The 61,427-nt window shown below is 55.9% G+C and overlaps 1 protein-coding gene across 1 annotated transcript; it reads right to left on the reverse strand.

The window, feature by feature from the left end:
* Positions 1–42,591: 42,591 nt before the first annotated feature.
* On the reverse strand, positions 42,592–56,354 carry apex1 (APEX nuclease (multifunctional DNA repair enzyme) 1; the record flags this gene model as incomplete). Its single annotated transcript, XM_085977957.1, has 3 exons — positions 42,592–43,773; positions 53,541–53,733; positions 56,022–56,354. Coding segments are annotated over 3 exons (1,041 nt in total), but the record flags the coding sequence as incomplete, so codon positions are not given.
* Between the last annotated feature and the right edge of the window lie 5,073 nt (positions 56,355–61,427).

The raw sequence follows: 61,427 nt of genomic DNA on the forward strand, positions 1-61,427 counted from the left end.
TGTCGTCGATCGATGGAGCAAGTTTGTGGTCGTTGGCGGTGCGACAGAAGACTGACTGACCCGGGTTCTCTCCAGTGAGCATCATCTGTGTGCTGTCTGTGGAGATCAGCGCTGGGGTTTTCTGAGGCTGGGCCGTATGACTGAACTTCTCTGTCACTCGGATCTGACTACTGCATGGGGTAAGGTAGCTTGGACGACCATTCTCCAAGATGGAAGTCTTGAGTGTGCTCACCTGTGATGGCTTGTGAGCGCCCTTGAGGCACACATCTCCAACAACGACCCAGCCGAGGTCTAGCCTTTGGGCGAAAGGGGCGTCATGTGGACCGTTGATCTGCTCCCTTATCTTATGTACCCTCAGGATGTCTCTTCAGAACAACAGAAGTATGTCTGCATCTGGGTCAAGAGGTGGGATCTCGTCTGCAATGCGTCTCAGATGACGGTGATGACGAGCTGCATTCGGAGTGGGAATCTCAGAACGGTTGTCGGGGACTTGATTACATTTGATGAGTGTAGGAAGGGGGAGACTAATCTTCCCGTCAACTGACTCAACAACGTAACCGCAGGCCCTCCTGCCGGCTGTCTCTGAAAGTCCAGCACACGTCTTCAGCGTGTAAGGCGATGGACTTCCTTTGATCTTGAAGATGTTGAAGAACTCGGATCTTGCTAGAGAACGATTGCTTTGTTCATCTAGTATGGCATACATCTTTTCAGATTCCTGGCGACATCCTGCAGGGTACACATTAACGAGGCATATCTTGGAGCACGCTCTTGCGCTCACTCCTTCTCCACACACCTCGGTGCACCTGGATGTAATCTCTGGACCGGCAGCTCCCTCTCTCTCCCCGCCGTGCTCTGATGCGGGAGGAGGCGTCTCTGACTTCCAAGGAGCTGGGCCTGGGTGTAGTGCTGAAACGTGCCGATCACTTTCACATTCACTGCATTTTGCATCTACCTTGCAGTTCTTGGCGAGATGGCTCGTGGACGAGCAGCACCTGAAACATATAGAGTTCTCTTTAAGATATTGTTTCCGATCTTCCAGGGACATCTCCCTGAAGCCTCTGCACTTCTTTAAAGGATGGGGCTTGTTGTGGATAGGGCATTGTTTGCTCATATCCTCAGGTTTCTTCTGAATCTTTGTGTGCTCAGTTGAGGACACTTGCATTCTGTGGACAGATGTTGGTGTCTTTCCATGTCTGTCGAACTTGTCTCTTCTGGCAAGTGCTGGTTGGGAGGAGAAGAAGTTGAAGCTGGGGTCGTTCCTGGCTTTGGCTTCTTTACGGATGAATTTAACGAACGCAGAGAATGGTGGGAACGCCACGTTGTGCTTTAGCTTGAACTTTGATCCAAACGTTATCCACTTCTCCTGCAGGTTAAATGGAAGCTTCTCAATGATGGGACTTACCCCTCTGGAAGTGTCTAAGTACGATAGACTGGGTAGGTAGCCGTCCTGCTTTGCGGTTTCGAGTTCCGACAGCAGATCTCCAAGGTCGCGGAGCTTCTGGGGTTCCTTACTCGTCAACCTCGGAAAGTTCTCCAACCTGTCAAAGAGAGCCCTTTCAATGGCTTCGGGTGAGCCGTAGCTTTCTTCCAGCCTCACCCAAGCCTTCTTCAACCCCTCTGGCAGCTGCCCCACATTGGCCGCTTTTATCCTGCAGGCCTGTCCGGCGGACTCTGGGCCGAGCCATTTGATAAGGAGGCCGAGCTCTTCTCCTGCCGACAGGTCTAAGCCCGATATGGCATCGTGGAAGCAGGACTTCCAAGCCCGATAATTCTCTGGCCTGTCATCAAACTTGATTAACCCCGAAGTCACCAGCTGGGTGCGTGCAAGGTATTTGGCGAGGTCGTAGGTGCTGGGACCTGTGCCAGGGTTGCCTTGGCTGGGGGCTCTGTTGGGGGTCTCAAGGGACCGAGAGGGGATTTGCCTCTGACTTTCTCTATTCGGCGTCCTTTTCCTTTGCACCGTGTCTTCCGTTCTGCTCGCGGAGACTCTGCAGCTTGAGGCACGCCGTCTGCTTTGACCTTGGTTGGCAACTTGTGGCATGTTATACGGAGTGTTTGCGTCTGTAGAGATGTGCGGGCCTCCATCCCTTTCTCCTGTAAACTGTATGTCGGCATGGTCGCTCACGTAATCTATGGTGCGCTGTCGTGGACTCTGCCACGGAACGGGAATTAAAGGTTTGTAAGCTGTCTCGGGAACAGCTCCCTCCAAAATTGCCTTGAATACTTGTGTCTCGGCTAATGCAGCATCTATCTCTTTTTGTTGCTGCAGAGCGTCTAATGTGGCTTGGAGACGGGCCTGTTCAGCCTGGCGTTCCACTTGGAGACGGGCCTGTTCAGCCTGGCGTTCCACTTGGAGACGGGCCTGTTCTGCTTGGAGTTGGGCCTGTTCCGCTTGGAGTCGGGCCTGTTCTGCTTGGAGTTGGGCCTGTTCCGCTTGGAGACGGGCCTGTTCAGCCTGGCGTTCCACTTGGAGTTGGGCCTGTTCCGCTTGGAGACGGGCCTGTTCAGCCTGGCGTTCCACTTGGAGTCGGGCCTGTTCCGCTTGGAGTCGGGCCTGTTCCGCTTGGAGTCGGGCCTGTTCTGCTTGGAGTTGGGCCTGTTCCGCTTGGAGACGGGCCTGTTCAGCCTGGCGTTCCACTTGGAGTCGGGCCTGTTCCGCTTGGAGTCGGGCCTGTTCCGCTTGGTGTTGGGCCTGTTCCGCTTGGAGTCGGGCCTGTTCCGCTTGGAGTCGGGCCTGTTCTGCTTGGAGCCGGGCCTGTTCTGCTTGGAGTCGGGCCTGTTCTGCTTGGAGTCGGGCCTGTTCTGCTTGGAGTCGGGCCTGTTCTGCTTGGAGTCGGGCCTGTTCTGCTTGGAGTCGGGCCTGTTCTGCTTGGAGTCGGGCCTGTTCTGCTTGGAGCCGGGCCTGTTCTGCTTGGAGTTGGGCCTGTTCCGCTTGGAGTCGGGCCTGTTCTGCTTGGAGTCGGGCCTGTTCTGCTTGGAGTTGGGCCTGTTCCGCTTGGAGTCGGGCCTGTTCTGCTTGGAGTCGGGCCTGTTCCGCTTGGAGTTGGGCCTGTTCCGCTTGGTGTTGGGCCTGTTCCGCTTGGAGTCGGGCCTGTTCTGCTTGGAGTCGGGCCTGTTCCGCTTGGAGTCGGGCCTGTTCTGCTTGGAGCCGGGCCTGTTCCGCTTGGAGCCGGGCCTGTTCTGCTTGGGGTTCAGCTTGGAGACGGGCCTGACTTACTTTTATTTCTATTTCACTGTCCGTATGCGCAGCTCTGGCTTGAGCTGCTACTAGTTTAGCCCGTGCTTTGGCGATGGCCATGCTTACTCTAGAACCACCCGATGACCATGAACCAACTTGCGATCTGTAGTAACCGGAGATTATAGACCGATTGTCACGTTCTACAGTTTCGTCTGCCTGTTTAAGGTCTTCTACTTGCTGCAAAGCATTTTCGCTATTATCTTCTGACATACTGATGTGAGGTAGATGTGCTCTACGAGGTTAAGGCTTACTCTGGGTTCCTCCTGCTCCGCTCTTCACAGCTAGCCGTATTGCTATCTTTTCACTGCACTGGCCACGCGAGACGTGCTCCTATCTAGTTATCCAGCAAGTTAAACACTTATTCAAAATAATTCTTCTGAAGCCGTTGCTGTTTTGAAGCTTTTACTTCAACAAATTTGTGAAACTGTAAACAAAGACAAAGTATGTTTTGTACATAAACTGAGTACTATACATTCGATATTACACAAGATATAAACATATTTACAACAGTAGAATAGACTAATTGTATAACTAAGTAACATTTGAACTAACTTCTGTAACTATTAAATATTAACCTTTTATAAACATAGTATTATCAAAATATTACTCTGACAACGTTGCTATTATGCTAAGAACTAAAGATACTCACAGATATTGCGCTTGGCGTAACATATGAAGTCAGATTACACTGGATTGTAAATGGAACCTCTCATAGCAAATTCTCCATTACTCAAGTCAGGCTCTTCCTGGCAAAACTGCTTCCTGGGGTCAACAGGAAGAAAGGTAAGAAGGTCTAATGACCTCACACAGGAAGAAAGGAACAAAGGTCAAATGACCTCACACAGGAAGAAAGGAACAAAGGTCAAATGAACTCACACAGGAAGAAAGGAACAGATGATCTTTCCAGCTTACAAACTGTTAACACAATAACTGCCACCAGAGGGTGCTATTGCATGTAAAAATGTCCAGAATGTCACATAATGTCCATCGGTCCAGAACAGTCCCCTCTCTCAGACTGAACCGTCCCCTCTCTCAGACAGAACCGTCCCTCTCTCAGACTGAACCCCCCTCTCTCAGACTGAGCCCCCTTCTCTAAGACTGAACCCCCTCTCTCAGACTGAACCACCCCCTCTCTCAGGCTGAACCCCCTCTCTCAGACTGAACCACCCCCTCTCTCAGACTGAACCCCCTCTCTCAGACTGAACCGCCCCCTCTCTCAGACTGAACACCCTCTCTCAGACTGAACCGTCCCCTCTCAGACTGAACCGCCCCCTCTCTCAGGCTGAACCGGTCCCTCGCTCAGACTGAACCGTCCCCTTTCTCAGGCTGAAACCCCTCTCTGAGACAGAACCGTCCCCTCTCTCAGACTGAAACGTCCACTCTCTCAGACTGAACCGTCCCCTCTCTCAGACTGAACCGACCCCTCTCTCAGACTGAACCGCACCCTTTCTCAGACTGAACCGCCAGCTCTCTCAGACTGAACCGTCCCCTCCCTCAGACTGAACCCACATCTCTCAGACTGAACCACACCCTCTCTCAGACTGAACCCCCCTCTCCCAGACTGAACCGTCCTCTCTCAGACTGAACCCCCCTCTCTCAGACTGAACGCCCCTCTCTCAGACTGAACCCCCTCTCTCAGACTGAACCCCCCTCTCTCAGACTGAACCGCCCCCTCTCTCAGACTGAACCGCCCCCTCTCTCAGACTGAACCGTCCCTCTCTCAGACTGAACCGTCCCTCTCTCAGACTGAACCGTCCCCTCTCTCAGACTGAACCCCCCTCTCTCAGAGTGAACCGTCTTCTCTCAGACTGGACCGCCCCCTCTCTCAGACTGAACCGTCCCTCTCTCAGACTGAACCGTCCCTCTCTCAGACTGAACCGGCCCCTCTCTCAGACTGAACCGTCCCTCTCTCAGACTGAACCGTCCCTCTCTCAGACTGAACCGTCCCCTCTCTCAGACTGAACCGCCCCCTCTCTCAGACTGAACCGTCCCCTCTCTCAGACTGAACCCCCCCTCTCTCAGACTGAACCGTCCCCTCTCTCAGACTGAACCGCCCCCTCTCTCAGACTGAACCGTCCCCTCTCTCAGACTGAACCCCCCCTCTCTCAGACTGAACCGTCCCCTCTCTCAGACTGGACCGCCCCCTCTCTCAGACTGAACCCCCCTCTCTCAGACTGAACCGTCCCCTCTCTCAGACTGAACCCCCCTCTCTCAGACTGAACCGTCCCCTCTCTCAGACTGAACCACCCCTCTCTCAGACTGAACCATCCCCTCTCTCAGACTGAACCGCCCTCTCGCTCAGACTGAACGCCCCTCTCTCAGGCTGAACCATCTCCTCTCTCAGACTGAACCGTAACCTCTCTCAGACTGAATGCCCCCTCTCTCAGACTGAACACCCCCCTCTCAGACTGAAACCCCCTCTCTCAGACTGAACCACCCCCTCTCTCAGACTGAAGCCCCTCTCTCAGACTGAACCGTCGCCTCTCTCAGACTGAACCACCCCCTCTCTCAGACTGAACCCTCTCTCTCAGACTGAAAACCCCCCTCTCTCAGACTGAACCCCGTCTCTCAGACGGAGCCAATCCTTCTCTCAGAATGAACCCCCTCTCACAGACTGAACCCCCTCTCTCAGACTGAACCGTCCGCTCTCTCAGACTGATGAACCACCCCTCTCTCAGACTGAACCGTCCCTTCTATCAGACTGAACCATCCCTCTTTCAGACTGAACCCCCCCTCTCTCAGACTGAGCCGCCCCTTCTCTCAGACTGAACCGCCCCCTCTCTCAGACTGAACCGCCCCCTCTCTCAGACTGAACCCCCTCTCTCAGACTGAAACGCCCCTCTCTCAGACTGAACCGCCCCCTCTCTCAGACTGAACCCTCTCTCTCAGACTGAACCCCCCCTCTCTCAGACTGAACCGCCCCCTCTCTCAGACTGAACCCCCTCTCTCTCAGACTGAACCCCCCTCTCTCAGACTGAACCGTCCCTTCTCTCAGACTGAACCCTCCCTCTCTCAGACTGAACCGCCTCCTCTCTCAGACTGAACCATCCCTTCTCTCAGACTGAACCATCCCTCTCTCAGACTGAACCCCCCTCTCTCTGACTGAACGCCGCTCTCTCAGACTGAACCGCCCCCTCTCTCAGACTGAACCGTCCTCTCTCTCAGACTGAACCGTCCCCTCTCACAGACTGAACCGCCCCCTCTCTCAGACTGAACCGCCCCCTCTCTCAGACTGAACCCTCTCTCTCAGACTGAAACGCCCTCTCTCAGACTGAACCATCCTCTCTCAGTCTGAACCCCCCCTCTCTCAGGCTGAACCGCCACCTCTCTCAGACTGAACCGTCCCCTCTCTCAGACTGAACCCCACTCTCTCAGACTGAACCACACCCTCTCTCAGACTGAACCCCCTCTCTCAGACTGAACCGTCCTCTCTCAGACTGAACCCCCCTCTGTCAGACTGAACCGTCCCCTCTCTCAGACTGAACCTCTCTCTCTCTCAGACTGAACCATCCCCTCTCTCAGACTGAACCGTCCCCTCTCTCAAACTGAACCCCCCTGTCTCAGACTGAACCTCTCTCTCTCTCAGACTGAACCGTCCCCTCTCTCAGACTGAACCGTCCCTCTCTCAGACTGAACCACCCCTCTCTCAGACTGAACCGCCCCCTCTCTCAGACTGAACCGCCCCTCTCTCAGACTGAACCCCCCTCTCTCAGACTGAACCGTCCTCTCTCAGACTGAACCGCCCCTCTCTCAGACTGAACCGTCCCCTCTCTCAGACTGAACCGTCCCTCTCTCAGACTGAACCACCCCCTCTCTCAGACTGAACCGTCCCCTCTCTCAGACTGAACCGTCCCTCTCTCAGACTGAACCACCCCCTCTCTCAGACTGAACCACCCCCTCTCTCAGACTGAACCGTCCCTCTCTCAGACTGAACCACCCCCTCTCTCAGACTGAACCGTCCCTTCTATCAGACTGAACCGTCCCCTCTCTCAGACTGAACCGTCCCCTCTCTCAGACTGAACCGCCACCTCTCTCAGACTGAACCGCCCCCTCAGACTGAACACTCTCTCTCAGACTGAACCCCCCCTCTCTCAGACTGAAACGCCCCTCTCTCAGACTGAACCGCCCCCTCAGACTGAACACTCTCTCTCAGACTGAACCCCCCCTCTCTCAGACTGAACCGCCCCCTCTCTCAGACTGAACCCCCTCTCTCTCAGACTGAACCCCCCTCTCTCAGACTGAACCGTCCCCTCTCTCAGACTGAACCATCCCTCTCTCAGACTGAACCGCCTCCTCTCTCAGACTGAACCGCCTCCTCTCTCAGACTGAACCCCCCTCTCTCAGACTGAACCGCCCCCTCTCTCAGACTGAACCCCCTCTCTCAGACTGAAACGCCCCTCTCTCAGACTGAACCGCCCCCTCTCTCAGACTGAACCCTCTTTCTCAGACTGAAACGCCCCTATCTCAGACTGAACCCCCCCTCTCTCAGACTGAACCATCCTCTCTCAGTCTGAACCCCCCCTCTGTCAGGCTGAACCGCCACCTCTCTCAGACTGAACCGTCCCCTCTCTCAGACTGAACCCCACTCTCTCAGACTGAACCCCACTCTCTCAGACTGAACCCCCTCTCTCAGACTGAACCGTCCTCTCTCAGACTGAACCCCCCTCTCTCAGACTGAACCGTCCCCTCTCTCAGACTGAACCTCTCTCTCTCTCAGACTGAACCGTCCCCTCTCTCAGACTGAACCGTCACCTCTCTCAGACTGAACCCCCCTGTCTCAGACTGAACCTCTCTCTCTCTCAGACTGATCCGCCCCCTCTCTCAGACTGAACCGTCCCTCTCTCAGACTGAACCACCCCTCTCTCAGACTGAACCGCCCCCTCTCTCAGACTGAACCGTCCCCTCTCTCAGACTGAACCGTCCTCTCTCAGACTGAACCGTCGCCTCTCTCAGACTGAACCACCCCCTCTCTCAGACTGAACCTCTCTCTCTCTCAGGCTGAACCGCCCCTCTCTCAGACTGAACCCCCCTCTCTCAGACTGAACCGCCCCTCTCTCAGACTGAACCACCCCCTCTCTCAGACTGAACCCTCTCTCTCAGACAGAACCCCCGCTCTCTCAGACTGAACCCCGTCTCTCAGACTGAACCGTCCCTCTCTCAGACTGAACCGTCCCTCTCTCAGACTGAACCGTCCCCTCTCTCAGACTGAACCGACCGCTCTCTCAGACTGAACCACCCCCTCTCTCAGACTGAACCACCCCCTCTCTCAGACTGAACCGTCCCTCTCTCAGACTGAACCGCCCCTCTCTCAGACTGAACCACCCCCTCTCAGACTGAACCCCCCTCTCTCAGACTGAACCCCCCTCTCTCAGACTGAACCACCCCCTCTCAGACTGAACCCCCCTCTCTCAGACTGAACCCCCCTCTCTCAGACTGAACCGCCCCTCTCTCAGACTGAACCGCCCCTCTCTCAGACTGAACCGTCCCCTCTCTCAGACTGAACCGACCGCTCTCTCAGACTGAACCGTCCCCTCTCTCAGACTGAACCGACCGCTCTCTCAGACTGAACCGTCCCCTCTCTCAGACTGAACCGTTGCCTCTCTCAGACTGAACCGTCCCCTCTCTCAGACTGAACCGCCCTCTCTCAGACTGAACCGTCCCCTCTCTCAGAATGAACCCCCTCTCTCAGACTGAACAGCCCCTCTCTCAGACTGAACTGCCTCCTCTCACAGACTGAACCAACCCCTCTCAGACTGAACCCCTCTCTCAGACTGAACCGTCCGCTCTCTCAGACTGAACCGCCCCCTCTCTCAGGCTGAACCCCCTCTCTCAGACTGAACCGTCCGCTCTCTCAGACTGAACCGCCCCCTCTCTCAGGCTGAACCCCCTCTCTCAGGCTGAACCGACCCTCTCTCAGACTGAACCACCCCCTCTCAGACTGAACCCCCTCTCTCAGACTGAACCCCCTCTCTCAGACTGAACCCCCTCTCTCAGACTGAACCGTCCCTCTCTCAGACTGAACCGTCCCTCTCTCAGACTGAACCACCCCCTCTCAGACTGAACCCCCTCTCTCAGACTGAACCGTCCCTCTCTCAGACTGAACCGTCCCTCTCTCAGACTGAACCACCCCATCTCAGGCTGAACCCCCTCTCTCAGACTGAACCGTCCCTCTCTCAGACTGAACCTCCCTCTCTCAGACTGAACCGCCCCCTCTCTCAGACTGAACCGTCCCTCTCTCAGACTGAACCGCCCCTCTCTCAGACTGAACCAACCCCTCTCAGACTGAACCCCTCTCTCAGACTGAACCGTCCGCTCTCTCAGACTGAACCGCCCCCTCTCTCAGACTGAACCCCTCTCTCAGACTGAAGCGCCCCCTCTCTCAGACTGAACCGTCCCCTCTCTCAGACTGAACCGTCCCTCTCTCAGACTGAACCGTCCCTCTCTCAGACTGAACCACCCCATCTCAGACTGAACCCCCTCTCTCAGACTGAACCGTCCCTCTCTCAGAATGAACCGTCCCCTCTCTCAGACTGAACCACCCCTCTCTCAGACTGAACCGCCCCCTCTCTCAGACTGAACCGCCCCCTCTCTCAGACTGAACCGTCCCTCTCTCAGACTGAACCGTGCCCTCTCTCAGACTGAACCGTCCCTCTCTCAGACTGAACCGTCCCCTCTCTCAGACTGAACCGTCCCCTCTCTCAGACTGAACCGTCCCCTCTCTCAGACTGAACCGTCCCTCTCTCAGACTGAACCGTCCCCTCTCTCAGACTGAACCGTCCCTCTCTCAGACTGAACCGTCCCCTCTCTCAGACTGAACCGTCCCTCTCTCAGACTGAACCGTCCACTCTCTCAGACTGAACCCCCCCTCTCTCAGACTGAAGCCCCTCTCTCAGACTGAACCGTCCCCTCTCTCAGACTGAACCCCCCTCTCTCAGACTGATCCGCCCCCTCTCTCAGACTGAAGCCCCTCTCTCAGACTGAACCGTCCCCTCTCTCAGACTGAACCCCCCCTCTCTCAGACTGAAGCCCCTCTCTCAGACTGAACCACCCCCTCTCTCAGACTGAACCCCCCCTCTCTCAGACTGAAGCCCCTCTCTCAGACTGAACCACCCCCTCTCTCAGACTGAACCGCCCCCTCTCTCAGACTGAACCGCCCCCTCTCTCAGACTGAACCCCCTCTCTCAGACTGAACAGTCCCATCTCTCAGACTGAACCCCGTCTCTCAGACTGAACCGTCCCCTCTCTCAGACTGAACCGTCCCCTCTCTCAGACTGAACCCCGTCTCTCAGACTGAACCGTGCCCTCTCTCAGACTGAACCCCGTCTCTCAGACTGAACCGTCCCCTCTCTCAGACTGAACCGTCCCCTCTCTCAGACTGAACCCCGCTTCTCTCAGACTGAATCGTCCCCTCTCTCAGACTGAACCCTCCCTCTCTCAACTGAACCCCCTCTCTCAGACTGAACTGTCTCCTCTCGCAGACTGAACCGAACTCTCTCTCAGACTGAACCGTCCCCTCTCTCAGACTGAACCGTCCCCTCTCTCAGACTGAACCGCCCCCTCTCTCAGGCTGAACCCCCTCTCTCAAAGTGAAGCGCCCCTCTCTCAGACTGAACAGTCCCTCACTCTCAGACAGAACACCCTCTCTCAGACTGAACCGCCCCTCTCTCAGACTGAACCATCCCGTCTCTCAGACTGAACCCCCCTCTCACAGACTGAACCCCCTCTCTCAGACTGAACCGTCCCCTCTCTCAGACTGAACCGTCCCTCTCTCAGACTGAACCACCCCCTCTCAGACTGAACCGCCCCCTCTCTCAGGCTGAACCCCCTCTCTCAAACTGAAGCGCCCCTCTCTCAGACTGAACCGTCCCTCTCTCAGACTGAACCGTCCCTCTCTCAGACTGAACCTCCCCCTCTCAGACTGAACCCCCTCTCTCAGACTGAACCGTACCCTCTCTCAGTCTGAACCGTCCCCTCTCTCAGTCTGAACCGCCCCCTCTCTCAGACTGAACCGTCCCTCTCTCAGACTGAACCGTCCCTCTCTCAGACTGAACCGCCCCTCTCTCAGACTGAACCGTCCCTCTCTCAGACTGAACCGTCCCTCTCTCAGACTGAACCCCCTCTCTCAGACTGAACCGTACCTATCTCAGACTGGACCTCCCTCTCTCAGACTGAACCGTCCCCTCTCACAGACTGAACCGCCCCCTCTCTCAGACTGAACCCCCTCTCTCAGACTGAAACGCCCCCTCTCTCAGACTGAACCGCCCTATCTCAGACTGAACCCCCCCACTCTCAGGCTGAACCATCCTCTCTCAGACTGAACGGCTCTATCTCAGACTGAACCCTGCCTCGCTCAGACTGAACCCTGCCTCGCTCAGACTGAACCACCCTCTCTCAGACTGAACCGTCCCCTCTCTCAGACTGAACCACCCTCTCTCAGACTGAACCGTCCCCTCTCTCAGACTGAACCACCCTCTCTCAGACTGAACCGTCCCCTCTCTCAGACTGAACCGCCCCTCTCTCAGACTGAACTGCCCCCTCTCTCAGACTGAACCGTCCGCTCTCTCAGACTGAACCGCCCTCTCTCTCAGACTGAACCCCCCCTCTCTCAGACTGAACCATCCCCTCTCTCAGACTGAACCGCCCTCTCTCTCAGACTGATCCCCCCTCTCTCAGACTGAACCGTCCCCTCTCTCAGACTGAACCCCCCCTCTCAGACTGAACCCCCCCTCTCTCAGACTGAACCCCCCTCTCTCAGACTGAAGCCCCTCTCTCAGACTGAACCTTCGCCTCTCTCAGACTGAACCCCCCCTCTCTCAGACTGAACCGCCCCCTCTCTCAGACTGAACCCCCCCTCTCTCAGACTGAACCGTTCCCTCTCTCTGACTGAACCGTCCCTCTCTCAGACTGAACCGTCCCTCTCTCAGACTGAACCACCCCCTCTCAGACTGAACCCCCTCTCTCAGACTGAACCGTCCCGCTCTCAGACTGAACCGTCCCTCTCTCAGACTGAACCACCCCCTCTCAGACTGAACCCCCTCTCAGAATGAACCGTCCCCTCTCTCAGACTGAACTACCCCTCTCTCAGACTGAACCGTCCCTCTCTCAGACTGAACCACCCCATCTCAGACTGAACCCCCTCTCTCAGACTGAACCGCCCCTCTCTCAGACTGAACCGCCCCTCTCTCAGGCTGAACCCCCTCTCTCAGACTGAAGCGCCCCCTCTCTCAGACTGAACCGTCCCCTCTCTCAGACTGAACCGTCCCTCTCTCAGACTGAACCGTCCCTCTCTCAAACTGAACCACCCCCTCTCAGACTGAACCCCCTCTCTCAGACTGAACCGTCCCTCTCTCAGACTGAACCGTCCCTCTCTGACTGAACCACCCCCTCTCAGACTGAACCCCCTCTCTCAGAATGAACCGTCCCCTCTCTCAGACTGAACCACCCCTCTCTCAGACTGAACCGCCCCCTCTCTCAGACTGAACCTCCCCTCTCTCAGACTGAACCGTCCCCTCTCTCAGACTGAACCGTTCCCTCTCTCAGAATGAACCCCCTCTCTCAGACTGAATGCCCCTCTCTCAGACTGAACAGCCCCTCTCTAAGACTGAACCGTTGCCTCTCTCAGACTGAACCCCCCTCTCACAGACTGAACCCCCTCTCTCAGACTGAACCGTCCCTCTCTCAGACTGAACCTCCCTCTCTCAGACTGAACCGTCCCCTCTCTCAGACTGAACCGCCCCCTCTCTCAGACTGAACCGTCCCTCTCTCAGACTGAACCGCCCCTCTCTCAGACTGAACCGTCCCTCTCTCAGACTGAACCGTCCCTCTCTCAGACTGAACCGCCCCTCTCTCAGACTGAACCCCTCTCTCAGACTGAACCGTCCGCTCTCTCAGACTGAACCGCCCCTCTCTCAGACTGAACCCCTCTCTCAGACTGAACCGTCCGCTCTCTCAGACTGAACCGCCCCTCTCTCAGACTGAACCCCTCTCTCAGACTGAACCGTCCGCTCTCTCAGACTGAACCGTCCTCTCTCTCAGACTGAACCCTGCCTCGCTCAGACTGAACCGTCCCCTCTCTCAGACTGAACCGTCCCCTCTCTCAGACTGAACTGCCCCCTCTCTCAGACTGAACCGTCCCCTCTCTCAGACTGATCCACCCTCTCTCAGACTGAACCGTCCCCTCTCTCAGACTGAACCGCCCCTCTCTCAGACTGAACTGCCCCCTCTCTCAGACTGAACCGTCCCCTCTCTCAGACTGAACCGCCCTCTCTCTCAGACTGAACCACCCTCTCTCAGACTGAACCCCCTCTCTCAGACTGAACCGCCCCTCTCTCAGACTGAACCGCCCTCTCTCAGACTGAACCGTCTCCTCTCTCAGACTGAACCGTCCCCTCTCTCAGACTGAACCGCCCTCTCTCAGACTGAACCGTCTCCTCTCTCAGACTGAACCGTCCCCTCTCTCAGACTGAACCGTCCCCTCTCTCAGACTGCACCGCCCATCTCTCAGACTGAACCCCCCTCTCTCAGACTGAACCACCCTCTCTCAGACTGAACCCCCTCTCTCAGACTGAACCGCCCTCTCTCTCAGACTGATCCCCCCTCTCTCAGACTGACCCGTCCCCTCTCTCAGACTGAACCCCCCCCTCTCAGACTGAACCACCCCTCTCTCAGACTGAACCCCCCTCTCTCAGACTGAAGCCCCTCTCTCAGACTGAACCTTCGCCTCTCTCAGACTGAACCCCCCCTCTCTCAGACTGAACCGCCCCCTCTCTCAGATTGAACCCCCCCTCTCTCAGACTGAACCGTCCCCTCTCTCTGACTGAACCGTCCCTCTCTCAGACTGAACCGTCCCTCTCTCAGACTGAACGCCCTCTCTCAGACTGAACCGTCCCTCTCTCAGACTGAACGCCCTCTCTCAGACTGAACCACCCCTCTCTCAGACTGAACCACCCCTCTCTCAGACTGAACCGTCCCCTCTCTCAGACTGAACCGCCCCTCTCTCAGACTGAACCAAGCCGTCTCAGACTGAACCCCTCTCTCAGACTGAACCGTCCCCTCTCTCAGACTGAACCACCCCCTCTCAGGCTGAACCCCCTCTCTCAGAATGAACCGTCCCCTCTCTCAGACTGAACCAAGCCGTCTCAGACTGAACCCCCTCTCTCAGACTGAACCGCCCCCTCTCTCAGACTGAACCGACCCCTCTCTCAGACTGAACCGTCCCTCTCTCAGACTGAACCGTCCCTCTCTCAGACTGAACGACCCCCTCTCAGATTGACCCCCTCTCTCGTACTGAACCATCCCCTCTCACAGACTGAACCGCCCCCTCTCTCAGACTGAACCCCCTCTCTCAGACTGAAACGCCCCTCTCTCAGACTGAACCGCCCTATCTCAGACTGAACCCCCCCACTCTCAGGCTGAACCATCCTCTCTCAGACTGAACGGCTCTATCTCAGACTGAACTGTCCCCTCTCAGACTGAACCCTGCCTCGCTCAGACTGAACCGTCCCCTCTCTCAGACTGAACCACCCTCTCTCAGACTGAACCGTCCCCTCTCTCAGACTGAACCGCCCCCTCTCTCAGACTGAACTGTCCCCTCTCTCAGACTGAACCCCCCCCTCTCAGACTGAACCCCCCCTCTCTCAGACTGAACCCCCCTCTCTCAGACTGAAGCCCCTCTCTCAGACTGAACCTTCGCCTCTCTCAGACTGAACCCCCCCTCTCTCAGACTGAACCGCCCCCTCTCTCAGATTGAACCCCCCCTCTCTCAGACTGAACCGTCCCCTCTCTCTGACTGAACCGTCCCTCTCTCAGACTGAACCGTCCCTCTCTCAGACTGAACCACCCCCTCTCAGACTGAACCCCCTCTCTCAGACTGAACCGTCCCTCTCTCAGACTGAACCGTCCCTCTCTCAGACTGAACCACCCCCTCTCTCAGACTAAACCGCCCCCTCTCTCAGGCTGAACCCCCTCTCTCAGACTGAAGCGCCCCCTCTCTCAGACTGAACCGTCCCCTCTCTCAGACTGAACCGTCCCTCTCTCAGACTGAACCGTCCCTCTCTCAGACTGAACCACCCCCTCTCAGACTGAACCCCCTCTCTCAGACTGAACCGTCCCTCTCTCAGACTGAACCGTCCCTCTCTCAGACTGAACCCCCCTCTCTCAGACTGAACCCCCTCTCTCAGAATGAACCGTCCCCTCTCTCAGACTGAACCACCCCTCTCTCAGACTGAACCGCCCCCTTTCTCAGACTGAACCTCCCCTCTCTCAGACTGAACCGTCCCTCTCTCAGACTGAACCGTTCCCTCTCTCAGAATGAACCCCCTCTCTCAGACTGAACGCCCCTCTCTCAGACTGAACAGCCCCTCTCTAAGACTGAACCGTTGCCTCTCTCAGACTGAACCCCCCTCTCACAGACTGAACCCCCTCTCTCAGACTGAACCGTCCCTCTCTCAGACTGAACCGTCCCTCTCTCAGACTGAACCAAGCCGTCTCAGACTGAACCCCTCTCTCAGACTGAACTGTCCGCTCTTTCAGACTGAACCGACCCTCTCTCAGGCTGAACCCCCTCTCTCAGACTGAAGCGCCCCCTCTCTCAGACTGAACCGTCCCCTCTCTCAGGCTGAACCCCCTCTCTCAGAATGAACCGTCCCCTCTCTCAGACTGAACCCCCCTCTCTCAGACTGAACCGACCCGTCTCAGACTGAACCGTCCCTCTTTCAGACTGAACCCCCCTCTCTCAGACTGAACCCCCCTCTCTCAGACTGAACCGTCCCGTCTCTCAGACTCAACCGCCCTCTCTGACTGAACCGTCCTCTCTCTCAGACTGAACCCCCCTCTCTCAGACTGAACCCCCCTCTCTCAGACTGAACCTCCCTCTCTCAGACTGAACCGCCCCCTCTCTCAGACTGAACCGTCCCCTCTCTCAGACTGAACCGTCCCCTCTCTCAGACTGAACCCCCCTCTCTCAGACTGAACCGTCCCTCTCTCAGACTGAACCGTCCCCTCTCTCAGACTGAACCCCCCTCTCTCAGACTGAACCCCCCTCTCTCAGACTGAACCCCCCTCTCAGACTGAACCGGCCCGTCTCAGACTGAACCGTCCCTCTCTCAGACTGAACCGGCCTCTCTCAGACTGAACCCCCCTCTCAGACTGAACCGGCCCGTCTCAGACTGAACCGTCCCCTCTCTCAGACTGAACCGTCCCCTCTCTCAGACTGAGCCGCCCCCTCTCAGACTTAACCGCCCCTCTCTCAGACTGAACCCCCCCTCTCTCAGACTGAACCGCCCCCTCTCTCAGACTGAACCGTCCCCTCTCTCAGACTGAACCGCCCCCTCTCTCGGACTGAACCCCCCTCTCTCAGACTGAACCCCCCTCTCTCAGACTGAACCGTCTCCTCTCTCAGACTGAGCCGCCCCCTCTCAGACTTAACCGCCCCCTCTCTCAGACTGAACCCCCCTCTCTCAGACTGAACCGTCCCTCTCTCAGACTGAACCGTCCCCTCTCTCAGACTGAACCGCCCTCTCTCAGACTGAACCGCCCTCTCTCAGACTGAACACCCCCTCTCTCAGACTGAACATCCCCTCTCTCAGACTGAACCGTCCCTCTCTCAGACTGAACCGTCCCCTCTCTCAGACTGAACCGCCCTCTCTCAGACTGAACACCCCCTCTCTCAGACTGAACCCCCCTCTCTCAGACTGAACCGCCCCCTCTCTCGGACTGAACCCCCCTCTCTCAGACTGAACACCCCCTCTCTCAGACTGAACCCCCCTCTCTCAGACTGAACCGTCCCTCTCTCAGACTGAACCCCCCTCTCTCAGACTGAACCGTCCCTCTCTCAGACTGAACCCCACCTCTCTCAGACTGAACCGCCCCCTCTCTCGGACTGAACCCCCCTCTCTCAGACTGAACACCCCCTCTCTCAGACTGAACCCCCCTCTCTCAGACTGAACCGTCCCTCTCTCAGACTGAACCCCCCTCTCTCAGACTGAACCGCCCCCTCTCTCAGACTGAACCCCCCTCTCTCAGACTGAACCGTCCCTCTCTCAGACTGAACCCCCCTCTCTCAGACTGAACCGTCTCCTCTCTCAGACTGAACCGTCCCCTCTCTCAGACTGAACCGTCCCTCTCTCAGACTGAACCGCCCCCTCTCTCGGACTGAACCCCCCTCTCTCAGACTGAACACCCCCTCTCTCAGACTGAACCCCCCTCTCTCAGACTGAACCGCCCCCTCTCTCAGACTGAACCGTCCCCTCTCTCAGACTGAACCGCCCCATCTCAGACTGAACCCACCCTCTCTCAGACTGAACCGTCTCTCTCTCAGACTGAACCCCCCTCTCTCAGACTGAACACCCTCTCTCAGACTGAACCGTCCCTCTCTCAGACTTAACCGCCCCCTCTCTCAGACTGAACCCCCTCTCTCAGACTGAACCGTCCCCTCTCTCAGACTGAACCGCCCCCTCTCTCAGACTGAACCGACCCTCTCTCAGACTGAACCGTCCCTCTCTCAGACTGAACGACCCCCTCTCAGATTGACCCCCTCTCTCAGACTGAACCCCCTCTCACAGACTGAACCGCCCCCTCTCTCAGACTGAACCCCCTCTCTCAGACTGAAACGCCCCTCTCTCAGACTGAACCGCCCCCTCTCTCAGACTGAACCCCCCCACTCTCAGGCTGAACCATCCTCTCTCAGACTGAACGGCCCTATCTCAGACTGAACTGTCCCCTCTCAGACTGAACCGTCCCTCTCTCAGACTGAACCCTGCCTCGCTCAGACTGAACCACCCTCTCTCAGACTGAACCATCCCCTCTCTCAGACTGAACCACCCTCTCTCAGACTGAACCATCCCCTCTCTCAGACTGAACCGCCCCTCTCTCAGACTGAACCGTCCCCTCTCTCAGACTGAACCCCCCCCTCTCAGACTGAACCCCCCCTCTCTCAGACTGAACCCCCCTCTCTCAGACTGAAGCCCCTCTCTCAGACTGAACCTTCGCCTCTCTCAGACTGAACCCCCCCTCTCTCAGACTGAACCGCCCCCTCTCTCAGATTGAACCCCCCCTCTCTCAGACTGAACCGTCCCCTCTCTCTGACTGAACCGTCCCTCTCTCAGACTGAACCGTCCCTCTCTCAGACTGAACCACCCCCTCTCAGACTGAACCCCCTCTCTCAGACTGAACCGTCCCTCTCTCAGACTGAACCGTCCCTCTCTCAGACTGAACCACCCCCTCTCAGACTGAACCCCCTCTCTCAGAATGAACCGTCCCCTCTCTCAGACTGAACCACCCCATCTCAGACTGAACCCCCTCTCTCAGACTGAACCGTCCCCTCTCTCAGACTGAACCGCCCCCTCTCTCAGGCTGAACCCCCTCTCTCAGACTGAACCCCCTCTCTCAGACTGAACCAAGCCGTCTCAGACTGAACCCCCCTCTCTCAGACTGAACCGTCCCCTCTCTCAGACTGAACCCCCTCTCTCAGACTGAAGCGCCCCCTCTCTCAGACTGAACCCCCCTCTCTCAGACTGAACCGTCCCCTCTCTCAGACTGAACCGTCCCCTCTCTCAGACTGAACCCCCCTCTCTCAGACTGAACCGTCCCCTCTCTCAGACTGAACCGTCTCCTCTCTCAGACTGAACCGCCCCCTCTCTCAGACTGAACCGTCCCTCTTTCAGACTGAACCGTCCCTCTCTCAGACTGAACCGTCCCTCTTTCAGACTGAACCGTCCCTCTCTCAGACTGAACCGTCCCTCTTTCAGACTGAACCGTCCCCTCTCTCAGACTGAACCGCCCCCTCTCTCAGACTGAACCGTCCCTCTTTCAGACTGAACCGTCCCCTCTCTCAGACTGAACCGTCCCCTCTCTCAGACTGAACCGTCCCCTCTCTCAGACTGAACCGTCTCCTCTCTCAGACTGAACCGTCTCCTCTCTCAGACTGAACCACCCCTCTCTCAGACTGAACCGTCCCTCTCTCAGACTGAACCCCCTCTCTCAGACTGAACCGTCCCTCTCTCAGACTGAACCCCCCTCTCTCAGACTGAACCGTCCCCTCTCTCAGACTGAACCGTCTCCTCTCTCAGACTGAACCACCCCTCTCTCAGACTGAACCGTCCCTCTCTCAGACTGAACCGTCCCTCTCTCAGACTGAACCCCCCTCTCACAGACTGAACCCCCTCTCTCAGACTGAACCGTCCCCTCTCTCAGTCTGAACCCCCTCTCTCAGACTGAACCGTCCCCTCTCTCAGACTGAACCGTCCCCTCTCTCAGACTGAACCGCCCCCTCTCTCAGGCTGAACCCCCTCTCTCAGACTGAACCGTCCCTCTCTCAGACTGAACCGTCCCTCTCTCAGACTGAACCCCCTCTCTCAGACTGAACCGTACCTATCTCAGACTGGACCTCCCTCTCTCAGACTGAACCTCCCCCTCTCAGACTGAACCCCCTCTCTCAGACTGAACCGTCCCTCTCTCAGACTGAACCGTCCCTCTCTCAGACTGAACCCCCTCTCTCAGACTGAACCGTACCTATCTCAGACTGGACCTCCCTCTCTCAGACTGAACCTCCCTCTCTCAGACTGGACCTCCCTCTCTCAGACTGAACCGTCCCCTCTCACAGACTGAACCGCCCCCTCTCTCAGACTGAACCGACCCCTCTCTCAGACTGAACCCCCTCTCTCAGACTGAAACGCCCCCTCTCTCAGACTGAACCGCCCTATCTCAGACTGAACCCCCCCACTCTCAGGCTGAACCATCCTCTCTCAGACTGAACGGCTCTATCTCAGACTGAACTGTCCCCTCTCAGACTGAACCCTGCCTCGCTCAGACTGAACCGTCCCCTCTCTCAGACTGAACCGTCCCCTCTCTCAGACTGAACCATCCCCTCTCTCAGACTGAACCGTCCCCTCTCTCAGACTGAACCGTCCCCTCTCTCAGACTGAACCGTCCCCTCTCTCAGACTGAACCGTCCCCTCTCTCAGACTGAAAGCCCCTCTCTCAGACTGAACCCCCCTCTCTCAGACTGAACCGTCCCCTCTCTCAGACTGAACCGTCCCCTCTCTCAGACTGAACCGCCCTCTCTCTCAGACTGAACCCCCTCTCTCAGACTGAACCGTCCCCTCTCTCAGACTGAACCCCCCCTCTCAGACTGAACCCCCCCTCTCTCAGACTGAACCCCCCTCTCTCAGACTGAACCGCCCTCTCTCTCAGACTGATCCCCCCTCTCTCAGACTGAACCGTCCCCTCTCTCAGACTGAACCCCCCCTCTCAGACTGAACCCCCCCTCTCTCAGACTGAACCCCCCTCTCTCAGACTGAAGCCCCTCTCTCAGACTGAACCTTCGCCTCTCTCAGACTGAACCCCCCCTCTCTCAGACTGAACCGCCCCCTCTCTCAGACTGAACCCCCCCTCTCTCAGACTGAACCGTCCCTCTCTCAGACTGAACCACCCCCTCTCAGACTGAACCCCCTCTCTCAGACTGAACCGTCCCGCTCTCAGACTGAACCGTCCATCTCTCAGACTGAACCACCCCCTCTCAGACTGAACCCCCTCTCAGAATGAACCGTCCCCTCTCTCAGACTGAACTACCCCTCTCTCAGACTGAACCGTCCCTCTCTCAGACTGAACCACCCCATCTCAGACTGAACCCCCTCTCTCAGACTGAACCGCCCCTCTCTCAGACTGAACCGCCCCTCTCTCAGGCTGAACCCCCTCTCTCAGACTGAAGCGCCCCCTCTCTCAGACTGAACCGTCCCCTCTCTCAGACTGAACCGTCCCTCTCTCAGACTGAACCGTCCCTCTCTCAAACTGAACCACCCCCTCTCAGACTGAACCCCCTCTCTCAGACTGAACCGTCCCTCTCTCAGACTGAACCGTCCCTCTCTGACTGAACCACCCCCTCTCAGACTGAACCCCCTCTCTCAGAATGAACCGTCCCCTCTCTCAGACTGAACCACCCCTCTCTCAGACTGAACCGCCCCCTCTCTCAGACTGAACCTCCCCTCTCTCAGACTGAACCGTCCCTCTCTCAGACTGAACCGTTCCCTCTCTCAGAATGAACCCCCTCTCTCAGACTGAATGCCCCTCTCTCAGACTGAACAGCCCCTCTCTAAGACTGAACCGTTGCCTCTCTCAGACTGAACCCCCCTCTCACAGACTGAACCCCCTCTCTCAGACTGAACCGTCCCTCTCTCAGACTGAACCTCCCTCTCTCAGACTGAACCGTCCCCTCTCTCAGACTGAACCGCCCCCTCTCTCAGACTGAACCGTCCCTCTCTCAGACTGAACCGCCCCTCTCTCAGACTGAACCGTCCCTCTCTCAGACTGAACCGTCCCTCTCTCAGACTGAACCGCCCCTCTCTCAGACTGAACCAAGCCGTCTCAGACTGAACCCCTCTCTCAGACTGAACCGTCCGCTCTCTCAGACTGAACCGTCCCTCTCTCAGACTGAACCGTCCCTCTCTCAGACTGAACCACCCCCTCTCAGACTGAACCCCTCTCTCAGACTGAACCGTCCCTCTCTCAGACTGAACCGTCCCTCTCTTAGACTGAACACCCTCTCTCAGGCTGAACCCCCTCTCTCAGAATGAACCGTCCCCTCTCTCAGACTGAACCACCCCATCTCAGACTGAACCCCCTCTCTCAGACTGAACCGCCCCCTCTCTCAGACTGAACCGACCGCTCTCTCAGACTGAACCGTCCCTCTCTCAGACTGAACCGTCACTCTCTCAGACTGAACGACCCCCTCTCAGATTGACCCCCTCTCTCGTACTGAACCATCCCCTCTCACAGACTGAACCGCCCCCTCTCTCAGACTGAACCCCCTCTCTCAGACTGAAACGCCCCCTCTCTCAGACTGAACCGCCCTATCTCAGACTGAACCCCCCCACTCTCAGGCTGAACCATCCTCTCTCAGACTGAACGGCCCTCTCTCAGACTGAACCGCCCCTCTCTCAGACTGAACCGTCCCTCTCTCAGACTGAACCGTCCCTCTCTCAGACTGAACCGCCCCTCTCTCAGACTGAACCAAGCCGTCTGAGACTGAACCCCTCTCTCAGACTGAACCGTCCGCTCTCTCAGACTGAACCGTCCCTCTCTCAGACTGAACCGTCCCTCTCTCAGACTGAACCACCCCCTCTCAGACTGAACCCCCTCTCTCAGACTGAACCGTCCCTCTCTCAGACTGAACCGTCCCTCTCTTAGACTGAACACCCTCTCTCAGGCTGAACCCCCTCTCTCAGAATGAACCGTCCCCTCTCTCAGACTGAACCACCCCTCTCTCAGACTGAACCGTCCCTCTCTCAGACTTAACCACCCTCTCTCAGACTGAACCCCCTCTCTCAGACTGAACCCCCTCTCTCAGACTGAACCCCCTCTCTCAGACTGAACCGCCCCCTCTCTCAGACTGAACCGACCGCTCTCTCAGACTGAACCGTCCCTCTCTCAGACTGAACCGTCACTCTCTCAGACTGAACGACCCCCTCTCAGATTGACCCCCTCTCTCGTACTGAACCATCCCCTCTCACAGACTGAACCGCCCCCTCTCTCAGACTGAACCCCCTCTCTCAGACTGAAACGCCCCTCTCTCAGACTGAACCGCCCCCTCTCTCAGACTGAACCGCCCTATCTCAGACTGAACCCCCCCACTCTCAGGCTGAACCATCCTCTCTCAGACTGAACGGCCCTATCTCAGACTGAACCGTCCTCTCTCTCAGACTGAACCCTGCCTCGCTCAGACTGAACCGTCCCCTCTCTCAGACTGAACCGTCCCCTCTCTCAGACTGAACTGCCCCCTCTCTCAGACTGAACCGTCCCCTCTCTCAGACTGAACCCCCTCTCTCAGACTGAACCGCCCCTCTCTCAGACTGAACTGCCCCCTCTCTCAGACTGAACCGTCCCCTCTCTCAGACTGAACCGCCCTCTCTCTCAGACTGAACCACCCTCTCTCAGACTGAACCCCCTCTCTCAGACTGAACCACCCTCTCTCAGACTGAACCCCCTCTCTCAGACTGAACCGCCCTCTCTCTCAGACTGATCCCCCCTCTCTCAGACTGAACCGTCCCCTCTCTCAGACTGAACCCCCCCCTCTCAGACTGAACCACCCCTCTCTCAGACTGAACCCCCCTCTCTCAGACTGAAGCCCCTCTCTCAGACTGAACCTTCGCCTCTCTCAGACTGAACCCCCCCTCTCTCAGACTGAACCGCCCCCTCTCTCAGATTGAACCCCCCCTCTCTCAGACTGAACCGTCCCCTCTCTCTGACTGAACCGTCCCTCTCTCAGACTGAACCGTCCCTCTCTCAGACTGAACGCCCTCTCTCAGACTGAACCGTCCCTCTCTCAGACTGAACGCCCTCTCTCAGACTGAACCATCCCTCTCTCAGACTGAACCACCCCCTCTCAGACTGAACCCCCTCTCTCAGAATGAACCGTCCCCTCTCTCAGACTGAACCACCCCTCTCTCAGACTGAACCGTCCCCTCTCTCAGACTGAACCACCCCTCTCTCAGACTGAACCCCCCTCTCTCAGACTGAAGCCCCTCTCTCAGACTGAACCTTCGCCTCTCTCAGACTGAACCCCCCCTCTCTCAGACTGAACCGCCCCCTCTCTCAGATTGAACCCCCCCTCTCTCAGACTGAACCGTCCCCTCTCTCTGACTGAACCGTCCCTCTCTCAGACTGAACCGTCCCTCTCTCAGACTGAACGCCCTCTCTCAGACTGAACCGTCCCTCTCTCAGACTGAACACCCCCTCTCAGACTGAACCCCCTCTCTCAGAATGAACCGTCCCCTCTCTCAGACTGAACCGTCCCTCTCTCAGACTGAACGCCCTCTCTCAGACTGAACCGTCCCTCTCTCAGACTGAACGCCCTCTCTCAGACTGAACCATCCCTCTCTCAGACTGAACCACCCCCTCTCAGACTGAACCCCCTCTCTCAGACTGAACCGCTCCTCTCTCAGACTGAACCACCCCATCTCAGACTGAACCCCCTCTCTCAGACTGAACCGTCCCCTCTCTCAGACTGAACCACCCCTCTCTCAGACTGAACCGTCCCCTCTCTCAGACTGAACCGCCCCTCTCTCAGACTGAACCAAGCCGTCTCAGACTGAACCCCCTCTCTCAGAATGAACCGCCCCCTCTCTCAGACTGAACCGTCCCCTCTCTCAGACTGAACCACCCCCTCTCAGGCTGAACCCCCTCTCTCAGAATGAACCGTCCCCTCTCTCAGACTGAACCACCCCTCTCTCAGACTGAACCGTCCCTCTCTCAGACTTAACCACCCCATCTCAGACTGAACCCCCTCTCTCAGACTGAACCGCCCCCTCTCTCAGACTGAACCGACCCCTCTCTCAGACTGAACCGTCCCTCTCTCAGACTGAACCGTCCCTCTCTCAGACTGAACGACCCCCTCTCAGATTGACCCCCTCTCTCGTACTGAACCATCCCCTCTCACAGACTGAACCGCCCCCTCTCTCAGACTGAACCCCCTCTCTCAGACTGAAACGCCCCTCTCTCAGACTGAACCGCCCCCTCTCTCAGACTGAACCACCCTATCTCAGACTGAACCCCCCCACTCTCAGGCTGAACCATCCTCTCTCAGACTGAACCGCCCCCTCTCTCAGACTGAACCCCCTCTCTCAGACTGAACCACCCTCTCTCAGACTGAACCGTCCCCTCTCTCAGACTGAACCGCCCTCTCTCTCAGACTGATCCCCCCTCTCTCAGACTGAACTGTCCCCTCTCTCAGACTGAACCCCCCCCTCTCAGACTGAACCCCCCCTCTCTCAGACTGAACCCCCCTCTCTCAGACTGAAGCCCCTCTCTCAGACTGAACCTTCGCCTCTCTCAGACTGAACCCCCCCTCTCTCAGACTGAACCGCCCCCTCTCTCAGATTGAACCCCCCCTCTCTCAGACTGAACCGTCCCCTCTCTCTGACTGAACCGTCCCTCTCTCAGACTGAACCGTCCCTCTCTCAGACTGAACCACCCCCTCTCAGACTGAACCCCCTCTCTCAGACTGAACCGTCCCTCTCTCAGACTGAACCGTCCCTCTCTCAGACTGAACCACCCCCTCTCTCAGACTAAACCGCCCCCTCTCTCAGGCTGAACCCCCTCTCTCAGACTGAAGCGCCCCCTCTCTCAGACTGAACCGTCCCCTCTCTCAGACTGAACCGTCCCTCTCTCAGACTGAACCGTCCCTCTCTCAGACTGAACCACCCCCTCTCAGACTGAACCCCCTCTCTCAGACTGAACCGTCCCTCTCTCAGACTGAACCGTCCCTCTCTCAGACTGAACCACCCCCTCTCAGACTGAACCCCCTCTCTCAGAATGAACCGTCCCCTCTCTCAGACTGAACCACCCCTCTCTCAGACTGAACCGCCCCCTTTCTCAGACTGAACCTCCCCTCTCTCAGACTGAACCGTCCCTCTCTCAGACTGAACCGTTCCCTCTCTCAGAATGAACCCCCTCTCTCAGACTGAACGCCCCTCTCTCAGACTGAACAGCCCCTCTCTAAGACTGAACCGTTGCCTCTCTCAGACTGAACCCCCCTCTCACAGACTGAACCCCCTCTCTCAGACTGAACCGTCCCTCTCTCAGACTGAACCGTCCCTCTCTCAGACTGAACCGCCCCTCTCTCAGACTGAACCAAGCCGTCTCAGACTGAACCCCTCTCTCAGACTGAACTGTCCGCTCTTTCAGACTGAACCGACCCTCTCTCAGGCTGAACCCCCTCTCTCAGACTGAAGCGCCCCCTCTCTCAGACTGAACCGTCCCCTCTCTCAGGCTGAACCCCCTCTCTCAGAATGAACCGTCCCCTCTCTCAGACTGAACCCCCCTCTCTCAGACTGAACCGACCCGTCTCAGACTGAACCGTCCCTCTTTCAGACTGAACCCCCCTCTCTCAGACTGAACCCCCCTCTCTCAGACTGAACCGTCCCGTCTCTCAGACTCAACCGCCCTCTCTCAGACTGAACAGCCCCGTCTCAGACTGAACCCCCCTCTCTCAGACTGAACCGACCCCTGTCTCAGACTGAACCGTCCCTCTTTCAGACTGAAACCCCTCTCTCAGACTGAACCCCCCTCTCTCAGACTGAACCGTCCCGTCTCTCAGACTCAACCGCCCTCTCTGACTGAACCGTCCTCTCTCTCAGACTGAACCCCCCTCTCTCAGACTGAACCCCCCTCTCTCAGACTGAACCTCCCTCTCTCAGACTGAACCGCCCCCTCTCTCAGACTGAACCGTCCCCTCTCTCAGACTGAACCGTCCCCTCTCTCAGACTGCACACCCCTCTCTCAGACTGAACCCCCCTCTCTCAGACTGAACCGTCCCTCTCTCAGACTGCACACCCCTCTCTCAGACTGAACCCCCCTCTCTCAGACTGAACCGTCCCCTCTCTCAGACTGAACCCCCCTCTCAGACTGAACCGGCCCGTCTCAGACTGAACCCCCCTCTCTCAGACTGAACCGTCCCTCTCTCAGACTGAACCGTCCCCTCTCTCAGACTGAACCCCTCTCTCAGACTGAACCGTCCCTCTCTCAGACTGAACCGGCCTCTCTCAGACTGAACCGTCCCCTCTCTCAGACTGAGCCGCCCCCTCTCAGACTGAACCGTCCCTCTCTCAGACTGAACGACCCCCTCTCAGATTGACCCCCTCTCTCGTACTGAACCGTCTCCTCTCACAGACTGAACCGCCCCCTCTCTCAGACTGAACCCCCTCTCTCAGACTGAAACGCCCCCTCTCTCAGACTGAACCGCCCTATCTCAGACTGAACCCCCCCACTCTCAGACTGAACCGCCCTATCTCAGACTGAACCCCCCCTCTCTCAGACTGAACGGCCCTATCTCAGACTGAACTGTCCCCTCTCAGACTGAACCCTGCCTCGCTCAGACTGAACCGTCCCCTCTCTCAGACTGAACCACCCTCTCTCAGACTGAACCGTCCCCTCTCTCAGACTGAACCGCCCTCTCTCTCAGACTGATCCCCCCTCTCTCAGACTGAACTGTCCCCTCTCTCAGACTGAACCCCCCCCTCTCAGACTGAACCCCCCCTCTCTCAGACTGAACCCCCCTCTCTCAGACTGAAGCCCCTCTCTCAGACTGAACCTTCGCCTCTCTCAGACTGAACCCCCCCTCTCTCAGACTGAACCGCCCCCTCTCTCAGATTGAACCCCCCCTCTCTCAGACTGAACCGTCCCCTCTCTCTGACTGAACCGTCCCTCTCTCAGACTGAACCGTCCCTCTCTCAGACTGAACCACCCCCTCTCAGACTGAACCCCCTCTCTCAGACTGAACCGTCCCTCTCTCAGACTGAACCGTCCCTCTCTCAGACTGAACCACCCCCTCTCTCAGACTAAACCGCCCCCTCTCTCAGGCTGAACCCCCTCTCTCAGACTGAAGCGCCCCCTCTCTCAGACTGAACCGTCCCCTCTCTCAGACTGAACCGTCCCTCTCTCAGACTGAACCGTCCCTCTCTCAGACTGAACCGTCCCTCTCTCAGACTGAACCAAGCCGTCTCAGACTGAACCCCCTCTCTCAGACTGAACCGTCCCTCTCTCAGACTGAACCGTCCCTCTCTCAGACTGAACCAAGCCGTCTCAGACTGAACCCCTCTCTCAGACTGAACTGTCCGCTCTTTCAGACTGAACCGACCCTCTCTCAGGCTGAACCCCCTCTCTCAGACTGAAGCGCCCCCTCTCTCAGACTGAACCGTCCCCTCTCTCAGGCTGAACCCCCTCTCTCAGAATGAACCGTCCCCTCTCTCAGACTGAACCCCCCTCTCTCAGACTGAACCGACCCGTCTCAGACTGAACCGTCCCTCTTTCAGACTGAACCCCCCTCTCTCAGACTGAACCCCCCTCTCTCAGACTGAACCGTCCCGTCTCTCAGACTCAACCGCCCTCTCTCAGACTGAACAGCCCCGTCTCAGACTGAACCCCCCTCTCTCAGACTGAACCGACCCCTGTCTCAGACTGAACCGTCCCTCTTTCAGACTGAACCCCCCTCTCTCAGACTGAACCCCCCTCTCTCAGACTGAACCGTCCCGTCTCTCAGACTCAACCGCCCTCTCTGACTGAACCGTCCTCTCTCTCAGACTGAACCCCACTCTCTCAGACTGAACCCCCCTCTCTCAGACTGAACCTCCCTCTCTCAGACTGAACCCCCTCTCTCAGACTGAACCGTCCCCTCTCTCAGACTGAACCGTCCCCTCTCTCAGACTGCACACCCCTCTCTCAGACTGAACCCCCCTCTCTCAGACTGAACCGTCCCTCTCTCAGACTGCACACCCCTCTCTCAGACTGAACCCCCCTCTCTCAGACTGAACCGTCCCCTCTCTCAGACTGAACCTTCGCCTCTCTCAGACTGAACCCCCCCTCTCTCAGACTGAACCGCCCCCTCTCTCAGATTGAACCCCCCCTCTCTCAGACTGAACCGTCCCCTCTCTCTGACTGAACCGTCCCTCTCTCAGACTGAACCGTCCCTCTCTCAGACTGAACCACCCCCTCTCAGACTGAACCCCCTCTCTCAGACTGAACCGTCCCTCTCTCAGACTGAACCGTCCCTCTCTCAGACTGAACCACCCCCTCTCAGACTGAACCCCCTCTCTCAGACTGAACCGTCCCTCTCTCAGACTGAACCGTCCCTCTCTCAGACTGAACCGCCCCCTCTCTCAGACTGAACCGTCCCCCTCTCTCAGACTGAACCCCCCTCTCAGACTGAACCGGCCCGTCTCAGACTGAACCCACCCTCTCTCAGACTGAACCGCCCCCTCTCTCAGACTGAACCGTCCCCTCTCTCAGACTGAACCGTCCCCTCTCTCAGACTGAACCCCCCCTCTCTCAGACTGAACCTCCCTCTCTCAGACTGAACCGCCCCCTCTCTCAGACTGAACCGTCCCCTCTCTCAGACTGAACCGCCCCCTCTCTCAGACTGAACCGTCCCCTCTCTCAGACTGAACCCCCCTCTCTCAGACTGAACCGCCCCCTCTCTCAGACTGAACCGTCCCCTCTCTCAGACTGAACCGCCCCCTCTCTCAGACTGAACCCCCCTCTCTCAGACTGAACCGCCCCCTCTCTCAGACTGAACCCCCCTCTCTCAGACTGAACCCCCCTCTCTCAGACTGAACCGTCCCCTCTCTCAGACTGAACCGTCCCCTCTCAGACTGAACCGGCCCGTCTCAGACTGAACCCCCCCTCTCTCAGACTGAACCTCCCTCTCTCAGACTGAACCGTCCCCTCTCTCAGACTGAACCGTCCCCTCTCTCAGACTGAACCGTCCCCTCTCTCAGACTGAACCCCCCTCTCTCAGACTGAACCGCCCCCTCTCTCAGACTGAACCCCCCTCTCTCAGACTGAACCGTCCCCTCTCTCAGACTGAACCGTCCCCTCTCTCAGACTGAACCCCCTCTCTCAGACTGAACCGCCCTCTCTCAGACTGAACCGGCCCGTCTCAGACTGAACCCACCCTCTCTCAGACTGAACCGCCCTCTCTCAAACTGAACCGCCCTCTCTCAGACTTAACCGCCCCCTCTCTCAGACTGAACCGCCCCCTCTCTCAGACTGAACCGTCCCCTCTCTCAGACTGAACCGCCCCCTCTCTCAGACTGAACCCCCCCCTCTCTCAGACTGAACCGTCCCTCTCTCAGACTGAACCGTCCCCTCTCTCGGACTGAACCCCCCTCTCTCAGACTGAACACCCCCTCTCTCAGACTGAACCCCCCTCTCTCAGACTGAACCGTCCCTCTCTCAGACTGAACACCCCCTCTCTCAGACTGAACCCCCCTCTCTCAGACTGAACCGTCCCTCTCTCAGACTGAACCGCCCCCTCTCTCAGACTGAACCCCCCTCTCAGACTGAACCGCCCCATCTCAGACTGAACCCACCCTCTCTCAGACTGAACCGTCTCTCTCTCAGACTGAAACCCCCTCTCTCAGACTGAACCCCCCTCTCTCAGACTGAATCATCCCCTCTCTCAGACTGAACCGCCCCGTCTCAGACTGAACCCACCCTCTCTCAGACTGAACCGTCCCTCTCTCAAACTGAACCGCCCTCTCTCAAACTGAACCGTCCCCTCTCAGACTGAACCGCCCCCTCTCTCAGACTGAACCGCCCCCTCTTCAGACTGAACCGTCCCCTCTCTCAGACTGAACCCCCCTCTCTCAGACTGAACCGTCCCCTCTCAGACTGAACCGTCCCTCTCTCAGACTGAACCGTCCCCTCTCAGACTGAACCGTCCCCTCTCTCAGACTGAACCGTCCTCTCTCAGACTGAACCACCCTCTCTCACCTCTGGGTGAAAAAGTTTTTCCTCAAATCCCCTCTAAACCTCCTGCCCCTTGCCTTGAAACTATGCCCCCTTGTTATTGACCCCTCTACTAAGGGGAAAAGTTACTTTCTATCTACCCTATCTATGCCCCATATAATTTTGTACACCTCAATCAGGTCCCCCCTCAGCCTTCTCTGCTCCAAGGAAAACAACCCCAGCCTGTCCAGTCTTTCTTCATAGCTGAAGCGCTCCAGACAAGGTAACATCCTGGTAAATCTCCTCTGCACCCTCTCCAAAGCAATCACATCCTTCCTATAGTGTGGCGACCAGAACTGCACACAGTACTCCAGCTGTGGCCTTACCAGCGTTTTGTACAGCTCCATCATAACCTCCCTGCTCTTATATTCTATGCCTCGGCTAATGAAGGCAAGTATCCCATATGCCTTTTTAACCACCTGATCCACCTGTTCTGCTGCCTTCAGGGATCTATGTACATGCACACCAAGGTCCCTCTGATCCTCTGTCTTACCATTCATTGTGTATTCCCTTGCCTTGTTAGTCCGTCCAAAATGCATCACCTCACACTTTTCAAGGTTAAATTCCATTTGCCACTGTTCCGCCCATCTGACCAACCCATCTATATCGTCCTGTAGCCTGAGGCTTCCCGCCTCGCTATTTACCACCCCACCAATTTTGGTGTCATCTGCGAACTTACTGATCATACCTTTTACATTCACATCCAAATCAATAATGTAGACCACAAACAGCAAGGGACCCAGCACCGATCCCTGCGGTACCCCACTGGACACAGGCTTCTAGTCACAAAAACAACCTTCCAACATCACCCTCTGCCTTCTGCCACTAAGACAGTTTTGGATCCAACGTGCCAAGGCACCCTGGATCCCATGGGCTCTTACCTTCCTGGCCAGTCTCCTATGCGCGACTTTATCGAAAGCCTTACTGAAATCCATGTAAACCACATCCACTGCACTACACTCATCCACACACCTAGTCACCCCCTCGAAAAATTCAATCAAATTGGTCAGACATGATCTTCCCTTGACAAAGTCATGCTGGCAATCTCCCAAGTGGAGACTAATTCTGTCCCTCAGAATTTTTTCCAATAATTTCCCCACCACAGATGTTAGACTCACTGGCCTGTAATTCCCTGGTTTATCCCTACTACCCTTCTTGAATAATGGTACTACATTAGCTGTTCTCCAGTCCTCTGGCACATCCCCTGTGGCCAGAGAGGTTCTGAAAATTTGTGTCAGAGCCCCTGCAATCTCCTCCTTTGCCTCACATAGTAACCTGGGATACATCTTGTCCGGGCCTGGGGATTTATCCACTTTTAAGCTCCCCCCTCAGTCTCTCTCTCTATCTCCCCAGTCTCTCTCTCTCTCTCTATCTCCCCGTCTCTCTCTCTCTCTCTCCCCCAGTCTCTCTCCTTCCCTCTCTGTCTCTCTCTCCTTCCCTCTCTGTCTCTCTCTCCTTCCCTCTCTCTCTCTCATTCCCTCTCCAAATGGGGTGATACCGAATTTCTAGCCCTCTCCCTCTCTCTCCCCCCAATCTCTCTCTCTCTCCCCATCTCTTTATCTCTCTCTCTGTCTCCCAGTCTCTCTATCTCTTCCCCCAGTCTCTCTATCTCTCTCTCTCTCTCGCCCCTTAGTCTCGCGCTCTCTCTCTCTCCCAGTCTCTCTCTCTCCCCCAGTCTCCCAGTCTCTCTCTCCTCCAGACTCTCCCTCCTCCAGTCTCTCTCACAGTCTCTCTCTCTCTCCATCTCTCTCTCCTCCAGTCTCTCCCTCCTCCAGTCTCTCTCTCTCTCCCCAATCTCTCTCGCGCGCTCTCTCTCTCTCTATCTCCCCAGTCTCTCTCTCTCCCCAGTCTCTCTCTCCCTTCCCCCGTCTCTCTCTCTCCCCCAGTCTCTCTCCCCCAGTCTCTCTCTCTCCCCCTCAGTCTCTCTCTCTCTCTATCTCCCCATCCTCTCTCTCTCTCTCCCCAGTCTCTCTCCTCTCTCTCCCCCCAGTCTCTCTACTCTCTCTCCCCCGTCTGTCTCTCTCTATCTCCCCAGTCTCTCTCTCCCCAGTCTCTCTCTCCCTTCCCCCGTCTCTCTCTCTCTCCCCCAGTCTCTCTCTCTCTCCCCCTCAGTCTCTCTCTCTCTCTCTATCTCCCCATTCTCTCTCTCTCTCTCTCTCTATCTCCCCATTCTCTCTCTCTCTCTCCCCCAGTCTCTCTCCCCCAGTCTCTCTCTCTCCCCCTCAGTCTCTCTCTATCTCCCCATTCTCTCTCTCTCTCTCTCTCCCCAGTCTCCCTCCTCTCTCTCCCCCAGTCTCTCTCTCTCTCTCTATCTCCCCATTCTCTCTCTCTCTCTCCCCAGTCTCTCTCCTCTCTCTCCCCCTAGTCTCTCTACTCTCTCTCCCCCATCGTCTCTCTCTCTCTCCCCCCCAGTCTCTCTCTCTCCCCCTCAGAGTTGGGGTCACTCGGGCCGGGCCTCACAACCGCTCGGCCCGAGACACAGAGCGGGGGAGCGGCAGCGGCCGGCCGTAAACCGCGCGGCCCTGTAAACTGCTGTTTTACAAAAAAGCCTTGGCAACGCCGGGCCCCCCTAGTTAGTATACTTATAAAACACCTTAGGATTTTCCTTTATTTTGCTCGCCAGTGTTATTTCATGGCCCCTCCTCACTCTCCTAATTTCTTTTTTAAGTATCCCCCTGCACTTTTTATACTCCTCTAGGGCTTCCTCTGTCTTTTGTCCTTTGTATCAGCCAAAAGCCACCCTTTTTTTCCTAATCCATTCTCGTATATCCCTTGACATCCAAGGTTCCCTGGGCTTGTTGGTCCCACCCTTGACCTTTACGGGAACATGTTGCCATTGTACTCTCTCAATTTCCTTTCTGAAAGGCTCCCATTGCTCCGATGTGGATTTTCCTTCAAGTAGCTGATCCCAGTCCACATTGGCCAGATCCTGCAGCGGGGGAGGGACACACCCCAATCTACATCGAAGGGGCTGAGGTGGAGAAGGTCAGCAGCTTCAAATTCCTGGGTGTATTCATTACGGAGGACTTAACGTGGTCCCATCACATCGACGTTGTAACCAAGAAGGCATGCCAACGCCTGTTCTTCCTCAGGAGACTGAAGAAATTTGGAATGGCCCCCCAGATTCTCACCAACTTCTACCGGTGCACCATCGAGAGTATCCTGTCCGGCTGCATCACTACCTGGTATAGCAACTGCACCGCCACAGACCGCAAGGCTCTACAGATGGTAGTGAAAGCTGCACAACACACTATAGGAATTAAACTACCTGCTGTGCAGGATATCTACCCCGAGAGGTGCCGGGGGAAGGCCCTGAGAATCATTAAAGACGCGAGTCACCCCAGCCACAACCTCTTTGCCCTGCTCCCGTCCGGTAAGAGATACCGAAGCATACGGTCTCATACCAACAGGTTTCGAAACAGCTTCTACCCCAAGGCCATAAGACTCATGAACAATTAATTTATTATTATTTATTACTGTTGTTTTATTTATTATTACTGTCTTTCTATTAGTATTTCTATTAGTATTTTATTATTGTTATGCCATATTTATTCCAATGTTGGGAGGACTCGTAAAAATCAACATTTCATTGTGCAGTACACACGTCTGCTGCATATATGACAAATAAAATTGAATTGAATTGAATTGAATTGAATCATATTAAAATCGGCCTTCCCCCAATTTAGAACCTTTATTTCCGGTCCATCCTTGTCCTTTTCCATGACTACCTTAAATCTCACCGAATTATGGTCACTGTCACCAAAGTGCTCACCTACTAACACTTCTACCACTTGCCCGGCCACATTCCCTAGAATTAGGTCCAGTACCACCCCCTCTCTTGTAGGACTTTCTACATGCTGGCTCAAAAAGCTCTCCTGGATGCACTTTAAGAATTCTGCACCCTCTAAGCCTTTCACACTCTGACTATCCCAGTTAATATTGGGGAAGTTGAAATCCCCCATGTGATGAAATATTCCATTCATCACTGCCTGTGACTGTGGTCGGTTTCAGTGTCATTCCCCTTCCCCCAGTCCTCATTGTATTGTTTATTGGAATGTGCTGGAATGTGCTGTGTGTAGGGCTCCGCCCATACCTGGCCCCTTTTGTAAGCTAGCTCAGTCTGGCCTCAGTCTCCAGAAGGAAGATACCTCTCTCTCTTACGTGTTACTTTCTAAGTTAATAAAAGCCTTGTTTTGTTTCGCTAACATCGAGTCTCGGAATTATTGAAGCACATCAATTTTATTAACTTATTTTTCAACACTATGGATCAACTCCTGAAACCCGAACGTTTGGATTTGGATCAACATGCTCCGGACGCATCAGCATGCTTCGGACACTGGTTTGAGTGTATGGAATTCTTCCTGGACAATTCCGCAGCCGTCAAAGACGCTACGGACGCTGCGAGGATGAGACTCGGAATTCTGCGGAATTGGGTAAGCCACCGGGTTTACCCCCTCATCCAAGACGCCGATACGTACCTGGCCGCCTGCGACATCTTAAAGGCACATTACCAGCAGCCTACGAATGAGGTGTATGCTAGGCATCTGCTCGCTACTCGCGCACAGCGACCTGGGGAATCGGTGGAGGAGTTCCTAAGCACCCTGAAAATGCTTGGCAAAGACTGCAAGTGCCGAGATGTAAAAACCGCAGTGTACACTGACGAGCTTGTTCGCGGTGCATTTATCACAGGCCTCAGCTCCACTTACATCCGGCAAAGACTGCTGGAAAAAACGGGGTTGGACCTGAAACAGGCTGCGGACACCGCGCGATCCCTGGATGTGGCCCAGAGAAACTCGGACGCCTACTCTTCAGCCCGCGCCGTCCACGCCGCCACGTGTGCACCGAGGGCGCCGCCATCTTGGAAGGCATCTTCCCCGCCCGGCAGCCCGACACTGGCGGGGCCCCGCTCTCCCCCCAGAAGCCCTACGACAGCCGCGACGCGTCAGGGACCCAACTGCTACTTCTGCGGGCAGCCAAAACACACCAGAAACCTGTGCCCGGCGAAAGGCACCACCTGCTTTAAGTGCGGTAAGAAGGGGCACTTCGGGAAGGTGTGCAGAGGGAACCCCGCCGGAAAACCAACCGCCGGAAAACCCGCCACCGCCGCATGTGCGCCGTGGGAGCGGCCATCTTGGACGCCATCTTGCCCGACCTCGTGGGGGCCGCCATCTTATGAGCAGACAGCGTGGACGCCATCTTGTATCGATCAGGGCCCTACAGTGGCATCGGTCACAGTGGACCAGACCAGGCCGCACCCGCTATCCAAATCAATGGTGGACATCGAGGTAAACGGGTGCCGGGTTAAATGTTTAATTGACAGTGGAAGCACGGAGAGTTTTATCCACCCTGAACTGGCACAACAACTCTCCCTAAAGGTGGTCCCTGCTCAGGGTACCATCTCTATGGCTGATAAAACCCAGACATCGACCATTCTGGGTTACTGCACGGTACAATTGGGCGTTAACGGAACGGTATACGATCATTTTAAAGTATTAATCATGAAGAACCTATGTGCGAGCGTGATCTTGGGCCTGGATTTCCAGTGCAACCACCAAAGCATCACGCTCAAGTACGGTGGGTCCCAGCCGCCCTTCACAGTGTGCGGTCTGGCTACCCTGAAGGTAAAGCCGCCTTCGCTATTCGCGAACCTTACCCCTAACTGCCGGCCAATAGCGACCAAAAGCAGGAGGTACAGCTGGGAGGACAGGCGGTTTATCGCGACCGAGGTAGACAGGCTCCTGAAAGAGCGCATTATTGAACGCAGCAACAGCCCGTGGCGCGCCCAAGTGGTAGTGGTAAGGGGTAGCGAGAAGAAACAGATGGTGATCGACTATAGTCAAACGATCAACAGGTACACCCAACTAGACGCCTACCCGCTACCCCGCATATCAGAAATGGTGAACCAAACCGCCCAATACCGGGTGTTCTCCACCATCGACCTCAAGTCAGCGTACCACCAGCTCCCTATCAGACCAGAGGACCGCCCATACACCGCCTTCGAGGCGAACGGACGCCTCTACCAATTCCTCAGAGTCCCCTTTGGGGTGACGAATGGGGTCTCGGTTTTTCAGAGGGAGATGGACCGCATGGTCGATGACCACGACTTGCAGGCAACCTTCCCCTACCTCGACAACGTCACCATCTGCGGCCACAATCAGCAGGATCACGACTCGAACCTCGAGAGGTTCCTAGAAACCGCACAAAAACTCAACCTCACCTACAACGAGGACAAGTGCGTTTTCAACACCATGCGCCTCTGCATACTAGGCAGCGTGGTAGAGAATGGGGAAATCGGACCAGACCCCGACCGATTGCGCCCCCTACGGGAGCTGCCCCTGCCCAACACTCCCAAAGCCCTGAAAAGGTGCCTGGGGTTATTTTCTTACTATTCCCAATGGGTCCCCAACTACTCCGACAAAGCCCGCCCCCTCTTGAAAGCATCCTCTTTTCCGCTCTCTGCTGAGGCCCACGCCGCCTTCAAAAGCATTAAGCAGGATATTGAGCGGGCCACGCTACAGGCAGTGGACGAGAACACTCCATTTCAAGTGGAAAGTGATGCGTCTGACTTCGCCTTGGCGGCCACCCTCAACCAGGCGGGGCGGCCCGTAGCTTTCTTCTCGAGGACCCTCCAAGGGCCCGAGATCAGACACTCCTCCGTGGAAAAGGAGGCCCAAGCCATTGTGGAGGCAGTGCGCCACTGGCGCCACTACCTAGCCGGCAAACGCTTCACCCTACTTACCGACCAGCGGTCGGTAGCGTTTATGTTCAATAATAAACAGAGGGGGAAGATTAAAAATGATAAGATTCTTAGGTGGCGGATCGAGCTCTCCACCTTCGAGTACGACATCATTTACCGGCCAGGGGCCCTTAACGAATCCCCTGACGCCCTCTCACGAGGGATGTGTGCCAGCGGCTACAAACCCTCCACAACGACCTCTGCCACCCAGGGGTCACGCGGCTGTTCCACTTCATAAAGTCCCGTAACTTACCCTACTCGATTGAGGAAGTTCAGTCTCTGACCAGGAACTACCGCACTTGCGCTGAGTGCAAGCCTCGGTTCTACCGCCCAGATAGAGCCCACTTAATCAAAGCTACACGGCCCTTTGAACGGCTCAGCTTAGATTTCAAGGGCCCCCTCCCGTCCGTCGACCGCAATGTTTACTTCCTGAACATTGTGGACGAATACTCCCGGTTCCCATTCGCCTTCCCCTACCCAGACATGACCAGCGCCACGGTCATTAAATGCCTCAACAGCCTGTTCTGCCTGTTCGGTATGCCGAGCTACATCCATACGGATAGGGGGGCGTCCTTCATGAGTGAAGAGCTACGCCAGTACATGCTGTCCAAGGGGATCGCCACGAGCCGTACCACCAGCTACAACCCCCGGGGTAACGGCCAAGTGGAGCGAGAGAACGGGACAGTATGGAAAGCAGTCACTCTAGCTCTAAGGACCAAGGGCCTCCCTATCTCCCGCTGGCAGGAAGTCCTCTCGGATGTGCTCCATTCGATACGGTCGCTATTGTGTACGGCCACTAATGCCACGCCTCATGAACGAATGTTTGTCTTTCCCCGGAAATCCACCTCAGGCGTATCCATGCCGTCATGGCTCTCCACCCCAGGTCCGGTACTTGTGCGAAGGCATGTGAGGGGCCACAAGACGGACCCTCTCGTGGAGCCAGTACACCTACTCCACGCCAACCCCCAATACGCATATGTCCGGCACGCCGACGGAAGGGAGGACACCGTGTCCATAAAAGACGTCGCCCCAGCCGGCATCGACAACAACCACGGCAATAGCAGCAACAACAATCACAGCAACTCTTACCCACCCACTACTCTTTCATCACCCCCGGAAGAACATCGACCAACGGCACCCCCACCAACTACCCCTTCAACAACCCTGGCGGCACCCCCGGCAGAGACCCAGGAGGCTACCGGGGACACCCAGCCGACACCCGCGGCACCACAACAGCCACGTCGGTCGCAGAGGACTATCAAACCCCCGAACAGACTAAATCTATGGAAGGGGTGAATGTGATGAAATATTCCATTCATCACTGCCTGTGACTGTGGTCGGTTTCAGTGTCATTTCCCTTCCCCCAGTCCTCATTGTATTGTTTATTGGAATGTGCTGGAATGTGCTGTGTGTAGGGCTCCGCCCATACCTGGCCCCTTTTGTAAGCTAGCTCAGTCTGGCCTCAGTCTCCAGAAGGAAGATACCTCTCTCTCTTACGTGTTACTTTCTAAGTTAATAAAAGCCTTGTTTTGTTTCGCTAACATCGAGTCTCGGAATTATTGAGGCACATCACCCCACTATAATTATTATTTGCACACTTCTCTGAGATTTGCCTACATATCTGTTCCTCTATCTCCCCCTGGCTGTTTGGGGGCCTATAGTGCACTCCCAGCAAAGTGCTAGCCCCCTTTTTGTTTTTAAGTTCAACCCATATGGCCTCATTAGAGGAACCCGCTAATATATCATCCCTCCTGACAGCAGTAATTGACTCCTTGATTAATATTGCGACACCCCCTCCCCTTTTACACCTCCCTCTGTCTCGCCTGAAGATTCTATACCCCGGAATATTGAAAGAATTCTGAAGGACAGGATAAATCTTGTTTTAGAAAGACACGGATTAATCAAGCGTAGTCAGCACGGATTTGTTAAGGGAAGGTCGTGTCTGACAAACTTGATTGAATTTTTTAAAGGAGGTAACAAGGAGGGTAGATGAGGGTAGTGCATTTAATGTAGTTTATATGGACTTTAGCAAGGCTTTTGATAAGGTTCCACATGGCAGACTGGTCACAAAGTTAAAAGCCCATGGGATCCAGGGCAAAGTGTCAAGTTGGATTCAAAACTGGCTCGGAGACAGGAAGCAGAGGGTAATGGTTGATGGGTGTTTCTGTGACTGGAAGGCTGTTTCCAGTGGGGTTCCGCAGGGCTCAGTACTAGGTCCCTTGCTTTTTGTGGTGTATATCAATGATCTAGACTTGAATATAGGGGGTATGATTAAGAAGTTTGCAGATGATACTAAAATCGGCTGTGTGGTTAATACTGAAGAAGGAAGCTGTGGACTGCAGGAAGATATCAATAAATTGGTCAGGTGGGCAGAACAGTGGCAAATGGAATTCAATCTGGAGAAGTGTGAGGTAATGCACTGGGGAGGGCTAACAAGGAAAGGGAATACACATTAAATGGTCGGACACTGAGTAGTGTAGAGGAACAAAGGGACCTTGGAGTGCACGTCCACAGATCCCTGAAGGTAGCAGGCCAGGTAGATAAGATGGTTAAGAAGGCATACGGAATGTTTGCCTTTATTAGCCGTGGCATAGAATACAAGAGCAGGGCAGGTTATGCTTCAACTGTATAAAACACTAGTTAGGCCTCAGCTAGAGTACTGCGTGTAGTTCTGGTCACCACATTACAGGAAAGATGTGATTGCACTAGAGAGGGTACAGAGGAGATTTACAAGGATGTTGCTGGGAGTAGAGAATCTTAGCTATGAGGAAAGACTGGATAGGCTGGGTCTGTTTTCCTTGGAACAGAGGAGGCTGAGGGGAGACCTTATTGAGGTGTATAAAATTATGAGGGGCCTAGATAAAGTGGATAGAAAGGACCTATATCTCTTAGCAAAGAGGTCAAAAACCAGGGGGCACAGATTTAAAGTAATTGGCGGAAGGTTTAGAGGGCATTTAAGAGGAAATTTCTTCACCCAGAGGGTTGTGGGGGTCTGGAACTCACTGCCTGAAAGGGTGGTAGAGGCAGGAATCCTAACCACATTTAAAAAGTACTTGGATGTGTACTTGGGATGCTCTAACCTGCAGGGCTACAGACCAAGAGCTGGGAAGTGGGATTAGGCTGGATAGCTCTTTGTTGGCCGGCGCGGACACGATGGGCCAAAATGGCCTCCTTCCGTGCTGTAACTTTCTATGAATCTAGGATTCTGCAAGGAATCAACTAACATCGACAGGGATGGGAGGGAGACCTGAGCCTGGGGATGGAGTAGTGAGAGAATCACTCCCAGTGACTGTGTCGGGAATCCTGGGGATCGCTCCCGGTGCCTGGGCGGGGAATCCCGGGATCACACCCGATGACGGGGCGGCAGTAATATCCTTCTTCTGGGTTTCTGATGAATTTATGGTGAAAGGTGGGGGTTTATTATTGTCCATCAGTAGTTTGGTTGTGGAGATGGGGGTTGGTTATTGCCCATCAGTAGTTGGCTTGAGGAGATGGGGCTTGGTTATTGCCCATCAGTAGTTCGGTTGTGGAGATGGGGGTTGGGTATTGCCCATCAGTAGTTGGATTGAGGAGATGGGGGTTGATCTTTGCCCATCGGTAGTTGGATTGAGGAGATGGGGGTTGATCTTTGCCCATCAGTAGTTGGGTTGAGGAGATGGGGGTTGGGTATTGCCCATCAGTAGTTGGATTGAGGAGATGAGGGTTGGTTATTGCCCATCAGTAGTTCGGTTGTGGAGATGGGGGTTGGGTATTGCCCATCAGTAGTTGGGTTGAGGAGATGGGGGTTGGGTATTGCCCATCAGTAGTTGGATTGAGGAGATGGGGGTTGATCTTTGCCCATCGGTAGTTGGGTTGAGGAGTTGGGGGTTGGTTATTGCCCATCAGTAGTTGGGTTGAGGAGATGAGGGTTGGTTATTGTCCATCAGTAGCTGGGTTGAGGAGATGGGGGTTGGTTATTGCCCATCGGTGGTTGGGTTGAGGAGATGGGGGTTGGTTATTGCCCATCAGTAGCTGGGTTGAGGAGATGGGGGTTGGTTATTGCCCATCGGTGGTTGGGTTGAGGAGATGGGGGTTGGTTATTGTCCATTGGTAGTTGGGTTGAGGAGATGGGGGTTGGTTATTGCACATCAGTAATTGGGTTGAGGAGATGAGGGTTGGTTATTGCCCATCGGTGGTTGGGTTGAGGAGATGGGGGTTGGTTATTGTCCATTGGTAGTTGGGTTGAGGAGATGGGGGTTGGTTATTGCACATCAGTAGTTGGGTTGAGGAGATGAGGGTTGGTTATTGCCCATCGGTGGTTGGGTTGAGGAGATGGGGGTTGGTTATTGTCCATTGGTAGTTGGGTTGAGGAGATGGGGGTTGGTTATTGCACATCAGTAGTTGGGTTGAGGAGATGGGGGTTGGTTATTGCCCATCAGTAGTTGGGTTGAGGAGATGGGGGTTGGTTATTGTCCATCGGTGGTTGGGTTGAGGAGATGGGGGTTGGTTATTGTCCATCGGTGGTTGGGTTGAGGAGATGGGGGTTGATTATTGCCCATCGGTGGTTGGGTTGAGGAGATGGGGGTTGGTTATTGCCCATCAGTAGTTGGGTTGAGGAGATGGGGGTTTCCTATGTCCATTGATAGTTGAGTTGAAGAGATGGGGGTTGATTATTGTCCATCAGTAGCTGAGTTGAGGAGATGGGGGCTTCCTTTGTCCATTGGTAATTGGGTTGAGGAGATGAGGGTTGGTTATTGCCAATCGGTTTCCTGATTGAGCGATTGGCCATTTCAGAGAGCTTTAATGGTGTGGAGCTGGAGTCAGTGTTGGCCACAATGGGGAGGACGGCCGGACTGAAGGACATCAGTGAACCAGTTTGCCTGATCACATTTTCTAGTACAGGAGAGTTTGCTGCAGCCAAGCTGTTGTAGTTAGTGTGGAAGATTGGGCCGGGTGTGGTGTATCCACAAGCTCAGGTAGGCGTTAAACATCCCACAGCAACTATTGGAAGAGCAGGGAAGGTCTCCCTGGTGTCCTGGGGCAAACATTTCTCCCTTAACCAACACCAACCAGAGAAACAGATTAACCAGGCATTCACCTCATGGCTGTTTGTGAGATCTTGCTGTGCACAAAACAGCTGTCATGTTTGTCTACATAACAATGGTGACCACACAAGCCACTTATTGGCTGAGAAACACTTTAGGAGCCAAGAATGTGACAGGTGCCGTATGAATGCAAGTTTTTTTTTAGCAACTAGATATTAGCTTTATCCACAGCTCCATAGCTAAGGGTTTTGTTGATCAGGATAGGAGCCTGGAGTTGGTTCCTATCACTCAATACACACACACACGGAAAGATGGAGACAGATGTAAGCTAGCTTTATTGAGTTTCAACTTGTGATTCCTAACCTATCACGATGCACTTCAGACATCGCACCATTTTTCAGTAAGTCATACATTCATCCCGACCTCAATACATCGCACAGCAGCTTGGACAAGTAAAACATTGACCCAGGGTCACTCTGACAGGAGGGCTGGACTCCCCTCACCATCACCCCCACCCCACCCCCAAGCACCGTCACGCCCACCACCCTCCCCTCCCACAAGCACCTAAAGGAACCCCTGAAATGAATCATGGGTAATATACAGCCCATCACGAGCCAGGAAGCACCATCATACAGGGTACTGAATTTGGATGATCAGCCATGATCTTATTGAATGGCAGAGCAGGCTCGAGGGGCCGAATGGCCTACTCCTGCTCCTATCTTCTATGTTTCTATATCCCACAATGCACAGGAGCCTCCACGATCAGAGGCAGAGTCTTCGCTGCTGATCACCCATGGGCAGTGGGCACTGCAGGGGACATCTCAACCCGCGTAGCCAACACAAAAAGGCCGAAGAGCAGCCGCTGAGCTGGCCCAAGCTGCTGGACAATGAAAGCAGGGACGGAAGGAATGCAAGACCTCAGTCCCGTGGCCATTGCTCCCTTTCGACTGAATTGGAAGCGGCCACAAAGGGGGCGACACACCTTCACATGGCCATGAACAAGGTGATGGGGCAATGGTCGGAGCCCATGGCCTTCGAGCGGATCTTGCTGTCACACAGGCAAGGGAGCAGAGCCTTGGACAACACAAAGTAGTCCAGGCGCCAGCCCACGTTCTTGGCCCTGCAGTTGCCCATGTATGTCCAGAAGGTGTAGGCATGGGAGGTGTCGGGGTACAGGTGGCGGTAGCTGTCGATGAAACCGTCGCCAAGCAGAGCGCCGAAGCCCTGCCTCTCCTCCTGCGTGAAGCCCGCCGATTTCTTGTTCGTTTTGGGGTTCTTGAGGTCAATCTCCTGGTGAGCGACATTGAGGTCTCCACACAGGACGAGGGGCTTCTTGCTCTCCAGCCCCTTCAGGTAGGCGAGGAAATCCACATCCCAGGTCTTACGGTAATCCAGACGCACCAGGCCACGGCCAGAATTCGGCACGTACGCAGTGACCAGGAAGTACTTGTTAAACTCCACAGTGATGACCCGGCCTTCGCAATCATGCTCTTCAACTCCTAGCAACCAGTGCAAAAAGACACAAAGGGATTGGCCCATTAGGGTTATATACAATGGCAGCGATTGGCCCATTAGGGTTATATACAATGGCAGCGATTGGCCCATTAGGGTTATATACAATGGCAGCGATTGGCCCATTAGGGTTATATACAATGGCAGCGATTGGCCCATTAGGGTTATATACAATGGCAGCGATTGGCCCATTAGGGTTATATACAATGGCAGCGATTGGCCCATTAGGGTTATATACAATGGCAGCGATTGGCCCATTAGGATTATATACAACACCCATTTATCCAGCGCCTTTAATGTAGTAAAACGTCCCAAGGTGCTTCACAGGAGCGTAAATCAGACACAAATTGGACACCGAGCCACAAAGACAGATGGGCAGGTGACCAAAAGCTGGGTCAAAGAGGAAGGTTCGAAGGAGGAGAGGCGGAAAGATTGAGGGAGGGAATTCCAGAGCTCGGGACCCAGGCAGCTGAAGGCACGGCCGCCAATGGTGGAGCGATGGAAATCGGGGGATGCGCAAGAGGCCGGAATTGGAGGAGCGCAGAGATCTCGGGGGGGTTGTAGGGCCGGAGGAGGTTACAGAGATAGGGAGGGGGGGGCGAGGCCATGGAGGGATTTGATTCATAGAATCTTATGGAACCAGAAGGAGGCCATTCGGCCCGTCGTGCCTGTGCCGGCTCTTTGAAAGAGCTCTCCAATTAGTCCCAGCTTTATCCCCATTACCCTGCAACTTCCCAGTGCCTCCTCTTTCAGGTGGTGCGTTCCAGATCACAGCAACCCTCCTTCCCCTCGAGTTCTTCTGCTAATTATTTGAAATCTGTGACCTCTGGTTAACGACACACTTGCCAATGGAAACCGTTTCTCCCTACCTGCTCTGTCAAAACCCCCACCTCTATTAGACCTCCCCTTAACCAGCTCAGCTCGAAAGCAGAACAATCCCAGCTTCTCCACATAACTGAACTACCTCAATCCTGGGAAACCCCCTCTGCAGCGCACGGACACCCTTCCAAAAGGATGAGAATTTAAAAATCCTTCTACACAAGGATGAGAAATTATAAATGGAGGTGTTGCCGGACTGGAATTGGTGCATTACAGGAGCTAGATCCCCGTCACCAACAGGGAGAGACTGAAAGGACCACATCCCTGTCAGAGACCCCGAGACACCAACAGGGAGAGACTGAAAGGGCCACATCCCTGTCAGAGACCGGGACACCAACAGGGGGAGACAGAAAGGACCACATCCCTGTCAGAGACCCCGAGACACCAACAGGGAGAGACTGAAAGGGCCACATCCCCGTCAGAGACCCCGAGACACCAACAGGGAGAGACTGAAAGGACCACATCCCCGTCAGAGACCGGGACACCAACAGGGGGAGACTGAAAGGGCCACATCCCTGTCAGAGACCCCGAGACACCAACAGGGGGAGACTGAAAGGACCACATCCCCGTCAGACCCCGAGACACCAACAGGGGGAGACTGAAAGGACCACATCCCTGTCAGAGACCCCGAGACACCAACAGGGAGAGACTGAAAGGACCACATCCCCGTCAGACCCCGAGACACCAACAGGGAGAGACTGAAAGGACCACATCCCTGTCAGAGACCCCGGGACACCAACAGGGAGAGACTGAAAGGACCACATCCCTGTCAGAGACTGGGACACCAACAGGGAGAGACTGAAAGGACCACATCCCCGTCAGAGACCGGGACACCAACAGGGAGAGACTGAAAGGACCACATCCCTGTCAGAGACCCCGAGACACCAACAGGGGGAGACTGAAAGGACCACATCCCTGTCAGAGACCAGGACACCAACAGGGGGAGACTGAAAGGGCCACATCCCTGTCAGAGACCCCGAGACACCAACAGGGAGAGACTGAAAGGACCACATCCCTGTCAGAGACCAGGACACCAACAGGGGGAGACTGAAAGGGCCACATCCCTGTCAGAGACCCCGGGACACCAACAGGGAGAGACTGAAAGGACCACATCCCTGTCAGAGACCCCGGGACACCAACAGGGAGAGACTGAAAGGACCACATCCCTGTCAGAGACTGGGACACCAACAGGGGGAGACTGAAAGGACCACATCCCTGTCAGAGACCCCGAGACACCAACAGGGAGAGACTGAAAGGACCACATCCCCGTCAGAGACCGGGACACCAACAGGGGGAGACTGAAAGGACCACATCCCTGTCAGAGACCCCGGGACACCAACAGGGAGAGACTGAAAGGACCACATCCCTGTCAGAGACTGGGACACCAACAGGGAGAGACTGAAAGGACCACATCCCTGTCAGAGACTGGGACACCAACAGGGGGAGACTGAAAGGACCACATCCCTGTCAGAGACCCCGAGACACCAACAGGGAGAGACTGAAAGGACCACATCCCCGTCAGAGACCGGGACACCAACAGGGGGAGACTGAAAGGACCACATCCCCGTCAGAGACCGGGACACCAACAGGGGGAGACTGAAAGGACCACATCCCTGTCAGAGACCCCGAGACACCAACAGGGAGAGACTGAAAGGACCACATCCCTGTCAGACCCCGAGACACCAACAGGGGGAGACTGAAAGGACCACATCCCTGTCAGAGACCCCGAGACACCAACAGGGGGAGACTGAAAGGACCACATCCCTGTCAGAGACCGGGACACCAACAGGGAGAGACTGAAAGGACCACATCCCTGTCAGAGACCCCGGGACACCAACAGGGAGAGACTGAAAGGACCACATCCCTGTCAGAGACCCCGGGACACCAACAGGGGGAGACTGAAAGGACCACATCCCTGTCAGAGACCGGGACACCAACAGGGAGAGACTGAAAGGACCACATCCCTGTCAGAGACCGGGACACCAACAGGGGGAGACTGAAAGGACCACATCCCTGTCAGAGACCGGGACACCAACAGGGAGAGACTGAAAGGACCACATCCCTGTCAGAGACCGGGACACCAACAGGGAGAGACTGAAAGGACCACATCCCTGTCAGAGACCCCGGGACACCAACAGGGGGAGACTGAAAGGACCACATCCCTGTCAGAGACCGGGACACCAACAGGGAGAGACTGAAAGGACCACATCCCTGTCAGAGACCCCGGGACACCAACAGGGAGAGACTGAAAGGACCACATCCCTGTCAGAGACCGGGACACCAACAGGGGGAGACTGAAAGGACCACATCCCTGTCAGAGACCCCGAGACACCAACAGGGAGAGACTGAAAGGACCACATCCCTGTCAGAGACCGGGACACCAACAGGGGGAGACTGAAAGGACCACATCCCTGTCAGAGACCGGGACACCAACAGGGGGAGACTGAAAGGGCCACATCCCTGTCAGAGACCCCGAGACACCAACAGGGGGAGACTGAAAGGACCACATCCCTGTCAGAGACCCCGAGACACCAACAGGGGGAGACTGAAAGGACCACATCCCTGTCAGAGACCCCGAGACACCAACAGGGGGAGACTGAAAGGGCCACATCCCTGTCAGAGACCGGGACACCAACAGGGGGAGACTGAAAGGACCACATCCCTGTCAGAGACCCCGAGACACCAACAGGGGGAGACTGAAAGGACCACATCCCTGTCAGAGACCCCGAGACACCAACAGGGAGAGACTGAAAGGACCACATCCCTGTCAGAGACCCCGAGACACCAACAGGGAGAGACTGAAAGGACCACATCCCTGTCAGAGACCCCGAGACACCAACAGGGGGAGACTGAAAGGACCACATCCCTGTCAGAGACCGGGACACCAACAGGGGGAGACTGAAAGGACCACATCCCTGTCAGAGACCCCGAGACACCAACAGGGGGAGACTGAAAGGACCACATCCCTGTCAGAGACCCCGAGACACCAACAGGGGGAGACTGAAAGGACCACATCCCTGTCAGAGACCGAGACACCAACAGGGAGAGACTGAAAGGACCACAACCCCGTCAGAGACCCCGAGACACCAACAGGGAGAGACTGAAAGGACCACATCCCTGTCAGAGACCGAGACACCAACAGGGGGAGACTGAAAGGACCACATCCCTGTCAGAGACCCCGGGACACCAACAGGGGGAGACTGAAAGGACCACATCCCTGTCAGAGACCCCGGGACACCAACAGGGAGAGACTGAAAGGACCACATCCCTGTCAGAGACCAGGACACCAACAGGGGGAGACTGAAAGGACCACATCCCTGTCAGAGACCCCGGGACACCAACAGGGAGAGACTGAAAGGACCACATCCCTGTCAGAGACCCCGAGACACCAACAGGGGGAGACTGAAAGGGCCACATCCCTGTCAGAGACCGGGACACCAACAGGGGGAGACTGAAAGGACCACATCCCTGTCAGAGACTGGGACACCAACAGGGGGAGACTGAAAGGGCCACATCCCTGTCAGAGACCCCGAGACACCAACAGGGAGAGACTGAAAGGACCACATCCCTGTCAGAGACCGGGACACCAACAGGGGGAGACTGAAAGGACCACATCCCTGTCAGAGACTGGGACACCAACAGGGGGAGACTGAAAGGGCCACATCCCTGTCAGAGACCCCGAGACACCAACAGGGGGAGACTGAAAGGACCACATCCCTGTCAGAGACCGGGACACCAACAGGGAGAGACTGAAAGGACCACATCCCTGTCAGAGACCCCGAGACACCAACAGGGGGAGACTGAAAGGACCACATCCCTGTCAGAGACCCCGGGACACCAACAGGGGGAGACTGAAAGGACCACATCCCTGTCAGAGACCCCGAGACACCAACAGGGGGAGACTGAAAGGACCACATCCCTGTCAGAGACCCCGGGACACCAACAGGGGGAGACTGAAAGGACCACATCCCTGTCAGAGACCCCGGGACACCAACAGGGAGAGACTGAAAGGGCCACATCCCTGTCAGAGACCGGGACACCAACAGGGAGAGACTGAAAGGGCCACATCCCTGTCAGAGACTGGGACACCAACAGGGAGAGACTGAAAGGACCACATCCCTGTCAGAGACCGGGACACCAACAGGGAGAGACTGAAAGGGCCACATCCCTGTCAGAGACCGGGACACCAACAGGGGGAGACTGAAAGGGCCACATCCCTGTCAGAGACCCCGGGACACCAACAGGGAGAGACTGAAAGGGCCACATCCCTGTCAGAGACTGGGACACCAACAGGGGGAGACTGAAAGGACCACATCCCTGTCAGAGACCCCGAGACACCAACAGGGAGAGACTGAAAGGACCACATCCCTGTCAGAGACCGGGACACCAACAGGGAGAGACTGAAAGGGCCACATCCCTGTCAGAGACCGGGACACCAACAGGGGGAGACTGAAAGGACCACATCCCTGTCAGAGACCGGGACACCAACAGGGGGAGACTGAAAGGGCCACATCCCTGTCAGAGACCGGGACACCAACAGGGGGAGACTGAAAGGACCACATCCCTGTCAGAGACCCCGAGACACCAACAGGGAGAGACTGAAAGGGCCACATCCCTGTCAGAGACCCCGAGACACCAACAGGGGGAGACTGAAAGGGCCACATCCCTGTCAGAGACCGGGACACCAACAGGGAGAGACTGAAAGGGCCACATCCCTGTCAGAGACCCCGAGACACCAACAGGGGGAGACTGAAAGGACCACATCCCTGTCAGAGACCGGGACACCAACAGGGGGAGACTGAAAGGACCACATCCCTGTCAGAGACCCCGAGACACCAACAGGGGGAGACTGAAAGGACCACATCCCTGTCAGAGACCCCGAGACACCAACAGGGGGAGACTGAAAGGACCACATCCCTGTCAGAGACCCCGAGACACCAACAGGGAGAGACTGAAAGGACCACATCCCTGTCAGAGACTGGGACACCAACAGGGGGAGACTGAAAGGACCACATCCCCGTCAGAGACCCCGAGACACCAACAGGGAGAGACTGAAAGGACCACATCCCCGTCAGAGACCGGGACACCAACAGGGGGAGACTGAAAGGACCACATCCCTGTCAGAGACCGGGACACCAACAGGGGGAGACTGAAAGGACCACATCCCTGTCAGAGACCCCGAGACACCAACAGGGAGAGACTGAAAGGACCACATCCCTGTCAGAGACCCCGGGACACCAACAGGGAGAGACTGAAAGGACCACATCCCTGTCAGAGACCCCGAGACACCAACAGGGAGAGACTGAAAGGACCACATCCCTGTCAGAGACCCCGAGACACCAACAGGGGGAGACTGAAAGGACCACATCCCTGTCAGAGACCGGGACACCAACAGGGAGAGACTGAAAGGACCACATCCCTGTCAGAGACCGGGACACCAACAGGTGGAGACTGAAAGGACCACATCCCCGTCAGAGACCCCGAGACACCAACAGGGAGAGACTGAAAGGACCACATCCCCGTCAGAGACCCCGAGACACCAACAGGGAGAGACTGAAAGGACCACATCCCTGTCAGAGACCGGGACACCAACAGGGAGAGACTGAAAGGACCACATCCCCGTCAGAGACCCCGAGACACCAACAGGGGGAGACTGAAAGGGCCACATCCCTGTCAGAGACCCCGAGACACCAACAGGGGGAGACTGAAAGGACCACATCCCTGTCAGAGACCCCGGGACACCAACAGGGGGAGACTGAAAGGACCACATCCCTGTCAGAGACCGGGACACCAACAGGGGGAGACTGAAAGGACCACATCCCTGTCAGAGACCGAGACACCAACAGGGGGAGACTGAAAGGGCCACATCCCTGTCAGAGACTGGGACACCAACAGGGGGAGACTGAAAGGACCACATCCCTGTCAGAGACCGGGACACCAACAGGGGGAGACTGAAAGGACCACATCCCTGTCAGAGACCCCGGGACACCAACAGGGGGAGACTGAAAGGACCACATCCCTGTCAGAGACCGGGACACCAACAGGGGGAGACTGAAAGGACCACATCCCTGTCAGAGACCGAGACACCAACAGGGGGAGACTGAAAGGGCCACATCCCTGTCAGAGACCCCGGGACACCAACAGGGAGAGACTGAAAGGACCACATCCCTGTCAGAGACCGGGACACCAACAGGGGGAGACTGAAAGGACCACATCCCTGTCAGAGACCGAGACACCAACAGGGGGAGACTGAAAGGACCACATCCCTGTCAGAGACTGGGACACCAACAGGGGAGACTGAAAGGACCACATCCCTGTCAGAGACCGAGACACCAACACGGAGAGACTGAAAGGACCACATCCCTGTCAGAGACCCCGGGACACCAACAGGGGGAGACTGAAAGGACCACATCCCTGTCAGAGACTGGGACACCAACAGGGGGAGACTGAAAGGACCACATCCCTGTCAGAGACCGGGACACCAACAGGGAGAGACTGAAAGGACCACATCCCTGTCAGAGACCGGGACACCAACAGGGAGAGACTGAAAGGACCACATCCCTGTCAGAGACCGGGACACCAACAGGGAGAGACTGAAAGGGCCACATCCCTGTCAGAGACCCCGAGACACCAACAGGGGGAGACTGAAAGGACCACATCCCTGTCAGAGACTGGGACACCAACAGGGAGAGACTGAAAGGACCACATCCCTGTCAGAGACCCCGAGACACCAACAGGGGGAGACTGAAAGGACCACATCCCTGTCAGAGACCCCGAGACACCAACAGGGGGAGACTGAAAGGACCACATCCCTGTCAGAGACCCCGAGACACCAACAGGGGGAGACTGAAAGGACCACATCCCTGTCAGAGACCCCGAGACACCAACAGGGGGAGACTGAAAGGACCACATCCCTGTCAGAGACCCCGAGACACCAACAGGGAGAGACTGAAAGGACCACATCCCTGTCAGAGACCCCGAGACACCAACAGGGAGAGACTGAAAGGACCACATCCCTGTCAGAGACTGGGACACCAACAGGGGGAGACTGAAAGGACCACATCCCTGTCAGAGACCCCGAGACACCAACAGGGAGAGACTGAAAGGACCACATCCCTGTCAGAGACTGGGACACCAACACGGAGAGACTGAAAGGACCACATCCCCGTCAGAGACCCCGAGACACCAACAGGGAGAGACTGAAAGGACCACATCCCCGTCAGAGACCGGGACACCAACAGGGAGAGACTGAAAGGACCACATCCCTGTCAGAGACCCCGAGACACCAACAGGGGGAGACTGAAAGGACCACATCCCTGTCAGAGACCGGGACACCAACAGGGAGAGACTGAAAGGACCACATCCCTGTCAGAGACCAGGACACCAACAGGGGGAGACTGAAAGGACCACATCCCTGTCAGAGACCAGGACACCAACAGGGGGAGACTGAAAGGACCACATCCCTGTCAGAGAATGGTAGTAAGTTGGTTCTGTTACAGGACTAGGAATCCAGAGTCGTGAGTTCCAATCCCACCACGGCAGCTGTGGAATTTAAATTCAGTGAATTAAATAAATCTGGAATAATGACAGCAATGTGGTGGACTCTGACCTGCCCTGTGGAATGGCCGTGCCAGCCGCTCCGTCGTACACAACCGCTACGAATAATAAAACCGGACGGACCAGCCGGCATCAACCTCGGCACCGGCTTTGGATACGACAGCGGCACACCCAGTCCTGTCGACCCTGCAAAGTCCTCCTCACTAACTTCTGGGAACTTGTGCCAAAATTGGGAGAGCTGTCCCAGACAGTCATACTCACAGAATCATACCTTCCAGCCAATGTTCCCAGAGTCCTCCATCTCCATCACTGTCCTGTCCCATTGGATATTTGCAACCATCTTCAGCCAGAAGTGCCGAGTAGATGATCCATATCGGCCTCCTCCCGAGTTCTCCACCATCACAGAAGCCAGTCTTCAGCCAATTTGATTCACTCCACGTGATATCAAGAAACGGCTGAGCACACAATGGCAGGTTACATTCACGCCACAGAAGCGTGTGTTGGACTATCTCCAACAAGCGAGAGTCTAACCACTGCCCCTTGACATTCAACGACATTACCATCGCCGAATCCCCCACCATCAACATCCTGGGTGTTACCATTGACCAGAAACTTAACTGGACCAGCCACATAAATACTGTGGCAACAAGAGCAGGTCAGAGGCTGGGTATTCTGCGGCGAGTGTCTCACCTCCTGACTCCCCAAAGCACAAGCCGGGAGTGTGATGGAACACTCTCCACTTGCCTGGATGAGTGCAGCTCCAACAACACTCAAGAAGCTCGACACCATCCAGGACAAAGCAGCCCGCTTGATTGGCACCCCATCCACCACCTTAAACATTCACTCCCTCCACCACCGGCGCACCGTGGCTGCAGTGTGTACCATCTACAAGATGCACTGGAGCAACTCGCCAAGGCTTCTTCGGCAGCACCTCCCAAACCCGCGACCTCTCCCACCTAGAAGGACAAGGGCAGCAGGCGCATGGGAACACCACCACCTCCAAGTTCCCCTCCAAGACACACCATCCTGACTTCGAAAAATATCGGCCGATCCTTCATCATCGCTGGGTCAAAATCCTGGAACTCCCTCCCTAACAGCACTGTGCGAGTACCTTCACCACACGGACTGCAGCGGCTCACCACCACCTTCTCAAGGGCAATTAGGGATGGGCAATAAATGCCGGCCTTACCAGTGACACCCACATCCCAGGAACAAATGAAAAAAAGACCCTGAGACACCAACAGGGAGGGACGAAAGGAAGCACCTTCCCATGGGAAACAGAGGGTAAATAGAGAAGAGGTGGGGCTGTGTCACTCACCGATTCCGAAAGTGACGTTTAGAGGTTTGACTTTGCACAGTATTCCCACGCCACTGTAGCCCTCCTTAGTCTGAGACGAGGCCCAGTATTGGTGTGGGTATTCGGGCATGTCCTTCACATCCGATGGCAGCTGTTTCTCTGCACACTTGGTCTCCTGGAGGCATAGGATGTCAGGAGCTTCCGCATTCACCCACTGCAACAGGGAATACACAGACAGTCTCAGGGAGAATCACTGACCAGAGAGGCGACGGCCAACAGCCCCGGTCATCACCTCCCACCCCACCCTAGAGAATCACTGACCAGAGGAGAGGCGACGGCCAACAGCCCCGGTCATCACCTCCCACCCCACCCTAGAGAATCACTGACCAGAGGAGAGGCGACGGCCAACAGCCCCGGTCATCACCTCCCACCCCACCCTAGAGAATGGCAGCTCACTGACACCGGGTTCAAATATCAGTGAGGAGATGCACCATCCCCTTTAACCCCAGGCACTCCCTCCCCTTTAACCCCAGGCGCTCCCTCCCCTTTAACCCCAGGCACTCCCTCCCCATTAACCCCAGGCACTCCCTCCCCTTTAACACCAGGCGCTCCCTCCCCTTTAACCCCAGGCGCTCCTTCCCCTTTAACCCCAGGCGCTCCCTCCCCTTTAACCCCAGGCGCTCCCTCCCCTTTAACCCCAGGCACTCCCTCCCCTTTAACCCCAGGCACTCCCTCCCCTTTAACCCCAGGCACTCCCTCCCCTTTAACCGCAGGCGCGCCCTCCCCTTTAACCGCAGGCGCGCCCTCCCCTTTAACCCCAGGCACTCCCTCCCCTTTAACCGCAGGCGCGCCCTCCCCTTTAACCCCAGGCACTCCCTCCCCTTTAACGCCAGGCGCTCCCTCCCCTTTAACCCCAGGCGCTCCCTCCCCTTTAACCCCAGGCGCTCCCTCCCCTTTAACCCCAGGCGCTCCCTCCCCTTTAACCCCAGGCGCTCCCTCCCCTTTAACCCCAGGCGCTCCCTCCCCTTTAACGCCAGGCGCGCCCTCCCCTTTAACCCCAGGCACTCCCTCCCCTTTAACCCCAGGCACTCCCTCCCCTTTAACCCCAGGCACTCCCTCCCCTTTAACCCCAGGCACTCCCTCCCCTTTAACCCCAGGCGCTCCCTCCCCTTTAACCCCAGGCACTCCCTCCCCTTTAACCCCAGGCGCTCCCTCCCCTTTAACCCCAGGCGCTCCCTCCCCTTTAACCCCAGGCGCTCCCTCCCCTTTAACCCCAGGCACTCCCTCCCCTTTAACCCCAGGCACTCCCTCCCCTTTAACCCCAGGCACATCGTCCCCTTTAAACCCAGACAGGGAGGGCGGAATATAGTCAGACAGCACTGGGGAGCGCTGCGATGGGTAAGGTGCAGTGACTTTAGGGTTAAGGTCATGGAGTTAGGGGGTCAGGGCGTTGGGGTCAGGAAGTGGGCCCCCAGGCCCTACCTCCAGGGTCAGGGAGTGGGCCCCAGGCCCTACCTCCAGGGTCGGGGAGTGGGCCCCAGGCCCTACCTCCAGGGTCGGGGAGTGGGCCCCAGGCCCTACCTCCAGGGTCAGGAAGTGGGCCCCCAGGCCCTACCTCCAGGGTCAGGGAGTGGGCCCCAGGCCCTACCTCCAGGGTCGGGGAGTGGGCCCCAGGCCCTACCTCCAGGGTCGGGGAGTGGGCCCCAGGCCCTACCTCCAGGGTCAGGGAGTGGCCCCAGGCCCTACCTCCAGGGTCGGGGAGTGGGCCCCAGGCCCTACCTCCAGGGTCGGGGAGTGGGCCCCAGGCCCTACCTCCAGGGTCGGGGAGTGGGCCCCAGGTCCTACCTCCAGGGTCGGGGAGTGGGCCCCAGGCCCTACCTCCAGGGTCTGAGAGTGGGCCCCAGGCCCTACCTCCAGGGTCTGAGAGTGGGCCCCAGGCTCTACCTCCAGGGTCGGGGAGTGGGCCCAGTCCCTACCTCCAGGGTCGGGGAGTGGGCCCCAGGCCCTACCTCCAGGGTCGGGGAGTGGGCCCCAGGCCCTACCTCCAGGGTCGGGGAGTGGGCCCCAGGCCCTACCTCCAGGGTCGGGGAGTGGGCCCCAGGCCCTACCTCCAGGGTCGGGGAGTGGGCCCCAGGCCCTACCTCCAGGGTCGGGGAGAGGGCCCCAGGTCCTACCTCCAGGGTCAGGGAGTGGCCCCAGGCCCTACCTCCAGGGTCTGAGAGTGGGCCCCAGGCCCTACCACCAGGGTCGGGGAGTGGGCCCCAGGCCCTACCTCCAGGGTCGGGGAGTGGGCCCCAGGCCCTACCTCCAGGGTCGGGGAGTGGGCCCCAGGCCCTACCTCCAGGGTCGGGGAGTGGGCCCCAGGCCCTACCTCCAGGGTCGGGGAGTGGGCCCCAGGCCCTACCTCCAGGGTCGGGGAGTGGGCCCCAGGTCCTACCTCCAGGGTCTGAGAGTGGGCCCCAGGCCCTACCTCCAGGGTCAGGGAGTGGGCCCAGTCCCTACCTCCAAGCTGTTCTTTTTCACCCAGGCCCGGAGCCCGTCGACATTCCACGAGGTGATTTTTAGGTCACTCTGCTTCCCATCCTCTGTCACCAGCTTGTCCGGCGTGTTCTCAAAGGTGGCAACAGCATCGCCGTCCTTCGCAGTCCCATCGCCAGCCTTTGCCCCACCGCGTTTCGTCTTCTTGGTCACGAGCTCTGAGGGACAAACACAAACAATTATTCCTGATATGGGATAGACATCAAACCAACAGTTATACAGGTGTTGAATTTCTTGAGTGTGTCCGGGATAGTTTTCTACAACAACGTCCTCGAACCTACAAGGGGGCAAGCCGTATCAGAATTTAGTAATGAGCAACAGCCATGTGGTAAACCACTGTTTGTATTCCTGTTTGTATTCCACTGTGTACATGCCTGGACATGCCTCGGCTGACTCCTCCCACAGGTCCTAGTATAAAGGTGACTGCTCCCCAGCCCTTGTATCCTGGACCTGTCGACCACTCGAGGCAGACCTCCATTCTGTTGTTAATAAAAGCCTTTAGTTACTCTTCTAACTCTCGGTCTTTTATGAGTAATTGATAGCGCATCAAGCCAGATTTAGTTGACAGCCTAACTGTGCGTGAACATTTATCTAAAAGTGATAACATGATCTAGTTCAACGTAGCGTTTGAAAGGGAGAAACGCGAAACAGCTAAGATTCTAGATTTGGGTAAGGCCGACTTCAATGGGATGAGGCCGAGACTGTCCACAGTAAACTGGGCAAAACGACAGAAGATCAGGGGAAGTTGTTCAAAAAAGAATTTAAGGTGATACCGAACCCGTTTATACCCCTGAGGGGCAAGAGCTGTACTTGCCCAAAAAAACCCAGCCATGGAAGACTGGTGAGGTGAGGGACAGCATAAAACTAAGAGAAACAGTACCCACGGATTGGAGGGTAGCTAATGTTACCCCACTATTTAAAAAAGGTGGTAGAGAGAAAACGGGGAATCGGTAGTGGGGAAAATGCTAGAGTCCATTATAAAAGATGTAATAGCAGAGCACTTGGAAAACAGTGACAGGATCGGACAAAGTCAACATGGATTTACAAAAGGTAAATCGTGCTTGACTAATCTACTGGAATTTTTTGAGGATGTGACTGGTAGAATAGATAAGGGAGAACCAGTGGATCTGGTGTATTTGGACTTTCAATAGGCTTTCGATAAGGTCCCGCATAAGAGATTAGCGTGTAAAGTTAAAGCACATGGGATTGGGGGCAAGGTACTGACTTGGATAGAGAACTGGTTGGCAGACAGGAAGCAAAGAGTTGGAATAAACAGGTCTTTTTCCGAGTGACAGGCAGTGACTAGTGGGGTAGCGCAGGGATTGGTGCTAGGACCCCAGCTATTCACAATATATATTAATGATCTAGACGAGGGAACTAGATGTAATATCTCCAAGTTTGCAGACAACACAAAGCTGGGTGGGCGTGTGTGATGTGAGGAGGATGCAGAGAAACTCCAGTATGATTTGGACAGGTTGGGTGATTGGGCAGAAACATGGCAAATGCACTATAATGTGGATAAATGTGAGGTTATCCACTTTGGTGGCAAAAACAGGAAGGCAGATTATTATCTGAACGGCAATAGATTGGGAGAAGGGGAAGTGCAACGAGACCTGGGAGTCCTTGTGCACCAGTCGCTGAAGGTAAGCATGCAGGTGCAGCAGGCGGTTAGGGTTCGAGTACAGGAGCAAGGATGTCTTGCTGCAGTTGTACAGGGCCTTGGTGAGACCACATCTTGAGTATTGTGTGCAGTTTTGGTCGCCTTATCTGAGGAAGGATGTTCTTGCCATGGAGGGAGTGCAGCGAAGATTCACCAGGCTGATACCTGGGATGGCAGGAATGACGTATGAAGAGAGATTGGGTCGATTGGGCTTATATTCGCTGGAGTTTAGAAGAATGAGAGGGGATCTCATTGAAACGTATAAAATTCTAACAGGACGAGACAGACTAGATGCAGGAAGGATGTTCCTGATGGCGGGAGAGTCCAGAACCAGGGGTCACAGTGTAAAGATAAGGGGTAAGCCATTTAGGACAGAGATGAGGAGGAATTTATTCACCCAGAGAGCGGTGACCCTGTGGAATTCTCTACCACAGAGGGCGGTGGAGGCCAATTCATTAAATATATTCAAGAAGGAGTTAGATATATTTCTTAAGGCTAAAGGGATCAAGGGATATGGGGAAAAGGCAGGGACAGGGTACTGAATTTGGATGATCAGCCATGATCACATGAAATGGCGGAGCAGGCTCGAGGGGCCGAAGGGCCTACTCCTGCATTTCTATCCTCGGTTCTAAGGGACTGCCTAAGAAGATACCCCTGAGGGGCAGGAGCTCTACTTGGCAAAAAACCCAGCCATGTAAGACTAGAGGTGAGGGACAGCATGAAACTGAAAGAAAAAGCAGACAAAAATGCAAAAAATAGCACAGATCCTGGCGAATGGGAAAAAAAGATACAAAGAACAGCAAAGGGTCACAAAACAGGTAGTAAGAGCTACAAAAAGGGAGTATGAAAAGAAACTTGCAAGGGATATCAAAATCAACAAAAAGAATTTTTACAATTATATTATAGCCAGGAGCAATGTTGGCCCCATGTTAGCGGTGATATTGTCAATGATAAGGAAATGGCGGACATGTTGAATGACTTTGTGTCAGTGTTTACAGTAGAGGAAGAGGATAGCATGCCGGATGTCCCAAGGAAACTAATATTGAATCGGGGACAGGGACTCAATAAAATTATTGCTGATCTTCTACCTCAACTCCACCTCCCCGCACTATCCCCATATCCCCCCAAATTTATCGACCTCTGTCTTGAATATATCCTTGAAGAGCAGGAGTTCTCTCTGGTGTCCGAGGGCCAATCTTTATTCCTCAATCAACATCACTAAAGCAGATGATCTGGTCATGATCACACTGCTGTGTGTGGGAGCTTGCTGTGCGCAAATTGGCTTCTAGCGTTTCCTACATTACAACAGTGACTACACTTCAAAAAGTCCTTAATTGGCTGTAAAGCGCTTTGGGACGTCTGGTGGGTGTGAAAGGCACCAGATATAGTTCGTTCTTGCTCAAAAAATTTCTCCTCATCTCAGTCCTAACTGGCCAACCCACTTATTCTGAGACTGTGACCCCTGGTTCTAGACTCCTCAGCCAGGGGAAACATCCTCTCAGCATTAACCCTGTCAAGCTCCTTAAAAATGTTATGTTTCAATGAGATCACCTCTCATTCTTCTAAACTCTAGAGAATATAGGCCTAGTCTACTCAATCTCTCCTGATAGGACAATCCCCCCATCCCAGGAACCAGTCTGGTGAACCTTCGTTGCACTCCCTCTATGGCAAGTATATCCTTCCTTAGGTAAGGAGACCAAAACTGTACACAATACTCCAGGTGTGGTCTCACCAGGGCCCTATATAATTACAGTAAGAGGTCTTTACTCTTATACACACAGGCACACACAAGAACAAGAACAACTTGTATTTATATAGCACGTTTAACATAGTAGAATGTCCCAAAGTGCTTCATAGGAGTATTATCAAACAAAAAATGACACCGAGCCACAGAAGGAGAAATTAGGACAGGTGACCAAAAGCTGGGTCACAGAGGTCGGTTTTAAGGAGCGTCTTAAAGGAGGAGAGAGAGGCGGAGAGGTTTAGGGAGGGAATTCCAGAGCTCAGGGCCTCGGCAGCTGAAGGCACGGCCGCCAATGGTGGAGGAATGCAAATCAGGGGGGACATGCGTAAGAGGCCAGAATAGGAGGAACGCAGAGATCTCAGGGGGTGGTGGGGCTGAAGGAGATTACAGAGATAGGGAGGGGGCGAGGGCCATGGGCAGATTGGAAAACCAGGATGAGAATTTTGAAATCGAGGCGCTGCCGATGTAGGTCAGCGAACACAGGGGTGATGGGTGAACGGGACTGGGTGTGAGTTAGGACACGGGGCAGCGAGCACAGGGGGTGATGGGTGAACGGGACTGGGTATGAGTTAGGACACGGGGCAGCGAGCACAGGGGGTGATGGGTGAACGGGACTGGGTGTGAGTTAGGACACGGGGCAGTGAGCACAGGGGGTGATGGGTGAACGGGGCAGTGAGCACAGGGGGTGATGGGTGAACGGGACTGGGTGTGAGTTAGGACACGGGGCAGTGAGCACAGGGGGTGATGGGTGAACGGGACTGGGTGTGAGTTAGGACACGGGGCAGTGAGCACAGGGGTGATGGGTGAACGGGACTGGGTGTGAGTTAGGACACGGGGCAGTGAGCACAGTGGGTGATGGGTTGAACGGGACTGGGTGTGAGTTAGGACACGGGGCAGTGAGCACAGGGGGTGATGGGGTGAACGGGACTGGGTGTGAGTTAGGACACGGGGCAGTGAGCACAGGGGGTGATGGGTGAACGGGACTGGGTGTGAGTTAGGACACGGGGCAGTGAGCACAGGGGGTGATGGGTGAACGGGACTGGGTGCGAGTTAGGACACGGGGCACTGAGCACAGGGGGTGATGGGGTGAACGGGACTGGGTGTGAGTCTAGGACACGGGGGCAGTGAGCACAGGGGGTGATGGGTGAACGGGACTGGGTGTGAGTTAGGACACGGGGCAGTGAGCACAGGGGGTGATGGGTGAACGGGACTGGGTGTGAGTTAGGACACGGGGGCAGTGAGCACAGGGGGTGATGGGTGAACGGGACTGGGTGTGAGTTAGGACACGGGGCAGTGAGCACAGTGGGTGATGGGTGAACGGGACTGGGTGTGAGTTAGGACACGGGGCAGTGAGCACAGGGGGTGATGGGTGAACGGGACTGGGTGTGAGTTAGGACACGGGGCAGTGAGCACAGGGGGTGATGGGTGAACGGGACTGGGTGTGAGTTAGGACACGGGGCAGTGAGCACAGGGGGTGATGGGTGAACGGGACTGGGTGTGAGTTAGGACACGGGGCAGTGAGCACAGGGGGTGATGGGTGAACGGGACTGGGTGTGAGTTAGGACACGGGGCAGTGAGCACAGGGGTGATGGGTGAACGGGACTGGGTGTGAGTTAGGACACGGGGCAGTGAGCACAGGGGAGGTGATGGGTGAACGGCACTGGGTGTGAGTTAGGACACGGGGCAGTGAGCACAGGGGGTGATGGGTGAACGGGACTGGGTGTGAGTTAGGACACGGGGCAGTGAGCACAGGGGGTGATGGTGTGAACGGGACTGGGTGTGAGTTAGGACACGGGGCAGTGAGCACAGGGGGGTGATGGGTGAACGGGGACTGGGGTGTGAGTTAGGACGACACGGGCAGCCGAGCTTCAGATGAGCAGATGGTAATGGAAGGTGGAAGGTGGGAGGCCGGTCGGGATATTGTTGTAGTCGAGTCTGGAGGTAACAAAGGCAGGGATGAAGGTTT

Source organism: Somniosus microcephalus, unplaced genomic scaffold, assembly GCF_052327205.1.
Source record: "Somniosus microcephalus isolate GS21.2 unplaced genomic scaffold, FLI_Smic_1.0 unresolved_chr5, whole genome shotgun sequence".
Lineage (NCBI taxonomy): Eukaryota > Metazoa > Chordata > Chondrichthyes > Squaliformes > Somniosidae > Somniosus > Somniosus microcephalus.